The 70,649-nt window shown below is 34.5% G+C and overlaps 2 protein-coding genes across 4 annotated transcripts; one reads left to right on the plus strand and one right to left on the minus strand.

Moving 5' to 3' along the window:
• The first annotated feature begins 30,395 nt into the window (after positions 1-30,395).
• On the plus strand, positions 30,396-41,767 carry LOC100818387 (DEAD-like helicases superfamily protein). 3 transcript variants are annotated; one of them, NM_001367082.1, is made up of 15 exons: positions 30,532-30,865; positions 31,729-31,821; positions 31,933-32,097; positions 32,227-32,322; positions 32,698-32,772; positions 33,637-33,798; positions 34,287-34,367; positions 34,796-34,894; positions 38,952-39,047; positions 39,562-39,693; positions 40,192-40,266; positions 40,487-40,576; positions 40,664-40,738; positions 41,095-41,327; positions 41,475-41,767. In NM_001367082.1, the coding sequence occupies exons 1-14, from the start codon at positions 30,584-30,586 to the stop codon at positions 41,269-41,271; spliced, it is 1,698 nt and encodes a 565-aa protein (NP_001354011.1). In that variant the 5' UTR covers positions 30,532-30,583; the 3' UTR covers positions 41,272-41,327; positions 41,475-41,767. The 3 variants fall into 3 exon arrangements, with proteins under 3 accessions (XP_040862372.1, XP_040862371.1, NP_001354011.1); XM_041006438.1 differs by lacking the exons at positions 40,664-40,738; positions 41,095-41,327; positions 41,475-41,767 and having other exon boundaries at positions 30,396-30,865; positions 40,460-40,522; XM_041006437.1 differs by lacking the exons at positions 40,664-40,738; positions 41,095-41,327; positions 41,475-41,767 and having other exon boundaries at positions 30,396-30,865; positions 40,424-40,501.
• A 2,151-nt stretch (positions 41,768-43,918) lies between these two features.
• On the minus strand, positions 43,919-60,286 carry LOC100794056 (protein NETWORKED 4A). The gene is made up of 3 exons (XM_014763691.2): positions 60,097-60,286; positions 48,034-48,135; positions 43,919-45,525 (listed from the first exon to the last, which is right to left on the minus strand). Exons 1-3 carry the CDS (start codon positions 60,284-60,286, stop codon positions 43,919-43,921), a joined length of 1,899 nt encoding a protein of 632 aa, XP_014619177.2.
• Positions 60,287-70,649: the final 10,363 nt, after the last annotated feature.

A 70,649-nucleotide genomic window follows, 5' to 3' on the forward strand; every position in this document is an offset into this window, starting at 1 on the left:
TTCTTACTTGTATATTCAGGTTAATCACATTCACCCTCAATTGAATCATTCTCCATGGGTTGTTCTTCATTTTCTCTGGACTCATCACCATTATCATTGTTGCTGATTGCATTGAAACTTCTTTTTCTTTAATGGATAGTTTTCGATTCCATATTGCAAAAGTGTAGTGAACAACTAGGTTCAATTTCATAGCAAAATTAGATTCAATAGTAATAATTTCTTAGACTCAAACAAAACAGAAATAGTAACAACATTGCAATTTATAACAACAAATTGAATAGAGCAAAACCAAAACCAAAACTAAAAAAAATGTGTGCATATCCAATTTATTATTCAATATTAATAATTTCATGGACCCAAATAGAACAGAAACAATAACAACATCACAACAACAAATTGAACAGAGCAAAACCAAAATTGAAAAAAATGTGTGCATATCCACTTCATTTCAGAGCAAAACCAAAACAACACTACAAATAATTTCATATCACATATCCCTCGAGAACTTCGCAAAACCAAAAGAGATAAAGAGAGAAAGAAACTACCTTTTGATTTGGGACAAACAAAGTCAACAACACAATGCAACAACGATTGGGGAACATGATGTAGCAGAACTAGGAACTCAGTTATAGGATTCAAAGTTCTTGGACAAACAAGGGAACTCAATGAAATGAATGAATTCCGATGAGCATGGTGGTCATGCTTTTCATTATTAGAAGAAGAAATTACAAGGAGGAGGTTGATTATAGATTCTATTCAAAATGTTTCCTTACTTGCCAATTACTACTTATAGTTCTCAACCACTAACTGCCTAACTGCTTTTCTAACTAACAGTAGTTAATAGAATTGAGTCTAACTAACTAACTACCTTCCTAAGGCTTTATCAATTCCTCCCACCCAAAAGAATCCTTGTCCTCAAGGATTAAAGTGAGGAAACTTCTGCTTCAAGTCATAAAAGAATTCCCAAGTTGCATCTTCAGGTAGTTGATGCTTCCATTGAACCAAAACTTTGGTTACAACACGATTGCCTCTCTTGACTGTCATTCTGTCAATGATAGATGCAGTTTCCTTCTGAGAAGTATCCAATAAAGGTGAAGGACTAGAGTTCCCAGTAGTAGTAGTACCATTAAACTTCTTTAACTGAGAAACATGGAATACATTATGAACTAATGATCCAAGAGTCAATTTAAGCTTGTATGCAACAACACCAATCTTATCTTCTACTAGAAATGGGCCATAGTACTTAGGGGCCAACTTTGCATTGGTTCAAGCCTGCACTGAAACTTGGCGATAAGCATGTAATTTTACATAAACCAAGTCACCAATATGAAAACTCCTATCAGATCTGCCTCTATCTGCAAGTTGCTTCATTCTGTCTTGGGCTCTTTTCATGTGGAATTTGAGTAACTTTAACATTTCCTCGCGTTTCTGCAAACTTTTATCAACCAAAGCAATCTTAGATTCCCCCGGAAGATAAGGTAAATGAACAGGAAGAGCTTGGCCATACACAATCTCATAAGGGCTTGCTTTAATAGTGTTGTGGTAAGTGGAATTGTACCACCATTCAGCAACAGGCAACCACTTGGACCACTGTGCTGGAGAGTCGCTACACATGCACTTGAGATATGTTTCAAGGCATCTATTCACCACTTCTGATTGACCATCAGTTTGTGGGTGATAAGTTGTAGAAAGTTGTACCTGAATCCCTTGCAAGGACATAAATTCCTTCCAAAAGTGGCTAACAAAAACAGGATCCCTATCACTGGTAATGGTGTCAGGAAACCCATGCAATTTATAGACATTATCAAGGAAGCATCGGGCCACATCCGCAGCAGCATAAGGATGTGATAAGGCCATGAAATGAGCTGCCTTACTAAGCCTATCTACTACTATAAAAATGGCTTGTTTACCAAAAGAAAAAGGAAGACCTTCAATGAAGTCCATGGTGATGTGCTGCCATACATGCTCAGGAATAGGTAAGGGCTGAAGCAGGCCTGGAGATGCAGTTGTGTCATATTTACTCCTTTGGCAAGTGGCACATTGAAACACAAAAAACTTGACAGCCTTGGACATGCCTCTCCAATAAACCGCATTTTTCATCTTTTGCAAGGTAGCATCTCTACCTGAATGGCCCCCACAAGCTGAAGCATGAATCTAAGAGAGAATGTCATGTCTTAGTTGGGAGTCTGAGCCAATGACTAATCTGCCTTTCCTCCTCAGCTCATTCTAAACCCAAGTATAATGTTTGTGAGAAAAAGGATTGCTTTTTAAGTCACTAACAAGTTGTTGTAAGATAGGATCATTTTGCCAAGACTGTTGGATCCTTGAAAACATGCTAGAATCAGGCTGATGAACTTGTAAGGCCATGATCTCAGGGGAATCAAGTCTAGATAAAGCATCTGTAACACCCTCTACCTGGATATATATATAAATAAATAAAATATATAAAAATATCGGTAACCAAATTCATACGGGTAAAAGGTTCACATTCACTTCACTATTATCAATTAAAACTTATTAAAACCTATTCGACTCAAAATAAGGCCGTCAAAATTTACAAAAATATTTTGTTAAATCAGTGAGATAAAATAAAATAGACTATCATCATGCAATTAATATAAAACTTATGTCCCACTGTCACATCCTATCAGAGCATTGTGTCCCGACATCCTTCAGCACAAAGTTCCTAAAAGCACTTCACCTAGCCATCTGCTCCCCCGAACACAAGGTTCAAGATCATCACAGGATCTAAACACAAACAACACACAAGGAGTGAGTTATCACATTCTTAACTAATACAGAAAAATAAAACAACATATAGGTATAAATATTATATAAGAAAATACAATTTACTTGAGCATAACTCATGTTATTTCACTACACGTCTCATTCGTTTTCACAACATTCGCATACTCAATAGTTAAAACACAATATCATCAAATCAATCAATATAGAACAATACACAAGCGTTATGCAGCAGATACACTAAGACTCAATCCTATATGCAATGTGGTATCATGTCAGTGAAAAACCTCGTCGGGCGCCTAGGAGTACATGACAAGACAAACACACACTAGCAAGTCAAGTCACTCTCACTAGGTAATATCATAGGGAGACCAATCGGGATCACAGTGTTTTGCAAGAATGCTCCAATCATATGGGATCAACATAGGCTTAAAGGAGCACTCAAACCGGGTGAACCCCAAGGCCTACACTATGAAGAGTCCGTTAGGGCCTCTCCCTCCTGATTCAGGTCCAACCTAAAAAACATTTTAGCACACAGACTCTATCTATGAACTATACAAAACACACGACTCCTCAATTGTTCTCAAATATTTTTAACTCGTCGCCCTTTAAGGGTCTTAGTATTAACTCGTCGCCCTTAAAGGGTCTTAGCATTAACTCGTCGCCCTTAAAGGGTCTTATAGTCATGTGATTGTACAATCCACAGTTTACAACTCAATGCACACAACATCTCAATCACGTGAATACTCGGTTTATCACATACACTCGATCTCAATTATAATGATATAATCTCAAAATAACATGTTGTCACACCTCATGAATCATATTCACTTTACCTATGAACTATGCAATACACACAACTACTCAATTATTTTCAAAATCATTTTAACTCGTCGCGCTTGTGATTAAACTCGTCAGGTTCCCACAATGGATCCCATCATAATACTTGTCACGCAAAACTCATCGCCCTTAAAGGGTCTTACAGTTGTGTGATTGCACAATTCATAACTCACAACACAATACACATCTCAATATACATGTATTCTGTCATTCATCACATGTTCAATTCACCACATACTCACAATTTGAATCATCATTTCATATCCTCAATACAACAATTTATATAAAAGACTATCACAACCTAGGGACTAAAACCCCTCAAATGATATTACACAACTATATCAAAATCATAGGTCAAAATATACAAATATCAAGAGCACAATTTATCAAGCAATTCTCATCAAAACATCAATATTTTATTTATAATAATAAAGGAAAAATTGCAATTTAATAAACATCCCAAAATAAAACCTCAATTTAATCCTCTAAGGATCCCTACACACGTTCTCTTCTCACTAACCCCCAATTGTGAATAACTCATCCCTTACCTCTAAGCGGACTCACGTGTCTTCTGACAGCGATAGTGGCATCTCTAGTGGTTTCCTGAGATTCCTCCAGTTTTTCCTCCGACTGTTCCGATAGAGTTCCCAAACGTCAGAGAGACGGAGAAGACATTGAAGACTCCATATGTACTATCTTCATGCGATTTCTTTTTCTCTCTCCATGAATATTATCTCGCAAATCATAACGGTGAAAGTGTGCGGAATTGAATAGATATCAAAATTTCATGAAAATCCAACGGTTAACGAAACCGGGACCGTAGTTTTACTGAGACCGTTTTGGGTTTCTATGGGAAAAGAGAAAGCTACGGTGCGAAGGGTATTTCTCTTAGCTCTGACATGTTTTTGCAATTCCCAACGGTGAGAATGCTTGGAATTGGGTTGCAAACCTGGTGCTCAAATTTCACGATGATCCAAAGGTGAATGAGTCCGAGATCGTTGTTTTTATGAGACAGGTTTGGTGGGCTGCAGGAAAAAGAAAGGGTTTTGAGAAGAGAAGGGGAAAAACAAAAATGAGGGAAAGAAGAGACACCATCAGTGTGAAAACTGACCTAACGCTATTTATAACTAGGTTTACTCTATTATTTATTTATTATTTTATAAAAACAAACTCTATTTTATTATTTATCAAACAAATAAATGAAATACCCTTTTTTATTTTCTCTTAAATCATTATTTTAATTAATAATTATATCTCCTTATTTATTTATTTATAAAATCTCATCATTTTTCTAAAACTCTATTTATTTATAAATAATAATAATTTTTTAAAATTAGCTTACGAAAAATGGGATATTACAGCATCTGCCACCACTTTTGGTAGAATGTTATGGACAATCTTTGCTCTAGGATGTACTTCAAACTTCTATAATCAGTTCTAATGATGAATTTCTTGGGGAGTAAGTAGTGCTTCCATTTTTGGACTGCAACACAACTACCAATAATTCCTTCTCTTATGTTGACAAGGACTGTTGCTGTGTGTTCAAACTTCTACTGATGAAGGCAATTGGGTGGTGATTCTGCATTAACACAGCACCTAAGCCTAGGCCAGAAGCATCCACCTCCACCACAAATTCCTTAGAAAAATCTGGTAGGGCCAAAACTGGTGATGCTACTAACCTTTGCTTCAACTCCTGAAATGCTTCTTTTGTTGTAGAAGACCAACTAAAATTATCCTTTTTCAACATATCAGTCAAGGGTTTTGCAATAGCACCATATTGACTTACAAATCTTCTGTAATAACTTGCAAGACCCAAGAAACTCCTTAATTTCTTTAAGTTTTGTGGTAAGGCCCAATCTTGTACTGCTGCAATTTTTTAAGGATCCGTGGAAACTCCATCTTTAGTAATAAAATAGCCCAAATATTCTATCTTGTCAACAACAAAGTAGCATTTGGATTTCTTAGCATACAAGCAGTGAGTTCTCATAGTAAGAAGAATCTGATATAGATGAGAAAGGTGGTCCTCCATACTTCTATTGTAGATGAGTATATCATCAAAGCAAGCAAGTAAGAACCTTCTCAAGTAATGCTAAAAAACTGAATTCATCAGCCTTTGAAATGCGGCAGAAGCATTGGTAAGCCCAAAAGGCATCACCAAGTATTCAAAGTGGCCCGCATGAGTTCTGAAAGCAGTTTTGTGAATATCAGCTGCATCCATTCGAACTTGATTGTAACCAACTCTTAAGTCAATTTTCGAAAAAATGGTTGACCCATGCAACTCATCCAAAAGGTCTTCTACTAATGGTATAGGGAATTTTTTCTTGACAGTTGCCTTATTGAGATCCCTATAATCCACACAAAGCCTCCAGGCCCCATCTTTCTTTCCCACCAACACCACTGGACTTGCATAAGGACTATCACTCTTCTATGTAATTCCTGACTTTAAATAGTCCTAAATCAATCCATCAATAATGTCTTTTTGTTTAAAATACCTATAGGGTCTCTTGTTGATAAGGTTAGCTCCTTGCATTAAAGGAATCTTGTGATCATGGCCAACTCGACAAGGGGGAAGACCAGATGGTTCCTGAAAAACATCTGTGAATTCAAGTAACAAACTATTAATATCAGGTGGCAGTACCTGTTGACTAGCATGAGTAGTCAAAGAGTGGAGCAGGGAGCCTTCAACTGCAGATTGCAAACTAATCAGAGAGAGGTGGACACCATAAGAGATAGTTTTATGAAGATGTTGTTTTCGGGCAGTGGCCAGATTGGTAGGAGTAGCTCCTCTCAGGACATGTCTTTTTCCATGGACAAAAAATTCTATTGTTAATTTGTGGAAATTCCATGTGATGTCCCCTAATGATACCAACCATTCAATTCCCAATACTAAATCACAGCAACCAAGAGGTAATAGCATCATATCAGAAGTAAAGTTGGTATTTTGAATTGACCAAGAAAATTTTGGAACCTTTGAAGAAATCTGGACTTTATTTCCATCTGCTACAGTGACAGAAACAATGTCCATAGCTTCTGCTTGACAGTCCATCTTCTGAGCTATGTGTAAGTCCAAAAAGTTATGAGTGTTTCCACTATCTATTAAAATATGGAGAGGTTTCTTTCCACAATAACCAATGACTCTCATGGTTCAAAAATTAGCTACTCCAGTTAATGCATTCACAGAAATTAAAGATTCTGAATCAGGTTCAGTAACCACATTAACATCAGGTTGTTGAGGTCTAGGGCCCTCTTCTTCATCTTCAATTTCCAACACATGGATCTGCAATCTCTTATGTGTAAGGCCATGTTCAGGTGTAAATGGTTCATCACAAAAGTAGCATAGGCCCTTCGATCTTCTTTCAGCCATGTATGCGGGAGTTAAGTGCTTAGGTGTTTGTGGTTCAGTAGAGGGATTGATGGTTAAAGGATTGGTTGATCTAGGAGGGTTTGGAAGTAGGGGTGGCTTAGGAACAAAGGAAGATTTCTGGTTCTTGACAAATGGTTTGGCTTGTGTATTGGAGAAGGAAGATTCATACATCTTTGCAAGGGAATAAGCCTTTCGAACAAAATTTGGTTGAAACATTCGAACAATCATTTGAACCTCTTGTTTTAATCCTCCTAAAAAGAAACTAAGTTGATGCTCATCAGAAAGATCCACTCTTGATACAATTAAGTCAAACTCCTCATGATACTCTATGATGGATCCTGTCTGCCTGAGTTTCATTAAATCCGCCATGGGATCTTCACAAACATCTCCAAAATGATCAAGTAACAAGATCTAGTATTCATTCCAAGAAGGCAAATTCTCCAATCCTACAGATTTTATGTAAGCACTATGCCACTGCAGTGCTTTTCCTTCAAAATGAACTACTGCTAAACGTACCTTGAATTTATCAGGTGTATTTTCAACCGAAAAAAAAAATTTCACACTGGATTTGCCACTGTTTTATTCCTTCACCATTGAATCTTGGAAATTCCAACCTAGCCAATCGAGTCCCACAAGAATAGGGGTTGGATCTCTCACCTCTAGGTGGATTACTTGCTGCTGGAGAATCTTGTTGCCTCTACTGAAACATTTTGTGTATTGTTTGTTGCATGGAAGCAGCGAGCTTGACAAATCTTAATTCCATTCTGTTGCTGAGACGTTCTTCCATTTCATGAAGGGAAGCTTGACTGTGTGTGTTCTCTGCCATTGCTTGATGATACCAATTGATGTAGCAGAACTAGGAACTCAACTATGGGATTCAAAGTTCTTGGACAAACAAGGGAACTCAATGAAACGAATGAATTCCGATGAGCATGGTGGTCATGCTTTTCATTATTAGAAGAATAAATTACAAGAAGGAGGTTGATTACAGATTCTATTCAAAATGTTTCCTTACTTTCCAAATTTGCTTATAGTTCTAAACCACTAATTTCCTAACTTTTTTTCTAACTAACAGCAATTAACAGAATTGAGTCTAACTAACTAACTACCTTCCTAAGCCTGTATCAGAACACGAAGCAACAATGACTAGTGAGCGCGGAGAAACGAGATGCACAATAAGGGTCGCGTGAATGCACGAGTACTAGCCAAGAAAAGGTTTGTGTGACTATTGGTGGAGGCACGACAGTGGTGACAGAGGACGGGTAGTGTTGTTGGTGGCTTGGTGGTGGTCTACTAGAGTAAGGGATTTAGGCCTTAGGGAGTTAGGGTTCACTCACGAGATAGAGAGACTGAGAGAGGTGCATATTATGAGTCTGAGAAAGAGAAATCAGAACTGAGAAACCCTTATACTAGTTAGTAGTTACTATTGTTATATTATTTTTAATGTAAGTGGGTTGGTGGGCCAACTCTCCTAACCCAGCTTAAACCTGTCTAATCCATGGGTTGAGTGAGTCAGGTTCATTTTCTTCAAATATTATGATTTTTTTTTTTTGCCTGGCACAACCTAAGTTCGTGGTGAGTTGGGTTGGCTCATCGAGTTTGGACTCACTTTGACACTTTTAGTTATTTGTCACCTTGTTCTACACATAGATAGATAAATTTTAATTTTATTTTTATTTGCCAAAAAAACAAACTTGATTTCAAATAACCTTTAATTTATATTTAAATTTTATAGACGTTACCTCTTTTATAAGATGATATCTTAAATTTTAGTTTTGCTTTGATTAATCTTTAAACTATACTACCTTTGTAAGGCTTAATTGTTCATTTGGTTTCTCAAGTATAGAAATTGTGTGCTTTTGGTGTTTTGGGATTCAAATGCACAAATAAGGTGTTTCAAGTATTGTAATTGTGTGATTTTGGTCCCTTTGTTGGTCCTTTTTAAATATTAGCATTGAACTAGATGATGATGACATGCTAACATGTTGTCTGACACATATGTTGACATTGCTTAATTGCACTTTTATGTTGATGTCAGGTAATATATGTTACTATGCCATCATTTAGTGTCATACTAACAAAATATGTTAAATATTTAAATGAGAGGGCTAAGGTATAACAAAGTAGATGCCTAAAGCATCGACAAAACAAATTGAAGAGATATGTGAAGGAGAAAAAACTCCATACTTAATGAAGGCTCAGAGAAGAAACACTTGTCTTTGCTAGCTAGTCAACACACTGGTTGGTCTTTTTGAAGGTGTTATCATAGTTATTAAACTCGACTCGGTCCAACCAATTCAACCCGTTGGCCCGGGCATTCAATATGTTTGAGCCACCTGTTATTACACTTGTGTTGTTTTTTTACCAAGGATAACCACATCTAGAAATTTGAGATGATAAAGTGGTTACCACTGTCAATTTTCCCTTGATTAATTTGTGTGTATATTAGATTATGTTTGTCATTGTACAAAAATAATATATAATTTAAATTCTAACTTAAGGTTGTTTATATATACCAAATTCTAAAAAAATATGTTGCATGTTCAAAATTTTAAATAAGTTCATAACTATGCTTCTAAATATGTTGAATTTTATTAAACTTTAAATCTTAAGTATATACTTTTACTTGTAATTAAATTATTTATTTTTTTGAAATATAGACTGAGTCATGCGAGTCAACTGATGACTTACTGGGTCGACTCCTGACTCAGTGACCTAGTACCCCAATCAAGTCAATGACTGGTTTGAGTTTGATAATATTGGGTGTGATCGAAGGAAATATTCCATTTTCTTGCTGCCATAAAACGAATGGAGTTGATGAGCGGATGATGAGGATGGAAACTTTAAAGATCCTTCAAGATAAAGTCCAAAGAAGATTGAGAGTTGGACTCACAAATAATAATCTTGAATCCAAGGTCCCAAACATGTTGTAACCCTTGATGAATGGCACAAAGCTTGACAAAGAGATTTGTATTATGACCTCACAAACTAGATAATCCTGAAATCAAGTGGTCAAGATGATCACAAATAGTTACCAAATCTAGACGCTCCTAGATTCCCGAATGAACTACCATTAGTGTTAATCTTTATTTAACCTTCTAGAGGTGATTTCCAATGGACAAGAATGCTTTGACAAATATATGAGGAGGCACCCAACAATGAAATGATATCCTTTTGAAGCAAATTGATCTGGTTTACAGTATACCAAAAAGACCAAATTTTATCATCAAATATTGAAGCATTCCTAGACTTCTAGATGCACCCGGCAAGTAGCAAAAAGCAAATAACCATTTTTGGAAGTAGCTTGCGTCTTGATCCATTGCTTGTAGTCATTCACCATAAAATTCGGGTTCGCAAACATGCCCACCTTGTCCCAAATTTAAATAGCTTTGGGACAATCCCTCAAGAAGTGAAGGATGCTTTCATAACCAGCTTTGCACCTATTACAAGAAGGTTCAAGAGAAATACGATAGAAACGAAGAAACTCATTAGTGGGGATGAAGAGTGAGCCAAAGGAAAAATCTAATATTTTCTAGACTATATCCAACACCAGGAATCTCCATGGGTAGTTTGAGTGGACATATCAAGGGAGAGCCAACCAACAACAAATTTATCATTATACAAGCTCCAAATAATAGCATGGTCATCTTCTTCATGGATGAAAATATTGGGCAACATATCCTGCACGGATTAGGAATAATAGAAGCCAAGTGACTCAAATTCCAGTTACCATTCTAAAAAATATCATTCACCCTCATGTTAACATCTTGGTAGTCAATGAAAGGCACTTTATGACATAGACGCCCCTTGAGAACCCACTTATCATTCCAAAAGAAAACATCACCATACCCAATTCTGTAAATGAAAGCCTCTTTCATAACCTATTTGGCCTTTATAATAGAGGAACAAGAATAAGAACCCCCTTCTGACATTCTTCGTTTGAAGAATATTGTCTCCATAAAGATATTTGCCATTAACAAGTTTTGTCCAAAGCTTATCATCATCATGCAACAAAGACCGAACGTGTTTTCCAAGGAGAGTGTTAGCAACTCTGTACCTGGACTTTGAGGGTCCAGAACCTCCTTACTAAAGAATAAACAAAAGGGGTAATTTTCTCATTGATTCTTGCTGGTGAATTACATGCTTATTTATATTGCAACCTCTAATAGAATTGCAATTGTGACAGCTAGAGAATATTACAAAATGACAAATGCCGTTATGCTTGTTTCCCTGCTGCGGTATGGATAATCCAGCAAGATCCTATGCCGGCTCATCACAGACCTCACACATAGTCCTGGAGGTAGGCTGGTTTTGTAATCTTTCTTTTCTCTCTTTTTTCTATTTGCACCTCTGCATTGTTCCATGAACTTTCCCTTGCGCTTGGCTTTGTGTCTGCTACTTTGCTAACACTCCATGGCCCTTGCAGAAGCACCTTGTCCTCAAGGTGGTAGTCTCGACATAAAGTAGACCAATCCTCCCATGAGGTGTCATCAGGAGGAAGTCCTTGCCATTGGACCAATACCTCCCAACGTGGAGGGTCCTGTGAAGTTTGACGATGATCCAGAATAGCCAGAGGAGTGATGATGGGTTGAGTGCCGAAGAACTTCTCAGGTAATTGCACCGCTGTGATGTCTGATGGAGGGGTGCCTTTAAATGGTTTCAGTAATGAACAATGAAAAACCGGGTGTACGCGAGTGCCTGTTGGAAGTTGGAGACGATAAGCAACTGGGCCTATGCGTTCCAAAATTGAAAAGGGTCCGTAAAAGCGTTTTGCAAGCTTGCCCGTGTATTCCTGTGGGCCTCGAAGGGAAACTTGCCGATGTGGCCGAAGTTTGAGCATTACCTAGTCACCCACTTGGTATTCAACATCACGACGACGCGTGTCCGCTTGTTGCTTCATCAGACTCTGAGCTTTAAGGAGTTTTCTTCTAATGCACTTGAAGGTCTCCTCCCTGTCGGTCAATACTGCGTCCACTGCAACAATGTCATAAGTGCCTGCAATGTAATCTGGGATCGTGCCCGGCTTCTTTCCGAATGTTATCTCATAGGAAGTGGTACCCGTGGCAACATTCCAAGAAGTGTTGTGGGACCACTCGACCCACGGCAATAATTTCCCCCACGTCGCCGGTCGCCGGTGAACGAAAGCCCGCAAATACTGCTCAATAACTCGGTTCAGAGCTTCGGTTTGTCCGTCGCTTTGTGGATGATAGGATGAACTCATCCTCAATTTCGTGCCACTCAACCTAAAGAGGTCTTGCCAGAAATTGCTTATGAAGAGGGGGTCGCGGTCTGAGACCAGACTTCAGGGTAGTCCATGTAGTTTGGCCACAATTTCAATGAATAAGCAAGCCACCGTGTGGGCTGTATGGGAGGGAGGAAGCTTTCCCAAATGAATTCCCTTGGAAAATCTATCAAGAATCGCGAGAATGACAGTGTATCCCTGACACGGAGGTAAGCCGGTAATAAAATCTAAAGAAAGGTCCTCCCAAGGACGATGAGGCACGGGTAGTGGGCATAATAAACCTGCGATTCGCTTTGTCTCATACTTAGTATGTTGGCAATCAATACAAGTGGTAACAAAGTGAGTGACGTCGCCACGCATGCCAGACCAGTAGAAGTTTTCAGAGAGTCGAGCTAGTGTCTTCACGATGCCGGTATGCCCTCCTGTGGGGGTGGAATGATACTCTGCAAGCAACATAGGGATGATGGGTAATCCCTGAGGCAACCAAATTCGGTTCTTGTGTAGAATTAGTTTATCAGTGAGCTTGAAGTCAGGGTACTTGGCAGGGCACCTTTCTATTTCTTCGCGCAATTTGAGGTATTCCTGGTTGGTCTCTAGCTGATGATGAATCTCAGAGAGGAAATTGTAACAAGGTGTAGAGAGTATCATGCATGTGGATGTCGTCTGTTCCGGCAAGCGCGATAAAGCATCAGCTGCCTGATTGTTGGCTCCCGATCGATACTTGATCTGATAATCAAAGCCCATCAATCGTGCAAGATATAAATGTTGCTCCGGCGTCTGGATCACTTGGGTGAGAAGTTCCTTTAAACTCCGGTGATCCGTGAGAATGGTGAAACGCTGACCAAGTAAGTATTGTCTCCACTTCTTAACTGCTGTCGTAATCGCAAAAAGCTCCCGGACATAAGTTGAAGCTCGCAGAAGCTTTGGGGTGAAGGGCTTGCTGAAGAAAGCAATTGGGTGGCCTTGCTGAGATAAGACGACACCTATTCCTACCCCTGACGCGTCCGTTTCGACCGTGAATGGTAATTGAAAGTTGGGCAAAGCTAGAACAGGGGCCTGAGACAAAGCTTTCTTGAGTTGATCAAAAGCAGCTTGAGTTTCGTTCCCCCACTGGAATGGTTCTGTTATCATGGCCTTGACCAGAGGGGCGGCAATGGTGGAATACCCCTGAATGAAGCGCCTACAGAACCCCGCGAGTCCCAAGAAACTGCGGAGAGCTCTAGTTGTCCTAGGTGTTGGCCACTGATCAATGGTCCCCAATTTAGCAGCTACTGGTGCCACTCCTCCTTGTGACACAATATGGCCCAAATATTCGACCTAGGACTGCGCGAAGAAGCATTTAGATAACTTAAGAACAAATTTATTGTCAAGAAGTACCTGAAATATGGTCGTTAAATGTTGCAAGTGCTCACGAAAAGAGGCACTATAGATTAAGATGTCGTCGAAGAAGACGATGAGGAAACGGCAGAGAAATGGCCGGAAAATCTGATTCATTGTCGCCTGGAAGGGTGATGGTGCATTGCACAAACCAAAGGGCATTACCTTAAATTCGTAATGCCCATGGTGAGTCCGAAAAGCAGTCTTGGGTATGTCACCGGCAGACATATGAATTTGGTGGTAACCTTGTAATAGATCAAGCTTTGAGAACCAACGAGCTTGACCCAATTCGTCAAGCAGTTCGTCTATAGTCGGAATCGGGAAGCGTTCACGGACTGTTATGGCATTCAAAGCTCGATAATCGACGCAGAAGCGCCACGAGCCATCATTCTTTCGCACCAACAGGACCGGCGAAGAAAACGGACTGGTGCTGGGTTGAATGACACCCTGCTGAAGCATGACCTCTACCTGACGCTCAATCTCACACTTCTGACAATGAGGGTAGCGGTAGGGGCGTACATTGACTGGGGTGGCCTGGGGAAAGAGGTGAATGTGGTGGTCAGTGGGTCGTTCTGGCGGTAAGGTGGTCGGAGGTTTGAACAGAATCTGGAATTGGGCTAGCAATTCTTGGATTTCCGGCGGGTAGTGGTCATGGTGATGATTCGTAGTGTGCTCCTGGAGGACGGAAATGTGGAAGAAAACCCCTGAACTTTGCTTCTTAAGCACCCTATTGAATTGTGGTGGTGATAACAGGTGAGATGTAGGCTCGTGGTTGCCTCTGAGCTCCACCAACTGTCCTTCATAGAAGAACTGCATACGCAAGGTGTTATAATCAATAAGCACCGGCCCCAAGGACTTGAGCCACTGAACCCTGAGAACGACATTGGCTCCGGCAATGGGAAGGACGTAGAGATCAAGAGAGAATTGGACTGATTGAATGTCGATAGTGAGCGCCTCACACCACTGTGTACACTCTAAATACTGTCCATTTCCGACCATGACCCGTAAGGGCCGTGTCTCACTCGAAGAAAATCCCAATTGAGCAACAAGGGATTCCTGGATGAAATTATGTGTATTGCCACCATCTATGAGGATGATGACAGGGTGGCCGGCGATGGAGCCTAGTAATCGGAGTGTCTCCGGGGCCAAATGACCCGCAAGAGAGTATAGGCTTATTTGGGCCTGGGTCGGGTCAGTCTCGTCGGGTGGGTCAGGTTCCGGGTCAGGGGAGTCTATATTAGAGAGACACGGGTCCTCAGCATCTGCTACCATGAAAAATACCCTAGAGGCACAACGGTGACCTCTATGGTATTTTTCGTCACAATTGAAACATAGGCCGCGGTCACGGCGGGACGCGAGCTCTTCCGGCGACAAGCGTTTGAGGCCAGGGGCAGGCAGGCGCGGCGGTAGGAGTGGCGGTGGCGGTGGAAGAAGCGTTGGTGATGAGGGAATAGCAGGGGTCGTGGACGACGATCGTGAAGGGGTCGCGGAAAGCACAGGGGGGGTCGTCCCCGAGGGAAGGTTCTGTGCTCGGCGAGTTTCTCCTCCTGAAGTCGTGCCAGACCGGCTGCCTGAACCAACGTCAGAGGCTACAGGGCCTGCACTTCGCGACGAATCTCTGGGTTGAGCCCAGAGACAAAACAGCTCAAAAGGAACTGCGCCGGGAGTCCGACAACACGATTCGCGAGCTCCTCAAACTCAGCCAGGTATTGAGCTACTGACCCACGCTGTGTGAGTTTGAAAAGGATCCCTGTGGGGTCTTCGTATTGTGAGGGTGAGAACCTGGTCTGGAGTGCCTGGAGAAAACCTAGCCACGACGTGAATTGACCATTACTGGTCATCCACTGAAACCAGGCGAGGGCTCGTCCCTCCATGTAAAACGAAGCAATTGTGAGCTTGTCCTGTTTTGAGGTGTGGTGGTAATCGAAGAATTGGTTGATCTTAAAGATCCAACCAAGAGGGTCGTTACCATCAAACCTAGGAACATCTAATTTCATTTTATGGTTTGTGGCAGGTGGGGTGGAAGAACTGGTCGCAGAGGTGGGAATTGGTGGAGGAAAGGGAAAAGGGGACGAGAGGCGTTGCAGAAGAGCATCGAAACGAAGGTTCATGGACTGAACAGACTCGCCAAGGGTAAGGTTCAATGAGGTAAGCTTAAGGATGGCATCTTCCAATTTCTCAGTGGATGGGGATGAATAGGGTGGTTCAGACATGAATGCGGTGGTGGAGAAGATGAACGAGAGCACCAAAATGTTAGCAACTCTGTACCTGGACTTCGAGGGTCCAGAACCTCCTTACTAAAGAATAAACAAAAGGGGTAATTTTCTCATTGATTCTTGCTGGTGAATTACATGCTTATTTATATTGCAACCTCTAACAGAATTGCAATTGTGACAGCTAGAGAATATTACAAAATGACAAATGTCGTTATGCTTGTTACCCTGCTACGGTATGGATAATCCAGCAAGATCCTATGCCAGCTCATCACAGACCTCACACATAGTCTTGGAGGTAGGCTGGTTTTGTAATCTTTCTTTTCTCTCTTTTTTCTATTTGCACCTCTGCATTGTTCCCTGAACTTTCCCTTGCGCTTGGCTCTGTTTCTGCTGCTTTGCTAACAGAGAGAGACATTAATATCACACATCTTCCTTATCCCTAAACCCCTTAAGGCTTTTGATTGAGTTACTGAATTCCAATCCACCCAATGAGTATGACGTTTTCCCAAAAGAAAAGAATGAATATTAGCATCAATGTTATCCCACACCCCTTCAAGAATCCAAGCATTCTGCATAGTATATGTTGGGATAGCTTCTAAGAAATATTTAGCTAAAGTAGCCTTACCTGCTTTATTAAGAAGCTTACTTTTCCATCCCGCCAATCTGCTTTGGATCTTGTCAAGAATGAAATTAAAGTCTTTCTTAGTCACCCTACCTGTCAGAATAGGAAAACCAAGATATTTACCAATACGACTAATGCGACCAAACTCTAGGATATATTTGAAAGAATCAATCCTATCCCTTGGAACATTCTTTTAAGCTATGAACCTAAACTTTTGGAGATTGACTTTAAATCCAATAGTTTTACAAAAGGATTCCAACACTTGACTAACGAGGCAAGCTTGGGAAACAAATGCTTTGGTGAATAGTAAATAATCATCAACAAAAAAATAAATGGGATACCTTAGGGACCCAATTAGATATAGACACAGTTTCCCACTGGTTAGATTGAACTTTGTCTTGAATAAACAACGCTAGCTTTTCCATGCAAAGAACAAAATGATAAGGAGACATAGGATCTCCTTGTCTGCAGGCTCCTTGTAGGAGAAAACCTTTCCAAAATTTCATTATTCCACTTAAGAGAAAGAGAAGAAGTGGTTGTGCAGCTCGTAATCAAACCAATAATTTTAGAAGGAAAGCCAAATTCAGTCAAAGTGAGTTTTAGAAATTCCCAGTTCACCCAATCATAAGCTTTCTCGAAATCAATCTTATATAAGAGATAATTAGTTTTACCTTTTTTATTATGCATATGATGAGCAATCTCCTAAGCAATAATTACAGTCCAAAATCCCCCTCTTAGGTATGAAGCTACTTTGCAATGGCCAATGATGGAATCTAGAAATGGTCTCAATTTGTTCACAAGCACGTTAGAAACAACTTTGAAAGCCACACTGCAAAGACTAATCGGTCTGAGAAGTCCTTTAGGGAAGAAGGATAGCCCATGTTAGAAATAAGGAGGATAAGAGTCTCTGCCAAAGTAAGATTGATATGGCTAATCTGAAAGGAATGAACAACCATCTCAAAAGTATCATGTGCAATAACATCCCAATAAGCACAAAAGAAGATAGGTTGGAAGCCATTTGGCCCAGAGCTTTATAGGGACTCAAAGAGAACACTGTAGCCTTGACTTGCTCCATAGTAACAAGTTGAAGAAGGGACTTGTAACACTCATTATCAATAAAAGGAATGTTATTAAGGGTCCAGGATTGAGGAGAACATTGGCAAGGAGCCTGAAATAAATTCCTAAAAAATAGAGAGACCTATCTTTTAATAACATTTTCTTCTATACACCAAATACCACCAATGTCAAGACCATTAACTTTGTTTCTCCAACTCCTTATCACTGTTTGGGTATGAAAACATTTGGTCTTTTATTACCAAAATTTACACATTTTTCTCTGGATTTTTGAAACCACAACATCTCTTCTTGAGCCAAAACATTAATATATTGACTTTGGAGATTCTTCTCCAACATAATGAAGTCATGATATTGTTTTCTCTCAAGTTGAATATGTACACCTTTAATGCAGGACTCCAACTTCATTTTTTTTTTCTAAAAATATTTCCAAAACCCTTTTATTGAACTCAAGGGATTTGGATTAGATTTTTCCCAACTTAAAGGGAATAGGGCCACTAAACTCACGCCAAGTCTTCTTAACAAGAGCATGATAATCAATATGGGACATTCGCATAACTTGAAAGTTTAAAGGTTTAGCCTTTTAGAATTAACTTTCTTACAACTCAACAGGAGATGATTGTGATCAGATTTGTTCATAGGAAGTAACTCCACCAAGGCATGAGGAAAAGAAAGGCACCAATCTGAATTAGCCATGACCCTATCAGGCTTCTTCCTCACTTGCCCACCATTCTGAATATTTTTCCTCCAAGTAAAGCACCCTCCCTTAGCCTCAAAGTCAAGAAGACAACAATAATTCATTATATTAGCCATAGCCAAAGCTCTAGATGTATGGAATCGAAAGAACCACCAACAACTTCAAATGGAGTTGGGGTTTCATTAAAATCCCCTAACAAAACTCAAGGCCCATTAATCTGATCACTAAAGGAAGATAAGTAGCCTCAAAATAAAGCTCTAGCAATTGGATTGAGAGAAGCATAAACTGTAGAGCAAGACCACGCCACATTGTTCTTTTTCAGAAAAAAAATGTAATAGCTTGATGATGCTGATCATAAGGTTGAAAGAAATACGAAGTTCAACAAAGAGAACCCAAATCTCCCCTGAATGCACAATAGCTTCATGAATAAAGATAGCCTTAAAATCCAAAGAGTTTCACTTCTTACCAACATGAGAGAAAGGGGCATGAGTTTCAAGCAAGAAGAAAATATTAGGTTTATAAAGCTTAACCGTATCTCTAATGTGTCTCCAAGTGGTGCGACCCACCGCTCCTCTGATATTCCATGCAAAATAGAAAGATCTTTGTAGATATCCATAAAAATACGGGAAATAATAAAATGGGATACAATTAAAGGTGCCCTATTAGGAGACTAATGGTTACCGTAAATAACATTCATGTTATCTTGAGGTGAGCGAGGGATCACCTCCATATCGATTTCCTAATTGGAATCTTCAACGACATTTGTGTATTGAACACTTGACACTAACTTCATATTCATCGTAGATTTTGCGTTATTACTGATATCATAGATAATAGGATCCTCCTTATTATGTCCCAGATTAATCACGATAGGAGGGGGTGCATTTGTTGCTGTCACGAGCCCACTCATCATGACACTAGAGGTTGGGAATAAAGGTTCTTTACGTGGCCCTTTAATCTTCATCTCATCAACCCTTGTAGTTCTAGTATTATTTGCTGTACCTTTTTAAGATGGGCCCACCTGCTTTGTATTTGTTTCCACTTTTTTTGGGATTGACTTCATGGTTGATTGTGGTTTACAAAAGACACTGATTGCTTCCCCATATCATGCGATTCTTTACATTTCTTTTTATCATGGCCTATGTGTTTTTTATGCTGCACTCACCATACAAAGACTACGTTACATTATTATTGCTAGAATTAATTTCTTTGTCTCCTTGAGTGGCCCCTTCTCCACTGGCTCCCTCCTTCATGGTTGTTGCTGGCACTGGTTGTTTGGATACACCTCCGCCGTCTGATTGGGAAGGTTGGTTGCTAACAGCCACTCCAGGCTTGGCTGAAGTTTCCTTGACCATAATTTTACAATCTCTTGAAAAATGCCCATAGCACCCACAATTGACACATATTCTATGTAGCCCTTCGTATTCAACCTTATACCAATGATCGCGAAGTCAAACCTTGCCCACCACCGTAACATTCTAATCGATCTTAACACAGACCTGAGAAAATCTTCCAAGTCTAACATCAACAATATTGGAATCTACTTTGATAGGCTTCCCTATGGAAGCTATAAGGGCTAGCAAAAAATAAAATAAAAGATTCAAGCTAGAAAATCTTACCCAGAGGAGAGTTTTTTCAATCTTTGCCTCACGAAAGAAGAACAAGAGAAACCATGTTTGGACTAATAGATAATGACCAAAGATCATCCATGGCCCCTCTTCCATAACTTTGTTTCTGTCCAATTCTTCATCAAACTTTGCCATATAAAAACCATGCCCGACGTCCATTAGAGCAAATCTCATAGTTAGTTTCCATGTCCTAGCTAGCCTCCTCTATCCGGATCCAAACAATGTCGTTTGGGAGAACTAGACGACTCACTATGGCGTTAATTTTTCTGATTTGATCTATGTATTGTGGCTTGGGTTTCATCTAGATCTGGATCTAAATGCCCCTGGTCATTCTTTGTCTCCATGTGGCTTTCGACAGTGTGGAGGGAGAGTCGTTGGCAATGGCATCAACGGAGCTGTTTGTGGGATTCATAGCATCGTTGGTTCCAGAAGGGAAAGGAAGAGTGAACACAATACTTTTTCATTTGGTGCACCTTCACCTATTTGAGTTTGACCCTTCATTTTAATCGTACGGCTAAAAAAAAATTTTCCCCTGTGTAGGACCTATGAAGGTCACACGCAATTGAAGTCGTCTGAAGTTTATAGACAAATTGCCCTAAAGGAGGCACTTTTACAAACTTATTCCCCAAATAGGGTTGTTTTCAAACTAATTCCACAATGGTGTTGGTTTCTACATAAAGTGCATGCAAAAACCATGCAAACTGCCAGCCCCATTGGCGTGTTTGCTGTGGCTGTGACACGTGACGAAGACGCCACTGCCACTAACGGGTTCCTCGGTGTTGCCAGCCCCATTGGCGATTTCCCCATGCAAGAGGGAGTAGCCAATCAAACTGGTGAGTTACAGGCTAGAGCACAGGCTTCTCAGCCTTTTCAGGCTTTTCAGTTGGCAGGGGCAGGGGTACAGGCTAAAGGGAAGTAGCCACTGACATTGGCGAGTTAGGCTAAATGGGAGTAGCTAGTGGCTTTGGTGATTTAGGCTAAATGGAAGTAGCCATTGGCTTTAGCGATTTAGGGTCTTTAAATAGGTCCAACGTGTCTTCAAAATTGCTTCAGTGTTTTGAAAACTTGCTGAAACCCTCAAAATTTGCCTTCTTGAAGTTTAAATTTGTCAACCTTTAAGGTTCAAAATTCCCAATCAAACAATTTTGTGGCATCAAATTTTTTTTTGAAGTAAGTTTTTTAGGCCGGAATAAAGTTTGAATGTGAAGTTTTTATTATTATTTTAATTAAATTAGCTTTATATTCGATATGCTAGTTCGGGTGGGTTAAAAATTTGTGAGGGTTGAAGTAAAAGTGTGTCTAAAAAAAAATTGTGCCATCATGTTTATTTGAAGAAAATATTTTGAGTCCGGAAAAAATATTTTGAATATGAAGTTTTTAGTATTTTTTTAATTAGATTAGGTTGGTGTTGATGCTTTGTTAGTGTGTTAAAAATTGATGAACCTTGTACTTTCAACTGTGTTTAAAATAAAAAAATTTTGTAGCATTATATTTATTTGAAGTAAGTATTTTGAGTGTGGAATTTTTTTTAATATGAAGTTGTAGCATATTTTTAATTAGATAAGGTTGATGTTCATGGTTTGTTGGTGTGTATTAAAAATTTATGAGCGTTCAACTTGAATGGTGTTTAAAATAAAAAAAAATTTGGCATTATATTTATTTGAAGTAAGTATGTTGAGTGCGGAAAAAAAATTCAATATGAAGTATGTAGTATTTTTTTTAATTAGATTAGGTTGGTGTTGATGTTGTGTGCCTTTATAATAATAACTTCGTTGATGCTTTGTAATGTAATTAAAATGTCTACTTTGAAAGTGTTCTTTGATGCTTTGTTCTGCCTTTTTAAATTTATACTTTTAAGTTTCTAGTATCATATTTATTTTAATGTATTTGTAGTAATTTTTTAATTACCTTTTTTTATTTTAAAGTTATTATTGTTAAGATTAATTATTTATAATACTAACTTCGTTCATGGTTTATTTTGCCTTTAAAATTACTACCTTGAAATCGTTCATGTTTTTAAGTGTCTACCATCATATTTATTTGAAGTTAATAATTTTTTTTAAGAATAAAGTTTTAATGTGAAGTTCCAGTAAAGGGACTTTTTGTGATTACATTTTATTATTTTGAATTTATTATGATTAATTATTTAAAATATTGTTTTTGTAGGTACATCATGAATTCGGTTATAACAGTGTTGTATTTCAATAGAAGGGTATATAAAGAGAATGATGGTGTAATATTTGAAGGCAGTAAAAAAGCGATTCAGATTAAACGTGGAATTAGTTTCAATGCTTTGAAGAAAAAAATTGGAGATAAGGTAAAGTTAGAAAATAATAAAATTATTTATGATATCAGTTGTAGATTTTTAGTGTCTGGTAAATATGTTGCGTTGCAAATTTGTGATGACGAAGATGTTGAAACCATGCTCGAAAGTTTTCAACAACAAGATCAAATGTCAGTTCTGGAATTGTACATAGAAAAGGATGTGGCCGGTGGTTCTATGTTTCATTGTACAAATTCTGTTACATAATTTATCTAATAATGAGGCGCAACCACCAAGAAATGTGAGCAATTTACATGGTGATGAAGATGATGATGATTATTATCTTATGTCTAACTCATACGTTGAAGAGTCTTTAGACGAAGATGATAGTTTTGACGGTATATCTGATACAGACGATGAAGTCACCGACATGATTCAACCAGTAAGAATTGTTCACCCAACTGAAGGTATAATTTCCTCTATAAAAAAATAGGTGAATACATTTATCATTTGGTGACAATTGTATTTAATGCTAAATAAGTATGATTTGAAATTTTTTTTTGAACTATTAAGTGTACAAGGAATTCAAAATCTATTTTGAAATGATGCTTTGCATTATAACAATATCAGTTAGAGTCATCCAGATGAGGAGGACATTTGTGGTTTGGAGATGCCATCGAGTTTTAATGTTGGCCAAGAATTATATGTTGGCATGGATTTTGATAGTAAAGATGCGGTTAAAAATGCAGTCAAACAATATGTTATGAAGGTGCATCAAAGTTTCAAAGTTATTGAAAGCAAATCGAACAAGTATGTCGTTTGTTGCTTGAATAAAAGCGCAGAGTGTCCTTGCCCTTTCTATATGAGGGCAATTTTATCTAAAAAAATTGATTCATGGAAAGTCACACAATGGGGTGGACCACACACATGTCTCAATATGACCATGACACAAGATCACGAGAAGCTTGATTCAGATTTAATTGCCACTTGTGTAGTAGGTACGTATTTTATGTTCATATTATGCTACTTTTGCGTTAATTGTCATTTAAATTTTGTTATTTTATTGACAGACATGATCAGAGAAGATCCATCAATAAAATTTTCTTTGATTCAAGAGAGGATTAACAGTGAATTTGCCTACAAGGTGTCGTACAAAAAAGCTTGGTTGGCGAAACAAAAAGCCATTGCAATTGAATATGACGATTGGGAAGAGTCATATGCGAAACTTTCGTTGTGGCTAACACACATGCAAATTCATTCTCCTAGATCATATTTTCAAATACTACATGACGATTTTATTATTGGAAATATGGTTAGTCGCGAACACCGTCAGTTTCATAGAGTGTTTTGCACTTTTGGTCAATGTAAAGAGGCTTTCAAGTATTCTAAGCCAATCATACAAGTTGACGACACACATTTGTACGGCAAATACCGTGGGACCCTCTTAATGGCCACATCACAAGATGGAAATGGTGGTGTCCTTCCTCTAACATTCGTCGTGGTCGAAGGTGAGACGTTAACAGTGTGGTCATGGTTTTCGGCACACTTGTGTGAACATGTCACAAATAAAAATGGTATTTGTCTCATATCTGATCGTCATGCGAGTATAAAGTCTGTTGTGGCTAACGAAATACTTGGTTGGCAACCTCCCCATGGTTATCATGTTTACTGCGTCCGACACATAGTAAGTCATTTCAATCGCAAATTCAATAATGCCAAACAAAAAGAAATGTTGAAGAAATTGGGTAAGATTTCATTTATGATGGTCACGTTAATTTAAGTTTCATATATACTTAAAATTGTTGTTGCTAACTAATTTCATGCAGACTACACTCCTTGCAAGCACATTTTTTTTATCAAAATTTAGAAAAATTCCGTCAACTGAGTCCAACCATAGCAACATGGATTGATCGCATTTCAAAGGAAAAATGGACGATGGCTTATGATAGAGAAAGACGTCGATATTGCCACATGACAACCAACCTCTCAGAATGTATAAATAAGGTTTTGAAGGATTGTCGCAACATATCGATAACAACATTGGTCAAATCAACATATAGTAGGTGTCAAAATTACTTTGTTGATCGTGACCGCCAAGCCCAAAGACAGTTAAATGAAGGACAAGTATATTGTTCTAAGATTGTTAAAGAACTTAGAAAAAATCAAGAACAAGCTTGTTCGCACATCGTTCGCGTGTATGATATCCACTCGACAAGGTTTGAAGTAGAGGAGACCTTCAATCTTATAACGCAACATGGCGAACAAAAGTGGGCAATTAACTTGAATGGTCATTATTGTCAATGCGGAAAGTATTCTGCGCTTCACTATCCATGTTCACACATTATTGCAGCTTGTGGTTACGTGAGCATGAACTACTACCAATATATAGATGTTGTTTACACAAATAAGCACATCTTAAAAGCTTACTCCGCACAATGGTGGCCTCTTGAGAATAAAGCGGCAATTCCTCCTTCTGATGACGCATGGACACTTATCCCTAACCCAACTACAATTCGTGCTAAAGGTCGGCCAAAATCAACAAGGATAAGGAATGAGATGGATTGGCTCGAACCATCTGAGCACCGACAAAAATGTAGTAGATGTGGAGTAGAAGGGCACAACAGGCGTTGATGTCTAATGCAATCTGACCATGGGAGTTGTTCATTTAATTTATTTATGTATGTTAGACGAGTGACTTGTATTGGTTTAAGTTCTCTTGAATGTATTTAGTTTGTGGTCTTCAATGAAATCGTTAGTTAGTAACATTACTTATTTTGGTTTGTGTAGTTTAGTTTTTTTTTTAACATTAGTTATTTTGGAATGTAGCAGTCTCTTAATGGCTTGCGACATATTGGGATGAGCTACCAATTAGTTGTTCTGTATAAACCCTAAACCCTAAGCCCTAAGCCCAACCCAAAACCCTAACCCTAAACACAAAACCCTAATCTCTATCCCCTAAGCCCTAAGCTCTGTCCTAACCCTTAAGCCTTAATCCCTAAGCCCAACCCTAACCCCTAATCCTTAACCCTAAGACCTAAAACATAATCCTTAACCCTAAGCCCTAACCCTTAAACCCTAACCCTTGAACTTTATGCTGCTTCTGATGAAGAACCTTATAATTTGAGCAAACAGAAAGGTGGAAAAAGTCCAGACTGATGCATCTAATGAAATAAAATTACATTTAGAAGTTGAAATAAATGGAGTGGATCAATCCAACTTGACTGAGTGTAGTGGGGACTCCAATGGAGTATCTGAATCAAAGTGCACATATGACATTGGTGTTCATCGTTAGTTAGTAGCATTAGTTATTTTCGTTTGTCTACTTTACTTTTTTTTAACTTTATTTATTATTATAGTTTGATGCGCGACATAAACTGTATCCATGAGTAAGCCTTAAAAAACTGCATACGATAGATTAAGTGTCAAATTCAAATGAGAAACATACAACAACAAATTTAAACAGAGATACGAAAATAATTAATTATGATGTCCGTGATGACGTGAGGATGTGCCACATGGTCGATCCCATCTTCGCGCTTGACGATCAGGATTTCTTCTGCCCCAATGTCTCCTCGCTTTTACTTGGTCAGTCTCAACAGAAAATTGGTGACGCAAATCAACACCTAATAAGTTATTCATTTCAGGTATTGCTCTGGGTACATTCCATTGTGTACCTAATGGGGCGTTAGGTGTTGAAATTGGGGCATCGTGTTGCTATGAAGGGGTCATACTCGGCCATGAAAAATGAGGATGTGTTTCTGCAACACCACCGAACGAATGTTCGCTTGTAGAAGTATCAGTGTGATGACCTTCAAAAGGATACTGATACATCTGTGAAGGATACTGAGAAAATGTTGGTGGCATGTAATGCATCCCATGGCCACGCTCCACCATTTGTTGGGAATATTCTTCCGCTTCAACAGCCTCCCTGCGTCTGCCTATGCCCTGAGTTTCAACACTTGACTGAAGAATGTGAAACTCTTGTGCTGCAAATTGACGCTCTAGTGCTGGACCATGTGACATAGGCTCAGTGATTCTCTCTTGCTCTTCAAATAAAATTGTTATCTTCTCCACATAAGGTACGAGATTATCAACTGTCCATGTGTTCCTCCCTTGTGGTGACACCATATACTGTAATGTCTCCATAACTTCAGCCTGCAATTATTAGGGTGAGGAAATTAATGCTGATGCTTTAAAAAATAATTTGAACTTAAATATTCAAAAACAGATAAATACCAATGTAGTTGTGTTTGCATTGTTCGGGTCAACAAACATCTTCGTTTTTCGCCTATACCAGACCATGTAGTCGGAGTTAAAACTCAATAGGCCCTCTTGTCGAGGATAAACGTCGACCCTAAACTCAACTCGATTGTTCCATTGACTGATCATTCGGGCGAATAGTTGTTCCCAATTTTCATCTTGTTTGCCTTTTAGCGTTATGCCATGGATATTCTGGGGTTGCGAAGGACACCCAGGAATAGGTAGTTACATTCCAAATTATCGCAAAACTCTATCGGGTTGGCGCCACTCAACAACATGGAAACAAATGAGTGGCACCACTGCGCACCACGCTACACTTCCAACCATAAATTGGAGGCAACGCTGACGTAACAGTTGTTGTGTAAGGCTCCCACAGAAACTGCATATAACAACACACTTGTTAATTTTCACTGAAACATGACATATTATTTATTATTTAACCAATACATTACGATCTTCTTACCTCATGTCATTTCATGATATCCAATTTGCGATGAAAAACTCTCAGATCATCATTGCCAATATGTTGATTTCCACGTCGCAGCCACCTACAAAAAAATATGAAATCATCCTTACTGACACGTTACATTATTAATTATTTTCAAATGAAATCTAATTTTTTAAACGACTAACATGTGTCTGAGTGGTTTATTTTCTATTATGGGAGGAGTCCTCTTTGGAGCCAAAGTCGTGCATCGTTCCCATGTCCACATTTGGATTAAGATGCACATACCTCTGATTGATTTAGTTTTGTAATAGGTGGCGTTGCACATCTCTCTATATAAATAAGCAAGCACAGCAGGTCCTCATGCATACGTGCTGCACTGTCCAAAGTCACGTAAAAATTACAGGTACCTTAGGGAAACTTTGCTACTGCCTTTTTTAACAAATAGGATGCCTCATATGAATCTAAGGATCCATGCACGAGTAAACCTTGCTAATTGTTGTATGTTACCGTCAGGGTTATTTAATTGTGGAAAATGGTGAGCCAACCAACTTAATTTAACCACACTACCTTCAAGTTCACCTTCATGTGGTCTAACTCCTAACAATTCTTCACATAAATCAACCCAATCAAGATTTGTTGGACCAATTAATTGTGTCCCATCAACACGGAGACCTAATAAAACTGAGACATCTTGAAGAATAATCGTACACTCTCCGCATCTCATGTGAAACGTATGTGTTTCAGGCCTTCATCTTTCAATCAAGGCACTAATTAATGCCGCATTTATTTTTAGGTATCTCATATTCATTATCCAGTAAAAACCAGATTGTCGAAATAGAGAAATAATTTCCTCTGGTATTTTTTTTTGACCTTGATACGTGGGGACAACTCGTATGATGTGTAATTTTATGTCTTCTTCCTTATTCGGCCATTCCAAACATGTTCTGAAACATGCTTAGCTTGCATCCATAAAACGTCACCATCAATTGGACGAGACTTAATTTGTATATTTAATGAACATGACAAGGAAGATATCATTCCTACTGCAAATTAAAATATAATACAATAAATTGACAATAAGATTTATACATTAATTGTACATAAAAAAATTAAGTACATTAAAAAAAATTAAATATATATACCAAATAATTAAAATTTCAATCAATAATAGAATATATATATATATATATATATATATATATATATATTAATAACTAAATATATTATACAAATAATAAAATTTAAATATACTCTCCAAATAAATTAAAATACATGCAAACACAACTTTAAATAAATAACAAATTATATTTTTTAAAATTCAAATATTTCAATAACAAAATATATTATACAATCAAGGAAATTTAAATATATTTTACAAATAAATTAAATTACATTCAAACACAACTTTAAATAAATAACAAATTATATTTTTTAAAATTCAAATTTTTCAATAATAAAATATATTATACAAATAACCAAATTCAAATATATTCTACAAATAAATAAAATTACATGCAAATATAAATTTAAATATATAACATAATATTTATATTTGCGGCCAAAAATTAAAACAATATATATACGAAATTAATAACTTAAAATACCTACAACTAAAACTAATTTAGCATACAAAATTAATAATTTAAAATACCTAAAACTAAAACTAACATAGCATACAAAACTAAAACTAAGAACTAAAACTAATTAACATAGTATATGAAAAGCAAAATTGCAAAATTGGTCCCTCACTTTATCTTCAATTACGGATTTGGTCCCCCTATAATTTAATTCACAAATTTAGTCCCCCAGTTTTATAAATCCCTGCAAAATTGATCTTGGAAGCCCGATTTGGACGTTGACCGTTAATCTCAGACGTTGACTGTTACGTGTTAATGCCACGTGTGACTATCACGTGTCAATGCCACGTGTCAATGCCACGTGTCAACGTCTGAGTGGTTTCCCGTAAAGGCTTCATTTTTTGTAGGTAAAATTGTACTTTTGGTCCCTTAGTTTTACTCCAATTTCGATTTTGGTCCCCCTATAGTTTAATTCACACATTTGGTCCCCCAATTTTATAAATCTCTTTATAAATTGTTCCTGCAAAATTGGTCTTTTGAATGATTTAGCCACTGGTGCTAAAGACATGGTAGGTCTTGATAAATCTTGCAGTTAGTTTTTCACTCACTTGGAACCCAGAGAAAAATCACTCTTTGTCTCTCTCCCACTTCCGGGGTTGTTCAACTTGGGAAAGTGGCACATGAATTCCAACCTGGGTCTGAAATTTTCTGATCTCTTATTTTAACTGGTTTTGTAATAACACCCTCTTTTTTTTTCTTTTTTTGCTCCTCCATGCGATATTATGTGTATACGACTGCTTAAGTGGCCTATGTATGACAATGGTATTTTTGTTTGAAATTTGAAATACAACTTCTCCAGTAATGAAATTTGGCTGAATTTATAAAGGGATTTATAAAACTGGGGGATCAAATGTGAGAATTAAATTATAAGGGGATAAAAATCGAAATTGGAGTAAAACTGAGAGACCAAAAGTGCAATTTTACTTACAAAAAATGAAGTCTTTATAGGAAATCACTCATACGTTAACACGTGGCATTGACATGTGGCAGTCAACGTCTGAGATTAACGGTCAACGTCCAAATCGGGCTTTCAGGACCAATTTTGCAGGGATTTATAAAACTGGGGGATCAAATTTGTGAATTAAATTATAGGAGGACCAAATCCAAAATTGGAGATAAAGTAGGGGACCAAAAGTGCAATTTTGCCTATATGAAACTAATAACTTACAATAATTAAAACTAACGTAATATATAAAAGTTAAACTAAACCTAATCTACCATATAAAATTAAGAACTAAAACTAAACTATACAAAATTAATAAGTTACAGTACCTAAAACTATTCCATTATATATAAACTTTATAATATCTAAAACAACTAATTTAATTATCAGAACACAAACATCTAAATAAATAAAACACACAAAATATTAAATAAATAACTTACTAAGGTTTTGACAAAATGGAAGAACACGAAGGAAAAAGATATGAAGATCTCGTTCTCGCCACAAGGTTTTCTCCGCCAAAGCTCACTTTCACTCTCGTTTAAGGGGATTTTATAATCCACCAAGCCCAAGTCGCCAGCAGGGATGGTGATATCCTTGAAGCCCAAGTCGCCAACAGGGATGGTGATATCCTTGAAGCCCAAGTCGCCAGCAGCAATAACGACTTCTCTATCAAAGGCTGCAACTCCTGTAGCTCCCTGCACCTGCACCCCTACCCTTGCGCGCCTGTGCACCTAGGCTGCTGCCTTTAAGACGCCAGTCAAACCAGCGGGTTCTCTCCACTCGCCAATGGAAGTGGCGACAACCACTGACTGTGTCGCCAGTGACAGTGACGACATGCCACGTGTCACAACCACAACAAACGCGCCAATGGGGCTGGCGGTTTGCATGATTTTTGCATGTCATTTACGTAGAAAACAACATCGTTGTGACATTAGTTTGAAAACAGCCTTATTTAGAGAATAAGTTTGCAAAAGTACCCTTTAGGACAATTTACCGAAGTTTATATAGCCTATTTCTATTTCTAATTGGATATGAACAACGCTACCTAGCTTTGTTACTTGGAAGCCCATAGCATGTTTAAGAGCTACGTGTGAGGCTTTCACTAATTCTTGGACACTCATCATCGTTGTTTCGTTATCATTATCATATCATCAACTTCACCATTTCACCTCACTCACTCTTTTCTCTATTAACCCTCTTTTCGAAGAAGCTAACGCCAAAACGATGTCGTATGTGCCTCCGCACCTCAGAAACCCGAGTTCCACCACCGTCGCCACCGCCAGAACCCCCTCCGTAACCCTAGACAACCACCACCACCACCACCACAAGCTCGCATTCGCCTCCAACACCACCACCAATTGCTCTCCATCTCTCTCCTCCTTCCACAACAATGCCTCTCGCCGGAGCTCCGCCGCGCCTCCCTCGCCGCGGATTCTCGCCAACCCCGACACCATCTTCCCCCAATGGCAACCCTCCGAACGCGTTTCCCGCATGACTCCGGAACAGGTTCCAATCCAATCATCGTTTTCCCCTCTCTTCTGTTCAATTTTGTATCTCACGTGCTTCTTTCTCTCTTTCACGACCTTTGACGTGAATGAATGTATTGATATCGAGAATTTTTAGAAAAATGTCTTTTTTTTTCCTCAATTGACGTGGTTAGGTTTTTTTTTTTTTTTGTTGAATCTCGGTGGAGGACATTTGTGTTTCAATTGAAGTGGCTTATGCTTGCGGGATTCTGTATTCAGCTCGCGAAGTTGATTATGAAAGTTTGGTTTAATTGGAATGAGGCTTATAAAAAAATGTAAAATGTAATGCTTTGCTTGCATGTCAATCAGAGTTTTTTTTTCCCTCTTGTTAACTCCAGTTAAGTTGAATGTTTTGTTTGGATTTAAAATTTCAGGACAGTGGTGTATTGTGGTGGAGTGAACCGCTTCGGTTGTAGGCTATAGAGGTGACTTTTGGCCAAAGAAGGGGCCGTAAAAAAGTTTCCAATTTTATTAAATTGTGTTGAAGTTGGATTCAACTTTGTGCTTGATCGATGGCTGTTATAGATTTTTCTTCAATGCACTGAGTGCTGATGATTTTTTTCCCTTGCTTGTCATTTTCTTTTTTACTTGGTGCCAGTAATCTCTACCTCATTCACGTGTCTTGATTCAAACGTTTCAGTTTGTACTCTTTTAGGAAACATTTAACAGAGTTGTTATTTATTGTCCTGTTTTTAGAAGTTCATCAGCTAGCTAGTTTGTTTGTTTGTTTTTTCTTTTTTTATCTTTACGTTTTGATGCTACACTGATATTTTGGTGTCCTTCCTGTTTTGTAACTACATGAGAAAATATTGATTGCTGAGTTCTAGTGCTTGGCATGTGCAGATTGAAGAGGTCCGGTCCAGGCTTAATCTTGATGTTGCTGTCGCATCTGACTCTCCTCCTGCACCTGCTCCAATAGAATCGTTTACTGATATGGTATTTAATTTTATTAATATTTTAATCATATTTATATTTCTTCAAGGTAACTATTTAGATTTTATTGATTTAATTGCAAATGTGTGTACAATTGTGACCTTCTTTGCTCAGTGTTTGCATCCGAGTATCATGAAGGACATTGCTTACCATGAATACACCAGGCCAACTTCGATCCAGGCACAGGCCATGCCAATTGCTCTCAGTGGAAGGGATCTATTGGGTTGTGCTGAAACCGGTAGTGGAAAGACTGCAGCTTTCACAATTCCTATGATACAGGTCTGAACTCATTGGACGTGACATGTTTGACTGAACTCATCCTTAGATACTGTGTGGTGAATAACAATCCAATTGTAAATGATCATCATTTTTTTTGTGATTTAATTTTTTTTCCCTTCCTATTTCTAGCATTGCTTGGCCCAACATCCCATTCGGCGCAATGATGGTCCCCTGGCATTAGTTTTGGCTCCTACGAGAGAACTTGCTCAACAAATAGAAAAAGAGGTGACATGTAATTTTTTGTGAATTAATTGTGGGTTATCTAGGGAAGCATTTATTGTTTATTTCTCCAATTCTAGTAATAATTATAGAACTATATCCTAATGCTTTTCATATACCTTGGTTCACAGCTTGTCTATTTTCTATGTTTATTACCTTTTGAAATTTGGATCTTTATAAAAAAAATTGTTGGTACAAGATTCTTGCTATCTTACTATGAACTACATGCTGTTTCATTTTGTACCGGGCATCTTCTCTTATTATGCCTGAAACTAGGATCTACACCAAGTAATTTCATTCTTGCTATTTTTCCCTTTTTACGAATATCCCCTTTTGTTTTCATTTTTTTAAGCATCTTTATGGTGTTTTGATTTTTGGTAGGTTAAAGCTTTTAGCAGATCTCTTGAGTCATTAAAAACTGCCATAGTTGTGGGCGGAACCAACATTGAAAAGCAGGTAATTAAATGTTGTCATAATCTTTATCTCTTAGTTATTTTTGCCTGGTTTTGTGAAAATTTGGTTAACAACAAATGGTGATGGCTATTACTTGTCTTGTTGCCATTGCAAAATTCTGTTAAGTATGACCAGAGAGCATCATACAAGTTTTGTGAAAGCTTTTGCCTTGGACATGAGTTAAAGCTGTGTTTTCAGTTTCACACAGTTAATTTCCTTATATGCTGATATTTGTGTTATTTATATGTTGCACACATATATGATGTGTATCCAATTTGCTGATACACCTATTCTTAAAATATATTGGATAATGTAGGATACCTATATAGTTTATATAAAATTTTATAAAATACAATAAATATTCTATTATAATTCTGCAAATGCAACCTAAAAACATACTTTTTGGACATTGCTGAAAGCAAAATATACATTATTAATCACTGTCATCATAAATCACTTACTATTGCCTAAAAACAGGAATAGTGTCAATCTCATTTCCTCCTAAAGAGGATAGCTTCCATGTCTAATTCATCAGGAGACTATGCTTTTATGTCTTGCACCCACTGGCAGAAAAATACAAATTAAAAAAAATAATAATGTTACCCATTTTAAAATTTAAAATAAAGGTTTGACATAGATGGTAATGCCTAACACTTGATGCTTCAAAAGTGAAGTATCCAAGAGAGTATCGATGTGGATATGTATTCAATATTGATACTTGGATTGGAGCAAATGCATGTATCAGTGGTTCAACAATGCAAAAATTTTAGACACAAGGAGTCTGGAACAATTTTTATTTTAAGTTTATATCAGCTCCAGTTGAAGGTAACATGATTTTGTGTGTTCTCCTTCTGGTCCCTATGACAGAGGTCTGAACTAAGAGCTGGAGTTGAAATAGCAGTTGCCACCCCTGGAAGATTCATTGATCATTTACAACAAGGCAACACTTCCCTCTCCAGAATTTCTTTTGTTGTTCTAGATGAGGCAGATAGAATGCTTGATATGGGTTTTGAACCACAGATAAGAGAGGTTAGTATTTTGTGAGTTTTTCTCCTATATTTGAGGTATTTCTTATGTTTTCATAACAGTTTCATTCCTGATGTAAGATAACTAGTGTGACTTCTTCATTGCTTTCCTTTAAAATACTTCCAAATTCAGTTGTTTCCTCATTACTCTTTTCCTGTCTATTTCAACTGTTGGCATGACGCTAAAACAAGAGTTACTGTGACCAAACTTCATTAAGAATTTAACATAAGTCCCTTTGATAAGAAAGCAAATGAGGTTACAATTTCCCCAGCAAAATTAGGTATGAAAATGATGCCTCTTGTCTGGATACAAACTTTTTTTTCATTCCACAATTTAAGCTTCTAGCATCTCTATTTTGTCTGTACCTTGGGTTGGATTTTCCTGAGCTAACTGTTATGGCCATGCTTGAGATTTGTGTACCTTATTATTGCTATATGATCTCATTTGAATGGGTTATCAGCAATAAATAACTTTTTATGCTATATCCTCAGGTAATGAGAAATCTTCCAGAGAAGCATCAAACACTGCTGTTTAGTGCGACTATGCCTGTGGAGATTGAAGAATTATCAAAAGTCTGGTTTCCTTCATTCTTGACAGAATTTTTTCAACCTTGTTATTTTCACCTTTGAACAAAATTAAAATAATGAATGGGTGATATTCTGATATTTTGAAATGACTTATTGTGTGCTGATGTTTAGACAAATAAATTTTATCATTCATTATTTGCTTTTCACAAAATTATTTTTTTAAGCAGCTTTGCTGCTTGATCATAACAGAGTAGCACATTGAATTTTCTAGATGTATGGTAATTGAAATATCATTTTTCTTTTTATGCTTCTGTATTTTATCTTTTTTGGTTCATGATTTTCTTCTTTACAATTAAAGCTAGCCCCAAAACACATCCTTTTGAAGAACATTATTTTTCATCAATATATTTCTGTGTAAGTTCAGTTGTTGAAGGGAATTTTTTGAAGTTCACCAATCATTTGTTAAATTTCAGGAGTACTTAGCTAACCCAGTGCAAGTGAAGGTGGGGAAAGTGAGTAGCCCAACAACTAATGTTTCACAAACTCTTGTGAAAATTTCTGAAAATGAGAAGGTACATTTTCTTAGCTAACAAAAGGAGAAATATACTTTTGTTAAGAGCTGGACTAAAAGTTATAAATTTAGTTTCATGTTTCCTAGAATATTGGCTATCATTAATGTTAAAGTTGTTGTTTGATAATGTTTTATATTTCTAGCTTGTTGTAGAAGCTGTCCTGTAATCTATCACCATAGGCTAGGCTTTAGCCTTCATCATGAACTATTTTTTGTACTATTTGTTAATTCTCTCTCTCTCTCTCTCTCACACACACACACGCACACACATACATCTCTCGACAAACTAAGGTTGAGGATCCTTTTGTGTGCATATATTCATACTTAAACATTTCAAGTTGGTATCAGAACGGGACGATCCCGTTCTGCACTTTGTCTCTATCTATTGCCGGCCACCATCACCAGCGCCATCGTCCGCTGCCGCACCTATCTCCGATGATACTCAAATCTGGGTTGGAACATCCAGTTCTGCGCTATGTGTTGGAAATACTCAGATCCTTCAAGACTTGTTGTTCCTTCTGGAAAAATGCTCAAGATAGTTTTGCTAATGACATCCAGAGTTTATTTGATTCTACAAACCGTGCATTTTCTCTCAAATAGACTAACCATGGTATGACCTCACACATAGCCAAAGCTGCTGTTGAAGAATTAAAGAAGTTCCTAATACATGACTCTGTGGATGAAATGAAAAGAAGACTCGATAAGCTGTTCATGGTGGTGATTTTGCGGACTCTACACTCAGATTTTGATCATGTGCTTGACCAAATTCTGGCGGGTGAGCAAGTTCCTTCAATGGACAGCCTAGTAACTAGGCTTCTTTGTGTTCCTACTTTGGTGAGAGGTGAAAACTCAGTTGTAGCCACTGAAACTTCAGTAGCACCTGTTGAAACATCAGCCATGGTAGCATCTCGTGGAAGAGGAAGTCGTGGCAATAGAGGAGGACGTAGTAGTAGAGGTGGACGTCCTCAATGTACATATTGCAAAAAGCTTGGTCATACTCAAGAAAAGTGCTATGTCTTGCACGGTTATCCTAACAACGTAGCACATGTCTCCAAATCTGAAAAATCGGAATCCAAATTTTCTGATGAGAAGTATCAAGACTATTTGAGGCTGAAATCCATCAGTCAAGCCCAGGCTTCTTCATGGCCAAGTGTCTCAATAGCTTGTATTTCTCAATATGTGGAAGGTCAAAATCCATGGATAATTGACTCAAGTGCCTCTGATCATATTTCTAGTAATAAATCTTTGTTCTCCTCTATCTTTCCACCTAAATTTCCTCATCTTGTTACTTTTAGCATATGGGTCCAAAGTTGCCTCTCAAGGAATGGTCAAGTTCCCTTTTCTTTTTCCTTAAAATTAAATTCTATTTTGTACATTCCAAATTGTCCTTATAACTTAATTTCTCTGAGCCAATTGACTCGCTCCTTAAATTGTCCAGTAACGTTTGATGTTGATTCCTTTGTCATATAGGAATGTGGTACATGCTGTCTGATTGGCGTTGGACATGAATCACGAGACCTTTATTATCTCGAAGCCAACTCATCTGTGTCCTGTTTTGCAACATCTTCTCCAAAACTTTTGCATGACCGTTTAGGCCACCCTAGTTTGGCAAAATTAAAGATCATGGTTCCTAGTCTCAAGCAACTTCAGAAGTTAGAATGTGAGTCGTGCCAATTGGATAAACATGTTAGATCCTCTTTCGCTAGACAAACTGAAAAAAAATGTAACTCAGTTTTCTCTACCATTCATTCAATGCCTGCAAGTTCTCCTGATTCATGCCCTTTGCCATCAGCTTCCCATACGATGGATCCTTCCTCCACATCACATCCTAGTGAACCAAGTTCTGATTGGCCCAAAGGTATTCAATCTACTAGAAATTCTCACCCTATTTACAATTTTGAGTTATCATTGCATATCTCCTATATATTTCTCCTTCGTCTCTTCCTTGTCTTCTATTACTATTCCTAAAAATGTTCAAGAGGCACTTGATCATCCTAGTTGGCGACAAGCCATGATTGTTGAAATGCAGGCTCTTGAGAACAGTGGCACATGGGATTTAGTTCCTGTTCCCCCTAGGAAGAAGACAATTGACTGCATATGGGTTTATGCTGTTAAAGTCGGGCCTAATGGTGAGGTTGATCGACTTAAGGCTTGGTTGGTTGCCAAAGGCTACACTCAGATTTATGGCCTTGATTATTGTGACACCTTCTCTCTTGTGGCCAAGATATCAACTGTTCGGCTCTTCCTTGCTATGGCAGCTATTTGCCTATTGGCCTCTTTATCAATTAGACATAAAAAATGTCTTTATTCATGGTGATTTAGAGGAAATCTATATGGAGCTACCTCCTGGTTTTGTTACTCAGGGGGAGTCTGGTTTGGTGTGTAAATTGTGTCGATCTCTCTATGGGCTCAAACAGTCACCACGTGCTTGGTTTGGGAAATTTAGTCATATTGTTCAGAATTTTGGAATGAAGTGAAGTGAAGCAGATCACTCAATTTTTTATTGTCATACTTCTCCAGGGAAGTGTGTTTACCTAATTGTCTATGTTGATGACATCGGTATTACAGGGAACGATGCTGCCAAAATTTCCCAACTATTTTTAGACCAAAGACCTTGGCTTCCTAAAGTACTTCCTTGGTATTGAAGTGGCTCAATCAAAGTATGGCGTTGTCATTTCCCAAAGAAAATATGCTCTAGACATTTTGGAAGAGACAGGTATGACTAATTGTAGGCCTATTAATAGTCATATGGATCCAAATCAGAAGTTAATGTTAGTTCAAGGTGGACCTTTTCCAGATCCAGAGAGGTATAGAAGGCTGGTTAGGAAACTCATTTATCTCACAATTACAAGGCCTGATCTATCATTTGTAGCCGGAGTTGTCAGTCAATTTATGCAGGATTCTCACATTGACCGCTGGAATACTGTGATTTGCATCCTTAGATACCTCAAAAAGACTCCAGGATATGGATTATTGTATAAGGATAATGAGAATACCCAAATTTGTAGGTATTGTGATGCCGATTGGGCAGGTTGTCCCATAGACAGGCGATCCACCACTGGATATTGTGTATCCTTTTTGGGAATATTGTCTATTGGAAAAGCAAGAAACAGAGTGTTGTTGCTGGATCAAGTGCAGAAGCAGAATATAGAGCTATGGCTCTTGTTACTTGTGAATTCGTGTGGATTAAACAACTTCAAGAATTAAAATTTTTTGATGTTCCACAGATGAAGTTGTATTCTGATAATCAGGCAGCTCTTCACATCGCTTCTAATCCTGTATTTCATGAGAACTAAGCATGTAGAGATTGATTGCCATTTTGTTCAGGAAAAGCTGTATTCCAAAGAAATCAGTACTGAATTTATTAACTCCAACAACCAATTTGCAGACATCCTGACCAAGTCTTTGAGAGGTCCTCGGATTCACTTTATATGTTCCAAGCTTGGAGCACACAATTTATATGCTCCAGCTTGAGGGGAGTGTTAAAGTTGTTGTTTGATAATGTTTTATATTTCTAGCTTGTTGTAGAAGCTGTCCTGTAATCTGTCACCATAGGCTAGGCTGTAGCCTTCATCATGAACTATTTTTTGTACTATTTGTAATTCTCACATATATATATATATATATATATATATATATATATATATATATATATCAGCAAACTAAGGCTGAGGATCCTTTTGTGTGCATATTTTCATACTCAAACATTTCAAGTATTAATTTTCAAGGATTGATTTTAACGTTTCTTGGTTTCATTCCCCATGTTTCTGAAGGGGGCTGTATTCTAGTGCATGTAAGTTCTTAAATGCATGGCATGGGGCAAACATTTGCATAAAAGTAAAGTGACGAGAAACTGGGATGAGAGTGAGAGAAATTATAGAGATAAGAGTGAAGAGAATTGAAAATAGTGGAGAAAGTGAATAAATTATCTAGTTTATTTGCATTTTTGACCCTTTGCCTTCTTGTATATGCATGATCGTTTTCCTCAATATTTTATCTTTAGATTCTTAGGTTTTTCTTTCTTTTGGCTTCTGTTCTGAAATCTTGTGTTCTTGTAGATTGATCGGCTTCTAGATTTGCTTGTAGAGGAGGCATCACAGGCCGAAAAATGTGGTCATCCATGTCCATTAACAATTGTGTTTGTTGAGAGGAAGGTATGCTTTGTTTTGTGTCCCTGCTATGTATCAATATTGTATCTACATTTGTATCGTCACATATATGCTTGGATGCAAAAAGTAAAAAAAAATTAAATGCTCTTGTTTAGTTAGCTGTGCAGAATTATCTCTCAAGCTTGGCATACTTACGTATCTCTATTTTCATTTTCTAAGTTTCTCATTTTGTATTGCAACTTAGCTGAATTGTTTGTTCTCTTTTCTTGCATATTGTTTTATTGTAATAATGCACTGCAGAATTAAATGAAGCTCAAGTTAGGATCGCTGAATTTAGTTTCCAAATCTTCATAATAGGGAAATGATATTTGTTAATTTGTTCAGTGCACCAAATTTTTACATGCATTTCTGGAACTATATTTTTGCCAGGGTAGTTTTGATAGAGGTTGAAAGTTGAAGTTGGTTATTTTTATTTGTCTGAATAGAAATAATCCTAGTAAATTGTTTGAAAATTTATTTCTTGTTGTCTCTTATTATTGGTTTTTTACTGTGTATATAGACAAGGTGTGATGAAGTTGCTGAAGCATTGGTAGCTCAAGGATTATCTGCAGTTTCTCTTCATGGTGGTCGCAGTCAGAGTGAAAGAGAAGCTGCCTTGCATGATTTTCGGAGTGGCTCCACCAACATTTTGGTAATCTCTCCTACATTGGTCAAATTTTATCAGTAAATTTTTCCTATTTTAGCTTTCCTTCCTGTACAAAATCTGTTATTCTTACAATATCTTGTCATGATTCATTGCAACTAATGGTTCAGGATGGATATTTAGTAGTTATGAAAATATTGTTGAAAAAAGCCAGTGAAGACATCGTTAGCTTGTTTTATTCCCTTGCTAAATGAAATTTCTTGTTGTATCAAACGGAGAAAAGAATAAAATGTTTAGGCTCAAATGGTAGCTTTTTTTATCCAAAATATCTCAATTGCTCTTCAATTTACTAAAGTCATTAAAGTACCATGCATTGCATTTTCTGCATGCTTAATATATGGACCTTTGATATCCATACGTACTCCTTTTTTCTTCAGAATTCTAGTTAAAATATTGGATTCTTAGCAATTTTTGCATAATTACTTTAAATTGCTTGGCATTTTTTATCCACTAACCATATTAAACCGTTGATACCATACCATTCAGGTTGCCACTGATGTCGCGTCTCGTGGCTTGGATGTCACAGGAGTGTCACATGTCATTAATCTAGATCTTCCAAAGGTATTTATGCTCCAAGCAGAAACTACTTGATGACTGAGTTTTATCTGTAATCCACTTGAAAAAAGATTATCAGGAAAAGTACTGGGATTTTCCAGAGTTAGTGGATTGCCATTCTGCTACTGCTATGATGGCATCTCATTTGCCTGGAATTTTTCAGTCAAATTTAATTTCCTTGACAAATGCATACCTGAAGCTTCAGTTATGGCTGCCTCAATTATAGACCATGGAAGATTATGTACACCGGATTGGAAGGACAGGGCGTGCGGGATCAACTGGCTTAGCTACTTCATTTTACACTGATCGCGACATGGTACTTGCTTATCCTCCTTTATTTTAAAGAAAAAGTGAACTGTACTTTTGATCTTGATTTTAACATTAATATGATTCTGCTCATTAGTTCCTCGTGGCAAATATAAGGAAAGCAATAGCTGATGCAGAATCTGGGAACACACTGACATTTGCAACCGGAAAGGTACTGTATTCATTCTGCCAGAATATCAAGACCCTTACGGTCCATTTGGCATACCCTTAAAAATCTGTGTAAAAATTCAAGAAATGAATTTTTTTATCCATATAATATAAAGATATACTAAACGGATAACCAGTGTTTTAGGACTCTTATGGTGTTAGTAATTTTTTTGAGCTGGGCTTGTTCTAGTTGTACTACTTCATTGATATTTGACTGTGATTAGTAGTAGTATACATACGTGTTGGAGGTTTGTGTCTAACAGTCCAAGATGCTCAATTTCTCCCGACCACTTTCATTTTCAGTATATTATATTATATTTAACTTTGTGTGACAATTGACTTTGTGCCCTTGGCTTCTAGGTTGCTAGAAGGAAGGAGAAAGAAGCAGCAGCTGCACAAAAAGAGGCAAATATTGCTTTATCCAAACAGTTAGGATTGGGAGCTGCTTCAATGAACATTGAAGATAAATATAAATTCATGATTACTGCCACAAACACTAAAAAAGAGGGAGCAGCAGATAGTGCCTGGGATGATTAACGAAGTATTTGGTTCTTCCCATATTTGATTGGTGACAACTGCTAAAGCCTTTTAAGGTTGGTAATATAATGGGTTGTTTCCATCTTCTTTTAGTGGTCTGACTGGTTAGTCAAACTTGTTATCATGGCACCGCTTGCTACAATTCTTTTTCTCTCAACCCTATTCAACGGTTTACTTATGCATATTGTTTTTGTGTTTTGTAGTGCTGGTGCATAATTGATATTGAGTGCATTTATAGGTTTGTTGCTTTTAAGACGCTGGAGATGGAGAAGTTTCTTGTTAAGTTTCCAAGTCTACGTATTGTTTCACACCGTTGTAACCAACTAGCTTGCTAGACGCCTAGGTGCTTTGTAGAGTTGTCATGCAGGTAGTGCATCTTATGTAATCATAGAAGTGCAAGTTTTTTTTAAATTTGTGTTACGCCGAATATACCACTGTTCGCACAAATATTTCATCATCATTAAATGTATATATCCAGCTTGCTGCATTTCACACACCTACTTTTTTGTTTGTTTCTTTGTGGAGGTGATTGTTTATGTACAATCATCAATTCATTCTTGGCTACTCAAATGAAATTTGAATGTCGCTTTGTTCAAAATGGCTATTCAATTAAGAACACATTTGGAAATTGTACCTTTTTCTCACCGCATACAAGATTCAGCATGCTTGGTATCGAATTGAATAATGAATACATACTTTTCTATTAATTTTCACTTCAAAAACGTGTATGCTAGTTTGCTTTGCTTCAAGAAGATATGCATAAGATGACTTGTAATGAAGAACCAAACACTATCTCCATGAATTTGGGTCCCTATGGAACATCACGGCTGACTAATAGTTAATTGTCGTGGGATTTTATTTCGTGCATGTACAAATAAGTGTAAACAAAAAATTACATAAGAATTTGATATTATGCATTTAGCATAATAAATTCTAGTCTACAAGAAAGGAAGCATTTCTTTGCAGTGACACGTGTTATCGTTTTCCCTTTATCTTCCTCCTTGCGTTGAAAGAAATTGAAGTTGGCGATAAGAAAAATGTGGCCTTTTAAGATGAGTAAAGAAATAGAGATAAAAAAAATTGTAAAAACTGAAGATTTTTTTTTTGACCGAAAAAATGTATCACTATCATATTAAAAACTAAAAAGTTATTATATATTAAGGGTAAATAATCATTTTTGTTTCTGAATGTGTAATTCACCCTCAAATATGAAAATACAAAATTTAGTATTCAAAAGTGTAAAAAGTACAACAAATATATTCGGCAGTTAATTTTCCATTACCGTTAATAAAATAGTCATGAATTTATCATTGAAATGATTGTCAATATAATCATGCTGACTAAATTGGACAAAAATATTAGTAAGATACTATTTTTGGACGTAAATGTCTGTAATTTTTTGTTGGACGAAAATGTCAATATTTTTTATTGGAGGAAAATGTCAATAATTTTTTATCAAACATAAATATCAATATGTTTCTATTGAACTAATTTGTTAGACCCAAAATTTCGTTTCATTTAAGGGAAATATAATTTTAGAATAAATTTTTGCCATTTTTTATCATTACAAACATAACATTATAATAATCACTTAAAAAAATATATTAGCAAATATAATTTAAAACAAACATAATAATAACGATAATATTGATTATCAACCATAATTTTTTTGTCACAATAGAAATTATTCAAAATAAACATTGTACCAGTTTATCAAAATAAAACATTGTAACAGTATACTAATCATTACAAATTTTTCTAAATTACCCTAAAAGATAAATATATTTCATATTTCACTTCTTCGAATCTTGGTTATTTTATTAACGGTGACAGACGAAAGTTAACAACTGGATATATGTGTCACACTTCTTACATTTTCAAGAAAGCATTTGTCAGCGAATTGCACGTTATGAGGGCAAAAGTAGTTATTTACCCATTCATATTCCCATATTCCCAAAGAGTGGGAAAACGAAAAGTCAAGAAAATATTATACGACAAATATGTTCCTATGTTAGCAATTAGAGATTGTCACGTTGATAATCATTTCAGTGATACATTTGTCCCTCTATACCACGTAGACTACTTTGTTAACGGTGACGGACGAAAGTTAACGACCGGATATATTTGTTGCACTTTTTACACCTTCAGGAATTAAATTTTATATTTTCATCTTTTAAGGACGCATTTATCAGCGAATTCACATTTAAAGAAAAAAATGACTATTTAACCGTATATTAATTAAAAAGTGTGAATAGCTATGATGATAATAATGATGATATATTATGATTGAAACCTAATACTACACAAAACCAACTTCCAATTCAACATAAAGATGAGGAGGATACAAATATCTGCAAATTAATTGTCCACAATCCTAACCAGTTTGTCGGTCTCTTCTAACTTAACCGGATAACATTTAAAATCATATATATGTAAAGAAGTCAAATTATCCCAAACCACTTCTAAGTTCTACCTTCTCATAACCTTGGGTTATATATATTACACACCCCAAAGTATATGAAAGACATCTCAGACACATTTATAACAAGGATAAGAAGAACAAAAAATACAAAACAGGAAGGAAGGGTAGTATTATACAACAAGTTCACATGCAAGTGAATTAAGCAACCATGCTGCTGATGATAGATTAGGTGGCCAAAAGAGGAACCCTCTTGTGTCCTGTGAAAGCTTGCCGAAGTACATTGTATCCATTTCTGTAATGCTCAAGTGAGAAGCATAGTTGCCTTATGACCTCACGTTTCTCTTCAGCTCCTTCTAAGATCTCAACCTTTTGTTTCTCAATCTCTTTCTCTTGTTTCTTAGCTCTTGATGTTAGTTCCTCCACTTGTTTATGTGCCTCTTCAACCTCATCATTTCTTGAATTTACCACTTCTTTGAGTGAACCAACTTCTTCTTTGAGATCATTTCTCTCTAACTTCAAAGCATCTAGGCTTACATTTGCATCTTCTATGCTTTTCTTTCTTGACTCAATCTCTTCCTTTAACTTCTCAATTTCACCTTTGAGTGTCTCTCCCATCTCTAATTTTTCAGAGTGGATTTTTTTTATCTCATCTTCCAAGGCTTGGCAATGAAATTCCCGTTCTTTCAACTTCTCCTCCAAATGAGTCTGTTCCCCCAACAACTTGGGCATTTCAGACTTCATATTTGCTCTCTCAAAGAACATCTTCTGTTCTACATCAGATAGAGAACCTTTTAAATCTCTAACCTCGTGATCCCGGTCGGCTACATTAGTCCTCATCCTTGCATGCCTTTCTTGGAGTTTAGAATTCTCTCTTTTCTGAGAGTTGAACTTTGTTTTCCAACTTGCAATGTCCTTCTCATACAAGTCAAGCTGTTCCTGCAATTGCTGAATAGTCTCAAATGTTTTCGTAGCCCCGAATTTCAACGAAACAATTTGCATTTCTGAAGACTCAAGCTTGTCTTTGTTCACCCTTAGTTCCTCCCTAAGTTTCTTCAACTCCAAGGCTTCTCCTCCTACCTTGACCCCTTCCACAGTTGAAGATAATCCAACACCACCCTTCAGATTCTTTGATTTCATTGACCTATATTCTTCAAGTTCAATCTTCAGTTTACCTATCTCCTCTTCTGAAAGCCTCAACTTCTCATTCACAATCCTTAGTTCTTGTTCATATGCATTGACCTTGACACGAAAATCTTCAGCATTGTTCTCAATTCTCAATTCACCATTCTTCACACGTTCCTGATCCTCATGCTTTTCTTTCCCCTGATCATGTGGTATCTCAATCTCCAACTCCATCACCCTTGTGTTGATACTACTATTATGATTATCATTTCCATTCCCAAAGAAGCCTGAAAAACTGTTCATGGATGAAGCATCATCATAATCCTCATCAGTATCTGTCAACGTAGAAGAACCATCACCATCCTTTTGACATGCATCAAAACCATTCACATTCCCACCAGAATTACCAAGAAAAACATCGAATCCCGCGGCACGATTCGTCGATATTCGACGTCCCATCTTCCTAGGAGAAGACATGTAAGAGGGTGGCTCAGAGCCATAATCTGAAACACCAGAAGCCTGTGATTGAAGATCACGAGGTGTGTTTATGTGATCAAAACGTTCAGCCATGGATTTGTAGGCACGGTAGAACTCTTCAACTAGAGAAATCAACTCTGGCCTCTTCTTGTAATACATCTCAGCCTTTTGTGCAAATGAGTCTCCATCCTCTTCAATCAGCTTCTGCATTTGCCTCACGTTGCGTTCCATCTCTGAGGTTTAAGGATCGTTTTGTCATTTTCTTTGAAGGCTTGTGATGATTATTATGGCATGAGAATATTAAGATTATATATGTTGCTTTTAGATTTGAATCAGAAAAAAAGAAAAAAGAAGCAAGAAATGAGATCAGCCACCCTTGCAAACTGTTGCAATTGCAGAGTTGGGAATGGTGATTTTTTTTTTGCAGTATGCTTTTTTGAGGGATAATATTGAAACAATATGTTATATGAGTATGACATGATACCAATTACGTTATTTTTTGTTTACTTGTTTTAACTTGTGCCCTTAAACTTGTTATGGGAAACCTACAAATGTCGGTTTGGAAGAATATAAGTTATGATTTTGGATTAACAAAAAGCTTTTGGTTTGTTATATTATAACAGGTGTATTTAGAACTAGTACCTTGATAAAGGAGTTAATATAAATATAGTATTGTATAGTTGAAAGATAATCATATTTGTTCAGAAAGGTTAACTCTTTAGATAAATTTTCAAACTAACAGTACAACACAATTGATTTACTAAAATAGGACACTTTTAAAAATTATTTATCAAAATGGAATTGTTATCAAACATATTATCCAAGTGAGATTATTACCATCGATCAAGTTAACACTTTAGTCAAAGTAGTACTTTTCATGACATGTCAGTGTTTTCATTTTTTTAAAATATTAATTTGAAAGTTCAATGATTAATGTGATTAAAAGACGGCACATGAATTTTTGGTTCAATATTTCAAAGAAAAATGCAAAAGTATCATACAAAAATATTACTTTTTATTTCTATTTATAAGAAACAAATTATAGTAGGATTGTATGATCGGTTCACGTGAAATAGAAGTAGTACTATCTTGAATGATGTGTTGTCTCAATCAAATGATAAAAACAATCACACTTTAGTAATATGTTTGATAAAATTCCCGTTTTGATAAATACTTTCTAAAAGCATCCTAGTTTAGTCGATCAACCATATAACACTTATTTAAAAAGTTATACACACATCATTTTAGAAAATTATAATTTGTCACACAAATATAAATGCAACTCAAGGAAATGTTAACTAATATTCTAAAGAAAAAAATTACACAAAATTTTATTGAAAATATTTATTATATTAAATATAAAAAAATATTTAATATTTTAATTTTTAAGTGACTACGATTAAAATTAATTAAATGAATACATTTAATGTTTTTTTAATCATTACTCATGGTAGTTATAACTTATAAGCATGATCCTATTTTCTATGTTAATGCAGTAAAAAGTCAAAAACTTCAACAATTAATAGGTGTGAGGTCAAATTGTATTGGGTTTGAAAAAAATTAAAATCTGAATCAATTAAAATTTGAATTTAATTAAGTAATATTTTAAAAAAAGATCAAAATAAAAATAATATATTCATATATTTTTACTTTTAGCTTCTTTGAGTTATTCTCTTATATAGTCATTTCACGAATTTAATTCCCTATCTTATTCTTCACTACTTAATTATGTAATGCAATTTTGTTTCACTGTCAACTAATTAACATCTAATATTTAACAGAAATATTACGGTGTGCATTAAATATTAAAAGTTAAGTTAACAAATGAACAAATCTACAATTAAAATAATGAGGTGATCAATAATTTATTTGTTTGGGTGGTTCTATAGATTCATCCTCCTTAAATAATGTCTTGAGTTTGAATTTTGTGAATGAAAAAAAAAATGATTAAAAAATAAAACTTTATTAAAAATGGTCAGTCAAATTCTTCGACAAAAAATAATTTCACACCAATATGATGATATAAAAAAATAATGAGGTGAATCATATTTGCAAAAAATAAATAAACGAGGGACCATATTCACAAAGTGACATTAATAAGGAGGCTAAAAGTCAGTGAAAGCCTTTATTTTTTAAAAAATAATAAAAAATCAAAGTATAAAAAATAAGAAAACATAACGTGGTTTAATTATGACGAATATATCTAATTTCAAAATGTACAATCCGTTATTCAATCTAAAATCAAATATAATTACACTATTTTTAACCTACTTCATCCCAAATTAATCTAAATTGAAGAGATTATTAGTATTATTAGACTCTGTTAATATTATTTTATTTATTTAGGCCTTCTAATGTGTATATTGTAGTTCTAAAACTTAATTAATGAAAATGAAATTCATAGTCAAAATTATGAAAGTAACAAACAAAATAAGCATACTATTAAACTATGGTTCCATTGTTGCGTTGCGGGTACCCCTACCAGTGTATGGGTTGATAATATATAACAATGTTATTGATCATAAGTTTAAAGAAGAAAAGGAGAAGAAGATCTCGATTTCGATATACTGATAATAAAAACTAACAAACTGACTATTAATATTTTCTGATAAAAAAAAAAAGAAGTTGAGTTACATAGCATAGAGGCAAAGCTGAATCCTTGTTTGACACTATATTTTCTTTGCTTTTGACAATGATTAAGGAAAGCAGATCACAAGACTATATATAGTTGCATTACATACCTGTAAGATTTTCTGAAAGCCACTTAGAAGTCTTGGACCTGATGAGTCTGCTCCACATACAGGATTGCAACTTTCTTGATTTCATCTTTTGTCGGAACCAATCTGGAAGAAAAAAAAAAGTCATGTTATTGTGTATAAATCAACCACGGGTAACAGGAAAATCAAAAGGATCTCACTCTTGTAGGCTTAACTATTAATTAAAGGACCTAAAATACATCCATTGTTGAATTTGAAGGTGATATTATACCATCTTAAGAATAACAGTGTTGGGAGAACCAGATCAAATTAGTTGGTTCAAATTGATTAATTTAATTCCGGAAACTAGTCTAGTAAAAAATCAGAATGAAATCGATTGAACTAGCTAGTTCAAAATCAGCCAACCAGACAAAAACTACTTTTTTTGGGGGGGAGGGGGAGAGAGAGAGAGAGACTTTTTGATTATATATTATTATGATAGGTAATTAATTACGTCAATTATATTTATTTAGCTTCTAACTGTAGTTGTTAATAGACATTATCATGTGTTATTGAACTTAAATATGACATATTTTATTTGGTTCCATGTTTAATTTTGAAGACTATATTATGAGTCATGATATTTTTAATTGAATTTTAATTTTTAATATATGAACTTATGAATATTATATTATTTTTATTTAATATTTTTATTATATATTATATTAAAATTAAATTAATATTATTTAATTATTATTAGTTCCACCACATTTTAATCGCATTAGACCATTGAACCTTGAATTATGATGTTAGCTAATTTAATGACCAATCTGATTTTAAAACATTGATTATTATTGTTATTCAAATATTATTATTATTATTATTATTATTATTATTATTATTATTATTATTATTATTATTATTATTATTATTATTATTATATACCTTTAATTAAATTAGTAAAAAAATGTTACTAAAAAATAAATTTCAATTAAATATAATTTTCATAAACCAGTATATGTTATCTGATGATTTTACAAATACATAAAAATATAAATATAAATATGAGTGGTATGATAAATATATAAATAAAAACATACATATGGATATGTTTAGTTTGAATTAGATTGGAATTATTATTTTCGTTAATAACATTAAATTTATTAGTAATTTATATTATTTTTCAAAAATTATCTTTAAAATTATTGAAATTCATTATATTTCTTATTTCACTTAATTACTTTTTACCTAATTAGTTAATGTATGTTAGTTTTCTTCAATACTTATAAGAGAGAATGCATTTATTTTTTATAATTCATAATATTTATTGTAAAGTAATTAAAGATATTTTGGTAAAAAAATAACTGATGTAAAATATAACTTGAAAATCACTTATAAAAATGAAAAACAAATGTGAAAAAAAATCTTACATATAGAGAGATGAAGTAGTATTATTTTCTCTTTGTGTTAGCTTTCTCCACTTAATTATTTTCTACCTAATTAGTTAATATGTGTTAGTCTTATATTCTCTAATACAAATGTATTTATTTTTTAATTCATAGAATTCATTGTAAAGTAATTAAGGGTATTTTGGTAAAAAAATAATGTAAAATACAACTTGAAAATAGTCTTATAGAAAAAAAAATTGAAAAAAAGTTTTACATTTAGAGATGGAATAGTAGTATTTCCTTTGTGTGTAAATTTTTTTGGATAGTGACAATCACACAACCAATAGAATTAATCCTAATTCAGTAGGAGGTCAGTAGAAGGACACCGGTAGTCTCTAACCAAGATAAAAAAAAAAAAAAAAGAGAGAGAGACAAATTAGTATTAAGTTTCCTCCAAGCAAAATAGATTGAGAAAATGAAAGCAAATGAATTAAAATAATGCTAGGATAAGCTCAATAATCTATCATGTTCAAAGAAAATACTAAATAACAAAGTAGAAAACAAAATGACGATTTTCTTATATTTTAAATACAATTTATGAACAAGGAAGCAATAATTTAAAATGATAATAAAAATGAAAACAAAATCAAAACATACACACAACTAGTAAAGATCGATGGAAGTATGAGAAGTATCGAAATTCCAGTTATTGAACTTTAGATTCTGTGTGTCGTTGTTGCTCTACGATCTGTGCGTTGGTGATGAGTAGAAGTGTCTTTTGAGGTGACACCTTTGATGAAAATAGAGAATGAGATATGAAAATTATATATCCAAAGGATGAGAATGTACCGTGATTGTCTTGTGTTTTTCTCTTGAACCCCTATGTCTAATTGTCTATTTATTCTAACCCTCCTAACTAAATAAGGAAACTAAGAGGAATAAGAAAATATGTGACAAAAACATATATAAGATTGATTAGGTGATAAAAGAATAATAAAGAGTAAAAAAATTGCAAATTTGAATTATTTTGCTAATAAAAATTAACTATAAATATTTGTCAAAAAAACATGTGACAAAATAGTAAATGAATTATAAAATAATCCTATGTAAATGAGAAAATAAGTCACAATATATATATATATATATATATATATATATATATATATATATATATATATATATATAAATCTATGAAGCAAATAACAAAATACTATAAAAGATGAAAACTAGGGTGTTTATAAACCGATTGGAAAACCAAAAACTGAATAAATCAAAGCTGAACAAACCAAAATAAAAATCTATTTGATGGGATATATTTTGAATTTAATTTTTAAAACCAATCAAATCCAATCTAAACCAAATTTGCAAATGGCTTTTGTCATTTTAAGGTATTGATTTTAAAATTTAAATTTTGAATTTTTTATATTTACTTTTATTATCTCAAACAAAATTAGTTATTCACATTAGTGATATTCTATAAATTATTAATACATTTTGAAAAAGATCTATTAATTCTAACACTTTTAAGGTTATTAATTCTAACATTAAAATTTTCAATTTTCAATTAGTTTGTGTGTCTATATATATATAAATTTTTCTTGACCAGCTTTCAAATTAATTAATTTCAAAGTTACATTTTTATATTTTTTTTCTTTGTTATTCAATAATTAATTACTTATACTTTCAAATTCATTTTTTATATAAAATTCAAATATACTTTTTCAGCAGTGTGATCTCTCAGTGTATTTTATCCTTCATAATGACAATATATACCATTCCTAATTTATTTTTTAATTGAATTCTTTTAGATTAAATATGTTTGTTTTTATACAATTTTGAATATTTTTCTTTTAATGTATATTTTAATATTGTACACAAATTAATTATGCATATTTTTTTAATTATAGATATTTGTTCTCTTAAATATTTTATTCATTTAAAATTTTTAAATTTGACTTGAATTTAAAAATAACCATGAGATATATGAGAGACCAGTTAGCTAAACCTATCATTAAATGCATAGAGCAGTTTTAGTTTTGACCAATTAAATGCATAGAACTAGTCATGAAATTTTTATATTTTATAAATGAAGGTATCATGAAAATAATTAATAATATTATTGAATGCATATGTGAAAGTATTGAAAAATCATTACAGAAAATAAAAGGGATAACATTTTGCTGAGTCAAAAATTTATTTGAATATTTAATAAGTGTGACTCCGTTGGCATGCATGTTTTGTGGTTTAAATTTTCACATAACACATCTTTGGAGAGAGACAAAAGTTTAAGTGTTAACTAATGCAAATTAAATATTAGTCTTTATTCGTACCAAAGGATGAAAGCTGGTATAGATACCTTAAAATCTTATCGAGAGTCAAAAGTTCTAATTTCAATGTTTTAAAATTAATTCTCAACCAGATATTCTACATTTGAGAGTTACTATATATTTTTAAAATATATTTTGTAATTTATCCAAACCAATAACTAATCATAAAAGTAAAGAACTTTAAAAAAATGACGGTATTGAAAGGAAAAAAATATTAAATAAAATTGATAAGATAACTCAAATTTATTTTGTCTGTGCTTGAGAATTTTTCTTTAAAACATATTTTTTTGTAAACTCTAAATTGTTGAATACAATATTTACATAATAATTTTTAATACAAATTATGAACTAAAATATAATTGTCTCATGTAAACAAACCATGATATTTTTTACATGAGACAATTTTACTCAAGTCAGATTAATAACTACACATAAATTTTAAGGTTTAACTATCTAGTTGTTTTCATTTTAAGATTTTATGAAAAAGCTAGGTGGTGGGAAGAGCAAAACTAAAAATGAGAAAAGCAATTCCCCCGAATTGGGCACATTGGAGATAGACATCAAAACCCAAAACCAATGGACATTTGCATTCAAGATTACGAACCTCGAAACTTAAGGCCCATTTGTTTCTTATTCAACGTTCATTTTAAATGATTTGACCACTTAAATGAAAATGAAAATTACTCAATTGAAAATTAAATGTTTAATAATATCTATTGATAGTTCACATACATTGTACTGATCACTTTTTCCAATTCATATGCTATTATAAAGAAAAAGGCAATGCCAATGTATATGTATAAATTTGTTATTTAATAGTATTTCTTGTATTTAAAAAAATATCATTAGTTATTTTCAATTTTTACATTATTTTTATTTAAATTTAAAAAAATTTATAATCAAGATAATTATTTTTAACGTTTATAGTAAAAATATTTTTTTAAAATATCAATTATTTATACTATATTAATATTTTTTTTAGTTTTCTATTTGATTATTCACATTAAAACTATTTTGCCTTATCCAAATCTGATTTTTGTTTCATATATAAAATCAGAATGTGTCATTTCATCATTTAGTCTGTCCTCTTTTAAATAATGGCACTATTATGTCATCTTTAATTTTTAAAATTTATGTCCGAATTCTTTAAAAAAGATTATAGTTTTTTCTTCACAATTTTAATTATAATTATAATTAATATATTTTTAAAATCTACTTAAATTAATTATGTGTTCAATTCTTATAAGTTCATATATTCTGTCAAATATTTTTTGTGTGATTTACATTCTTAAAATTTACTCAAAATTTAAAATCTCCAGTCCATCCATCCAAGACATTAATTCTTGTTCGTAGGCACTTATCCTCATTGCTACTTGTCTTCTTTGTACGCTACTCACGTTGAACTTGCACTTGCACTTGTCCTTATTTTCAATATCAGCCATTTATTCATATTCTAATAATTACAATTTGTTCTTTACAATACATTAAGCTACCAATAATCTCGTGCCTAAAAATATACTTAGGCTTGGGCCCCAGACGTGCCTATGATTGTTTTTGTCCTATACCGTTCATTGGTATCCATATATCTTCCTATTTTTATTCCAATATAATAGAGAGAGAGAAAAAAAAAACTTCAAATTGGTTAAAGAATTAATAAATGATTTTTTATTAAAAATTATGGTAAATTGTATATTATATCGATTCTAGAATCTAGAGCCATTAGACCCAACTTCGAAGGAAAACATGTGACTAGAACCGTACAATATATGAACTTTCTTGGCATTTTGACTGGTCTGTGCACTTAGCTGGTCTCAATAGAAAAAAAATTGAAAATTTGAATCAAGGGTCTTAATCAGGAATGGAAACAAAAGTATTGGGAGGTTTCTTGGAAGCTAGAGTAATGGGTTTTGATTTTTACCAAATGTCCCCCAAAGCATTATTTTGCTTGTTTTATGCACTTGTTGTTGCCAACCAGGTTCATCTTTTTTCTGAGCATGTGGTGGCTGTATTCATTTAAGTTTTGGTGACTTGGGGAGCCACATGTTGCGCTGAAGTTTCCTACTACACAGCCATAGTGCACTTTTCAACATTTAGTGTTCCTTTTTTTTTTCTCTTTTTTTTTTCCTCAAGTGTATCTTTAGAAGTTTTGTTCATAATACAACATGATATTAAATGTAAATATTTCTTTTAAAAAAATTCAAAATTTTCTTCACGACGTTACAGGATATTAATCTTTTTTATTAGACTTTAGTTAGTCCTTTTGTTACATATAAAGTTTGTATATGTACAACACGAAGTATTTTTCTTATTACATGATATCCGGGCATCATTTAATCAATATGTATGGTGTGATATAATTGGTAAATAATAAGACTCAGCAAAGTATATGATTAGGAATTTGATTTTTAAATTCATATATATAGAATAATATTTGTTGAAAAATATTAAATCCTTAAATGAAACTTAATATTTTTAGAAATTAATATCTGACTAAAGATATTTTGGGTTAAAAAAAAACATGTATGATCCATAATACCATGCTCTTCTTGTTAAAGCAATTTTATCATACAAAAAAAAATATTTTAGTACATGTTACATAATGAAGTTATTCATGAAACTATTCTTTGCTCATGAGTAGGGGTATTATATTGGTTAACCAATTCTTTTGCTTAATAGGTATAAATTAATTAAACTAAACCTTTTCTTTTCTTTTCTACTGATAAAAAATTAAACCTTTTTCTGAATTTTGTTGAGAGTTTAAAGTTCCGAAATAGTTAGTTGAATGACAGATTTACATTAGAAGCAGAGTCTCATTTCAATGAGGAATCTCAATTGTAATTTCTCTTATTAGTAATTTATACGTGGATTAATGAAAAGTGCTTCAGTGGTTTAGTCTGCTTGACTTTTCGTTTATAATATTCAAATTATACTATAGATAAAAGCTACACCACAAATAAATATTAGTATTAAATAATGATTTGGGTTTGACAAATATCGTCTTGTACAACTTCCTGAGTCTTGAATAGTCCAAACAGCGAGACCACAAGGAGAATGGTCACTTCATAGAGAAGGAACAACGAAAATTTGCATGTTCTCCAATTTTTGAATTATTTGAATCGATGAAGAACACAACTAACCTTGCATTAACACTTAGAAAAAGTTTGTTGTTACCTTCGAAGAACCTTCCTTTGTTTGTCCCTTTATGCACTTAAGGAAATTTATTATTTCCTTGAATTGCATTTGGTTTGATCACCACTACTAGAAAAATAGTATGTTACGAAGTGAGATCTATGATAGTTGCTTTGAAATTATCTTAAAATAAAATGCAATGATGAATTTGTAAATAAAAGAAAATGAATGATGACGGTTTTATAAAAACCGTTTTTGAAGGCAAGTGTTCAAAGATGATTTTTAAAAAATCATTTTTGAAAGTAAGTATTTAAGAATGGTTTTTGATAAAATCGTCTTTAAAAGCAAGTGATCAAAGACACTTTTGGAAAAACAGTTTTTAAAATCACTTCCCATTTACGTTCATTTTTTCCTGTTATCTCATTCTCTCACGGAGCTCTCTGCGCTCACACAGTCACACTAAAGATTGAAAAATTAGGATTTCTCCACCATGACCCCTTCACCCTCCCCACCACCAAAAAATTCTCCCGCATCGCACTCGTCTTCTACCTCGCCATCTTCACCAATACTAATCTCCTCCTCCATTGAAAGAAAGACATTTATCTTAAGCCCCATTAACAATGTAAGTATAAATAGACATCACACTAAAATAGTTATGTTATGTTTTAATATTTTAATAATTAATTGGCAAGAGATAAATAATTGAAAGTGAAATTGAAATGTGTAAGACTCGGGATTACAACATATATAGATATATTAGAACAATTTGATTATAAAATATCAATAAATAATTTTGTAGCTTGAAAATCTAGAAAATTAATATAACATTGATAATAATATTTTTTTTAAAAAAATGACCTTAGACCTCCAAATACCTAGACATGGGCATGAATTAATTGACAAATTATTTTGTTTTAATCAGTAATATAAAGTTTGATCAACTATGTTAAAAGCATAAAAAGAGAATTTATCATTAATAATTGTTTCTTCTGTTTCTATTTATAAAATCTAAGTTTGAAATGATGTTTATTCATTTTTATAAGACTTAATCTATACTATTTCATGTATTAATTATTTCTAAACTAAAAATATCCCTTATTCAAACAAGAGAAATAATATATTGAAAAATAATTAATAAAAAATACTAATTATATGGATACAGAAGTCTGGAATGTAAAAATCATATAAAAGCTCTTTTAGATCTAAAAGTTATAGAACTAAGCACTAGTCCTCACAAGAGGACTGCTTTTGTTGTTAATAAACATTCAGAACAAAAAAGAGGAAAGACTAGGATGGTCTATAATTATAAAAGGCTTAATGATAATACTCTCATAGATGGTTATATTATTCCTTCTAAAAATATGTTGATAAATAGGATACAGAAGACTAAATGGTTTTCAAAATTTAATTTAAAATCAGGATTCCATCAAGTAAAAATGTATTTTGACTCAGTAAAATGGACCGCTTTTTCTTGTTCAGAGGGATTATTTGAATGGAAAGTAATGTTTTTTGGACTAAAAAATGCACCGCAAGTTTTCCAAGAAAAAATGGATAACATTTTTGGAAGTGATAAAGAATTCACGTTTACATAGATTGATGATGTAATTGTTTTTTCAAAAACTAAGGACAAACATTGTCTGCATCTTAAACAAGTTCTTCACTTATTTGAAAAATTTGGCTTAATTACTTCAAAGTCAAAAATGGAAATGTGTAAGACTCACATTTTGTTCCTAGGAACAAAAATAGAGAATGGAAAAATAAGGCTTCAGTCTCACATTTCCCAAAAAATCCTTGGTTTTTCAGACAAAATGGAAGATATAAAAACCCTGAAAGCCTTTCTAGGCTTGCTTAATTATGCAAGAAATTTTATTAAAGATTTAGGGAAATATATAACTCCTCTTTACAATAAGACCTCCTTAACTGGACAAAGAAAATTCAATATAGAGGATATAAAATTGGTCCAGGAAATAAAAGAAATGGTTAATAATTTTCCATATTTATCTCTTCCACTAGATTCTGATTATCTAGTTATAGAATGCGATGGTTGTGAGCTAGGATAGGGAGCCATCCTAAAGAAAAAGAAAAATAAATAAAAATTCATGACGAAGAAATCTGTAGGTATGCCTCAGGAAAATACCACACAAAACCACAGGTATACTCAACTTCTACAGATTATGAAATCAATGTTGTGATAAACGCTCTGGAAGAATTTAAACTCTTTTTGATTAATAAAAGTGAAATCTCCACAAGAACTGATTGCGAAGCAATAGTAGCTTATGGTAGCAAACAAATAAATATTGATAAAAAATCTCAAAAAAGATGACTTTTATTCCAAGAATATGTTTATCATAACGGAATAAAGATAAATTTTGAACATATAAAAGGAGCTAAGAATGTTGTTGCTGATAATCTTTCTCGTTTTGCAGGAATTCAATAAGATGAAGCCCTCCAAGGTCTCTTACCAAAATATAAAACACAAAATGAAATTCGGCAATCAAGAATTTCCAGTACTTACAAATGAGTTTCACTACCCTGGTAGAGAAGCTATCAATGATAAATTCAATTGTCCCATTGATAATATTTGGAATATTCCAAAACACACAAACAATAATGAGAAATTTGTTTGTTCTGTGAAAAAGGGCATAATTTGTGCCCTATACAATTTCTGTATAATAGATAATCAAGGAGTTCCTTTCCTCACAAAAGTCTCTCCTCTAGGAAAGTTTATACAACTTTTGTCCTATTATCCGGACCCCAAAAAGGTGTTTACACCAATTTTAAAGACCTTTGCTTGGCAAAGGAGGGTATTCAAAGTCCAATCTATAAAGGATTTTATTCAAGGAAAGAAGCAGAAAAAGCCCTTGAATTAAATACCATTGATATCAATAACATAAAGAAGGCCCTCAAGCTAGAGCCTACGACTATAATCATTTGACCAAGCCAAGACCTCTCCCAAAACTTACAAAGACTCCGTCAGCACTAATGTCCCAGACTAATAAACAACTTGAACCTAGACAATTTCAAAAGGATACAAATATTATTGTTTAAGGTTCACACCAGCCAAACCCAGATTCCTGGCCTTTACATAGGCGTTCATGCCTATTTCAACCAGAAATTTGTGTGTACCAATAAAACGCCATTTTGCGAAGATAAAATTAATTGCCCGTGCAAGATAAAATTTATTTTCAGAAAAGCCAAACTGGATCTAGATTGGTTCAAGTCATTCGGATATGAAGAATTGGCAATCACCACAAAAAGTCTTCTGGACTATGGATGTCTAGAATCAATTCTGATCCCTCCCTCAGACAGATTTAAGAGGTTTAATCCCTCTATAAATGAAGTCATAAACCTGATACAGGCAGAAATGATGGACTATATTTCCCTCAAAATTGTAACCTACCCGAGCAATTTTTTCGCACAAAATTATCCCTCTCATGTTATGAAACTCTTACTAGAAGACCACAGAGACTTTCCCTGTCTGTTCAATGATGAATATGAGACCTGGGATGTGCAGGGAAACATACAATACCAATACAACCTCATGAGAGCACAAACACAGGGATATCAATGGTTTTTCTCAAATTCGGACAAAAGAGATTTTGACCTAATAAGAGAAACCCATGATACAAAACTCTTCCTACTGGCATACAATGGAAAGTTTTTCATATCCTTCTCGGTTGAACATAACAACAAATTGGTACAATTTTTCCAAAAGGAAAAGAATGACAAAGAGATATATGAGGCCAATGGTTGTCATGGACAACAAACTCCTCCATTTCCATCCATTGATCTTTCCATGGAAGACTCATCAGACATTTTTTGTTTTGGAAACGTCCAAGAAGAAGAAAATGTTACCATTACGAAGTCTTCAAAAAATTGATCAGAAGACAAACACATCCTGCCAAAATACAGCTGTAAATCAAGACACATCCTACCAAAATTGAGTCTTTTGATAAATAGCTTTTGTAAAAATGAGTCATGTGACAGAGTAAAAGAATAGTAATTTTACTATTCTTGACTGAAGGGGTCTTTTGTTTTCTTCCTACATCTTTCTCTATATAAAGAGCCTCAGAGCTAAGTTGTAACACACACACAATATAGATAGTGAGAGAAAGAGAAATAAAAGGATTTTGTAATGGTTTGATACCAGCAATAATATTCAGTGTTTTCCGGATACTCCCTTCTTCCCCCTTGTTCTTATTGGGAAATACCCAAGTCCCACATCGGCTGCCTCAATCCTTAGAGTGCGGCTTATATATCTGTTGAGCAACTTCACTTAATGCCAATTGGTTTTAAGATGAAATCTAACAGCTCTTCCTCTTATTTGTAAGTATGATCTCTATTATGGTTGGCTAAGTTTTTCGAAGGCACACCCTCAAGGGGCCTTAGTTATTTTCATTTAGAAAATGTGAATATGATTTAGAACTCAGGCATTAACTTTCTTTTTCTTTTTTTAAGAAAACCTGGAATTTGTAAGCCTGCAAAGGGGTGCCCTTGATATTTGTTTAAAAATATAGAAGTCCTTTATGGTTAGGCTGGTGATTCGAGGAAAATAAGATCTTCGTAAGACCCAAAGAGTGTGGACTGTTAGTGATCTTCAATACTCGGCTTAATATCCAAAAAACCTATAAGGTTCTTCTTTTAATATAAAAAAGTCTGGGATTCATCATATTCTATATTTTTTTAAAATGAAATAACTTATCGTGTCTACTTGAGGAATGTCATCTATCCATCTAATTTGATCTTTTCCACCGCCTGCTCTGATAATTGTATTTTATTTCTGATATAAAAATATAATATAATCTAACTAGGAGGTTCCGCTACCTTTCCTGATTTATATTATATTTATCTTTATTGTAACTTTATCTTAATTGTTGTCTTTTATTTTAACTTGTATTGTTGTATCTTTATTATAATCGACTCGATATCTCTTGCTTTTAAGTATCAACTAAATGAATTCTTTTTTAAAATTTTAATAAATTAGATAATTAAGTTTTACGTACATAAAAAAATCTTATTAATAGAATTATCTTCCCATACTTATAGTTGGTATAAAAATTTTCAAATGGTCATTATTAAAGCATAGATGAATTGCGGCTGCTAATTTGGAAAGGAAAATAGCTAGTTAGGGTTTGCTATGGTAGCCGCCCATTAGCGGCAAATTTACTGTGCAGGGGTTCTTTTATAAACAATTTACGCTATGGGGTCTCATTTATAACAAATTACGGAGGGGATCGGTTTCTTACGTGGGTGCCGCCACTGACACTGGCGGGAAGCTTGAACCGCCAGTGCCACCGGCGGAATAGGCTGACTAGGAGAGAGGGAGAGAGGGGTACCGCCAACAGCTTCTGCGGGATAGGGGTACCGCCAACAGCTTATGCGGGATAGGGGGAGGGGGTACCGCCAGTGGGTGTTGCGGGATAGGGGGAGAGAAGGGGAGAGTGCAGGATTCATATGAACCACAAACGCAACTCATTCATTTCACGTGGCTCTAGAATACGCTTGTTTTATCTTATTATTGTTTTTATTTTTTTTTCCTTTCTTTTCCCTCTAATCTATTCTCTCGTTAACAATTAACTATTAACTTTTTATTTCTGAATGGAACTATTAACTATCTATATATAAAAGTAAAATAAAATATTTTCATTAATTGTTATCATTTTTATATGGTTTCTAATTTTATTCATTTATTATTTTGTTTAATTTTTCAATTGGTATCCTTAATTTTATTTGATTAATTTTTTATTTTAAAAAATTCTTGCATCAATAATTATTAATCTATCTTTTGTTTAAATAAAAATTCATAAACTAATTAGAAAATAAATTAAACTGAGAAATAAATTACAAAATTCTCCATTAAAATAAAAATGATCACAAAGTTACATGTATTGTAATATTTCAAATCAATTTTCAATTGATATTAATTTAAAAATAAAATTACTTTAAATTTAAAAATTAATATCTAAAACATGACAAAAAATAAAAATTATGCTAAATAATTCAACATGAATTTTGTATAAATTCAATTGCATGTATTAAATTAAAAAAATATAAGATTCGGGGAGCTAAACATACTCTCAAAATCTTGGTGACTACTTTAAAACACATTAAAGATATGGTTTTCTTAAAGCAACAATGAATTGTTTGAACCTCTCCGTAATACTAAAAATACCATTTTGGTTCACCTTACGGTCACCTCAAGCATGCTATAAGTCAATCCAATATGATAAAATTCTAATAGATTAAATTATATACATTATATGTAAAAATATATATAGTCAACTAATTAAAAATGAAATATATATAACTTTTAAAATAATTATTATCAAAATTTAATAAACTTATTATACATAAAAAAAAATATGAATCCTGCACTCTCTCTCTCTCCCTATCCCGCAACACCCATTGGCGGTATCCCTCTCTCCTAGTCAGCCTATCCCGTCGTTGGCACTGGCGGTTCAAGCTTCCCGTCAGTGTCAATGACGGCACCCACGTAAGAAACCGACCCCCTCCGTAATTTGTTATAAATGAGACCACATTACATAAATTGTTTATAAAAGAACCCCTGCACAGTAAATTTGTCCCCATTAGCACCAAAATTTCAAGTGATGAATGACTTTCATCACGTGAATGCGAGTGTAAGTGTGTATCTGACTTTGTGCCATTTACATGATGGCCAGTCCATCAATATGCTCCTCACTTTTATGTCTACATTTCATTGCCTTCATTCATTCGATAACCCTTCAACACATCTAATTGGGTGTTCCTTTAGATTGGGCACCTAGTACAACTGTTAGATTGCTATATCCGAAGGTGGCCCATGAACCCATTCAAGGCTATTTATAAAAAATGTACTATTTACCTATTTTGACCGGGCTCCCATCAATGAAAGCATAGGAAAACATATAAATATGTAATTGAACTTGTAATTATATATATCACATGTCCAGCGCCTTAGATGATTTTGTTTCTACTTGATTAGAACGTTACCTTGCTTGATTTACTTGCACCCAATAAGAGCATTGCTTATTTTCTCTTACCCTTAAAAAAATAATAGAATATATCTTAAAGTTGCTATAATTATCTTAGAGTTTTGGTAGTTTTTGGGTTATAAATAGTTTAAATGAGTTTTAAACACACTAAAAGAAAAAGAGAGAAAGTTAGTTTTCTCAATAACATTTCCGAAATCCTTAAATTTCAGACCGAAAATTTCATATTTTCAAAATATATTTGCAATTCACTTTTTAGGTTATAAGTCTTGTTGGCCTTTACATGAAAAAGAAAAAAAAAAGATAAATGTAGGAAAACTATCGGCCTCAAGTATAAGGTTTAGAAAAAAATGATAATGTAATTAATATAAATTAGTTTCATTATTCATTAATTAGAGCGAAGACATAAGATCTATAGCACAGTTTATGCACAGGAAAAACAAAAAATGAAGTTGTTGGCATGGTTAATATTGAACAAGTTGAGAAATTGAATGCTGGTTAACAATAGCAAGTAGCAACCACTTCAAAATGGTTACACTGAATAAGCTTTTTGCCCAATTTGTCTTGCTGTCAAGAATGGATCGAATGAGTGCACTAAGAGACAAACAAAAGCACCCAATGAGGCAATGACACTTTCTCTCTTTCATGTGCCTCGTTAATCTTATCTGCAACTGACTGCAACCTGCATAAAATGCTAGGAATTAAAGGATTATTTGAAATAGACTGTAAACAGTGTGTCAGCATTTGTTACTGGAAAGTTAAGCATTTGGGTTGTCAGCACTGCAAAAAAATCTCACTTAAAAATTATATTTCATTTTATATTATGTAATTATAGAAAATGAGGGATAAATGAAATTAAATTTGTTGGATTTATGAAAATACGACCTGTGCTTGTAGTTTTAAACAACAACCAGACATCCTATTAGGAAAACTATAGTATAAGATACAACTTTTTTTTAATCCGTAAAAATAAAAAATATGTACTAAATAATTTATATTAATTTACACATTTTACTCCATTAACTAATTTAAACCTCCTTAACATATAAGATACAAATTCTAGTGTTATAATATTACAGTACATTTTATGATTTAACTTTTCCCTTTTCATATCCATCACATTAATATTCTTGTAATTTATATTTCTCTTTTTTTCTTGTTTTTCTCTTTATTATATAAATATTTGTACACAAATGATTTATAAATACATTTTCTCCAAAGTATAATATAGTATTATAACTTCCTTTAATTCCCACGCTAAGCATATGAGAAAATTAAATTTATTCTGGAAATAATCCCTGCTTTTAAAAAAATAGTAATATAGAAACACTTGAGAGAATTCTAATTAACAAAAATCATTAACTCACCAATATAACGATGGTCAAGTATTTGAAACAGAAAGAAAATTTGTTTTATTTTTTGAATTAAATATAAAAGTTATTAATAAAAAAGAATGAATAAGAAAATAAAATTAAAAGTTGAATTGAAGATAGTGGAAGGCGGCTGTGTTGTATAATAATGTATGTTCGTATATATAAGGCGCGCAGTGGCTCATCTCATTTGAGCTTTTTCTGCTTCGCATCTGTTTTGGTCACCATCAACTATAGGACCCACCAAATCAACCATTTCATGCACTTTCAACATCGTTAACCCAATAATTACAGGATTTTTATAACTTTTTTATACGAAAAAAATACCAAAACTAGTTTAGTCAATGTATTAATTTCTAAACCGAGGTATAGATAAATTGGTACGATGGTATTTTTTTATTTTTATATATAGAATATATGTATTTTTTATATGAATTAATCTTATTTAAGCTTAGAATTATATATAATTATTATGAACAACAAAATTTTTTATTTTAATGTTTAGTGCAATTACATACTTAAAACTTAAATTTGAGATCCCTAACAAAAATAATCACATATTAGTTAAAGTTATTATACCTTAATCAATGATCTCAAATTCAAATTATTAATTTATAAATACATTAAATACTTAAAGAAATTTTTTAGTCATCAATATCAGTCCTACTCTCCTCAAATAAAATTATCTCTAATGTGATAATTGTGTCCTAAAAAAATGTATTAATATCTAACAACTTAACATTATACTCACCTCTTAAAAAAAGTTATACTCATAATTTCTGAATATATATTTAATTTGTTAAATTGGTATATAAATATTTTTTTTGTTAAATTCGTTTTTAAAACTCTTAATATAAAGGTTAGTAGGAATGAAGAAGAGTAAATTAAGTAGCTTTAAATATAACTTTCATTATTTAAGGAATACAGATTGCTATCATATTTTTCAAGAACTAATTTAATTATTTATTTTAATTAGTCAATATAATTTTTTTCTTCTTTTTGTAGCTAAAGAAGGTGGTAATCTTCAATACTCGATCAGCAGCAGTATGCTTTATCCTCTCTTTTTTTTATATATTCGCAATATACTTATATCTAGAATATGGTACTTTCGATCTGAAATGATTGGCCTAGTTACATAAAAAAATACCATTGGCCTAGACCTAGTCATTAAGGAGATATATTATCTGTCTAAAGTATTGAAGCTGTGACCTGATATGAGATTTTTAAATATGCACGAAAAAAGTACTTAATAGGTAATGAAAAATTATTTTCCTAAAATATAAATTAATCTAATATTTTATTAATTTCAATTTACGTAAAATTCTAGTTGAACAAAAATTCCCCAAAAGAAATGACAGTTATAATAAAAAAAAACATTTTTTCTATTATTTTTTTTTTTGTCGTTTTATATGTGCAATGCCACCTAACACGAAAGTATATCAAGAATAGATAATTGATAACATAAGATAAGAAAGTGAAAGGTCACCTCTAAGGAAGCAAACCCTCACTTAATATATTTGTTCCATATCTGTGATGTTAAGATAATTGGCGGCAGATTTTGTTAAAGGAAGAGAAATGCTACTAACATGTTTTAACACTTTATTTTTCTTACACTCTTTTATTAAATAAAAGTTAGGTAAATTTGATGAAATATGTGAATTTAAATCACTACATGTCTGGATAATTAATATGATTGTTTAATTAGTAGTCTTAAATTTAAACTCTGAATATGTAATTACCTCAAATATTTGAAGAAATAGCTTTATTATTCATATTGATTTGACTTTGGCCTATCAATGATGAGTGAAACTTAAATTAAAATTTGTGAGGATTTTTTTTCATATTTTAAATCAAAAAGTTGTATGTTAGGGCTTTATGTTAACATATGTAATATTTTACTTCATAAAAACTAATAATAAATACTTTTTATTAATATGCTTAAAATTTGAGATGAAACTTAAATTAAAATTTGTGAAGATTTTTTTTTATATTTTAAATCAAAAAGTTGTATGCTAGGGCTTATGTCAACATATGTAATATTTTACTTTATAAAAACTAAAAATAAATATTTTTTTTATTAATATGCTTAAAATTTGAGATTTAATTATCTTATTTTAAGCCGATATAATTTTATCGGATTGGAACATAATGAAAGCAAATAAGAGGTCAATCACGTTGGGTCAATGCACCTGTTCCGTGACGTCCAAGCAAGCCAAATTCCTTTTTCCCTTTGAAGTTTAAGAGTGTCTAAGCCATTAACAGCCACTATGTTGAGTTGGGGGGTCCAAGGCCATTTGAGAGAACACAACACTACACTATGAAGAAACATGAGCCAACAAGTTAGCCCACCATATATTTATTAGTTTCTTATCAACCACAAGCAGACACCTCTTTGTGGGCTCTAGGGCCCCACACTCCTGTTTCCATCCATGTCTTTAAACTATGGTTAATCAAATAATATTTATTTTAAGTTGCCCTATAATTGCTTTAGTGGCTAAAAGAGTTGCAATAGGCTATGGGTTGGACTAGGCTGAAAGAGTAATCAAGTTTGATTCTCAGTTGGAATACTCTTCATTTCTTTTCCTAGACTAAACTCTCAACTCCCGAATTCAAAGAAAATTATTACACTTTGAGATGGTAATTAGTGGGTATCTATGAAAATTGTTGACAAGGAGAGTAAGATTATTATTCATTAAATGAGTTGGACTTTTTAAGTATGGGTAGTTTTGCATAATAAGATTTTACAAGTAGTAATGTAAGTTTCCTCTGTTGCAAAATATGTCATTTTCAAAAAAATATTTATTTCAAGATATAAGTTGTTCTACAAAATCATTACTACATTAAATATTTTTTAATATTGTCCTTAATCAATATTTCATGTATTAATATAATAGATTTTTTAATTCTGGTGAACTCTTTTTTCTAAGTTAATAGTATTTACCCATACATTTATATGATTAATTTCAAAAATCATTTATTTTTTCACAAGTAGCACCAGATACAATGGAGTTAGGTGAAGTGAAAGTTCATCAAGTTTACTCAAGTGAGTGTTTGACTCAGGGCTATTAATGATGTATAGTAAGTAGATGAGAATGAATCAGTTCTCTTACTTAGGGGGTTCACCCCTTTTATACTAACCTTGCTGGACCTGGGGTCTGTGGGTCTGTCACATCATAATTACTAGTTGAGCAATACTCCTTCTAATCATGCTTAGGTATCCCTAATTAGTGGTGATAATCGCAACCGAATAATGCTTGTTGCTTATGCATGCTAAAGGTCGAGACGTACTGTTCGACATATGTGGATATGTGGTCAAAGGATGTGTTCGGTTTGGGTGTGCTAGGTGTCCCTTCAGTCTTACTATGTACTTTATCTGGTATACTAGCCCCCTGATCCCATTTTTGGCCTTGGCTGAAAAGAAGGGCTTTATTAAATGTCGAAACGGTTACCTCTCGTGACAATTACGTGATCTTATTGCCATGAAGTGATCGTTACACTGTCGATGTAAGGGTTGCTATCAACGTTTGCTGACCTTCCCACATTGGGCTTCCAAATGTTGCGTGATCTTGGTCGTAGATTCGTTTTGATCGAACAGTGGGAAGATGTTGTCAGTTGGGCTTTGCTCCCGACCCAACTCCTATATAAGGGAAGTCCCCCCTCACTCTTCACTCTTAATCTTTGCTTCTATGCTCTAAGTCGAACAATGCATTTTGCTCTCAACTGAGTAGTTCAAAAATCAATTCTATTGTGAGGTACATAATAACGAGAGAGTCAGTTGGAGGCGAGTCGGAGGTGCAAGGCTTCGACGACAAAATTTTTTAGGCGTCGTCCGATTCCCACTCCTTGGGATTGGTTTTCCCTAGTTCGACTGGCCCCTCAACAACCGAGGGGTCTAGGAACCTGTCGACTTTTTTGAGTCAGCTGCCGCCAAATGCTGCTAAGAAGGTAGGAAAGAGCATTGTGGCTCTAATGGTTGCCACCGTTGCCGAGACGGGTACGTCTTCTCGACTCAAGAAGCATCCAGTGTTGAAGAAAAGATGTCTGCCTCCCCCAATCACTCTTCTAGAGTATACTTGGGTCGACGAAGAGGTAGGCACCTACTTCTTGCATTATAATCACCAATCATACATGTCCAACCTCATCAATTGATGTCCAATTAGTGACATGACAGATCCAGAGACGTGCCTAATCACTCTTTACGTGGTTTGGTCAAACGCCACTCCATCCGCGGAGTTCGTGTTCATGAATTAAAAAGGGATGAACCGGGACTTCTTATACATGTATGATTGCCTATTCCATGATCTACATCTAATGGTCCTATTTGATGGTTTCATTATGGGTGTCGCACTGGTGCAACTGCACCCAAACAGTTGGGCGGCCATGTAGGCATTTCGAGCGCTTTGCTTATATAGCTCTGTGTCAGCAACGCCCAAACTGTTCCTGCATTACTTTTGCAACTGTCCACGGGAAAAGGCTCAGTGGATATCACTGATCTAGTTGTCGAAGTGTCCACTCTTTTTCCCTTTCACTTCCTTTCATAAAAATTTTAAAACCTGGTTACTTGAAAGTCACCATAAGGCTTCTTGCTGAGAAAGATCATTTTTATGACTCAACGAGGAATCCACAATTCCCCTTCTACTGATAACTATGTCCTCGGTAACTACTTACTAAGCGTTTTGTGGCCCTTTTATGAATGATGATGAACACTAAGACCTTGCATTCCTTGAATCGCTCCCTCGACAACTACTTACTAAGCGTTTTGTGGCCCTTCTTCATTCTCAGGATCCTGTCCAGGACCTTATGGGTTAGTTTTCATTTCTTTTTTGGTATATTTCCATTTCTTGCACTAACTTGCAAAATTTATCACTTGTGTTATTTTGTAGGAATCATGATGCAAACCAACACCAACATGAATGCCTTCTGTTAGGCCATGCAGGCTCGGATTGTCACTGTTGGTGGACCTTCCCCAACTACTGCTGCCAACCCGACACCAGGACCTTGTGAGGTTCTGACAGATGTGGAAGGGGAAACAAAACATAAGAAGCAGAGTCAATGGGGACACTGGAGCGGTTAAGGGGAACCTTCGAGCACCGAGAAGGTTCCTCTCAAGAGAAGAGGATGAGGCAGCTAGTGCTTGGGTTTCAACTAGTCATTGCCACCACTCTAGGTAGCATCTTGGCCTTGACTAATCAAGGCTTCTTTCATAACTCATTTTGACTGGATTGTCTCGTCCATCCAGAAGCGATTTTTTAGCATAGGCGTTAAGTGCTTAGCCGAAGTGATGACATCGCCAACTAGGCCAACTTTTGGGCCTTGCTTTCTAGGGCGTCGACCATTTCCTAACATCTTCAAGATTCCTCCAACACCGACGCCTTAAAGTACTAATTGTCGAAGGCTGAGGATTCATTGAACTTGGCTTTTTAGGCCAACATGAAGTTGGCTGGTGACAACAAGAGCCTCGAGGATTGGGTTCTTTTGCTAACAAATGACGCTAAGGGGTAGGAGATGTGTGCCTCAGCTGTCGAGGCCTCGATGAGGTCTCGGGACACTAAAGCTGCTAGGTTCCGATCAGGCCTTGATGATGCCAAGAAGGAGGAGGATGAGGCAAACATTGAGAATGAAGGATCCAACAGAAGGCATTTTGATTATGTATATAGCACGCCTGAGGCCAATTTCAACCATTGCCTTCAGATGGTGATGCATCTCTGTGAGGTCTTAGACCATGAGGTATTTGACATCAACAAAGATATCTATGAAGGGGAGCTAGCATTGATTGATGACATCCTAGAGGATGAAGGTGTTCCTTGTGACACCCTCTACCCTCACAAATATAAATAAATACTAAAAGGAAATAAAATCGTACATAATTAATTTAAAATTTTTTAAACACATAATAATAAAAGGAAAGAAAACCATACATAATTAATTAATTTTTTTTAAAACACATTTAATTTAAAACAATTCAAAAGGATAAAAGGTTCATATCCACTTAGTGAAACCATAGTAGAACTTGTTCGAATAAAAGATAAAGTTATCCCAACTCAAAATAAGGCTACCCATTCCGAATAAATAAATAAAAAAAACTAAAACAGAAAACAATTATATCACTCACAGAATTATAACATATGAAGTAAAATCTTATGCCCCGATGTCACATTTATCAGAGCATATCCCTATCATAGGCTAAGTCTCTCCATCTCCAACATGGAACTCATCATATGTTGGCTCACCTGAAACAAAATGACAATCAGCCCAAACACAAACACACATCGGGAGTGAGTTATCACATTTATAAATAAAATACGGATAAATAAAAGCATAAGCAAAAATACATTATACAACTATTTATAACATAACTCAACTTAATTCAATCCACGTTATTTCACCACTTTATCATTAAAATTTTATATTTCAATCACCCATCACATTACCCATGAATCACACATTCAATCAAGGCATAACAACATTCACCGATTTCATAATAAACAATTCACAGGCGTCATGCAACAATTATACTAAGACTCAAGCCTATATGTAATGCAATACCATGTCAGTGAAAAATCATACTAAGGCGTTTAGGAGTACATAACTAGACACACCACATAATGGGTATGTCAGGTCACTCTCACTAAGTAAAATCATAAGATGACCAGTCAGGGTTACTCTATTTTGCGAGAATGTTCCAACCACATGGGATCAACATAAGCTTAAAGGAGCACTCAAACAGAGTGTCTTTACCCCCAAGGTCTAGACTTCGAAAAATCCGTTTGGGTCTCACCTTCCTAATTCAGGTCCAACCCCTAAAACAATTTTTGCACGCATACACTATTCATGAATTATACCATACTCACGACCTCACACTTATGTTTTCAAACACATTTAACACGTTGTGCTAGAGTTTAACCCTTCAGGATCCTAAATAGGAATCCTACACTTTTCCTTTAACACTGCGCATAAAAACTTTTTTCAAGGTAAATACTGGTCAGGTTATTGTATAATTCACAACTCACAACACAAATAATATCACATCAAGTATTAATCACACATTCATTTATAACCATATCTCATGTCTACAATTTAGCATCTCACAATTTAACTAATTACAAAATATACTTAACAATTAGATAAGCATATATAATAATAATAATAATAATAATAATAATAATAATAATAATAATAATGATGATGATGATAATAGAACACATCTAACTTCAAGACTTATAAATATATTTACATGTATCAAATATATATAACTTACCACTATACAATTACATGCAATACTAAATATATATATATATATATATATATATATATATATATATATAATTAATAATAGCATTAATAATATATGTATCATTAGATAAATATTATATGTATATCGGTGCATAAAAAAACACATAAAATAAATTTATAAGAAATTAAATGTATTATAAATATTAATATGTATATATAGTAATT

The sequence above is a fragment of the Glycine max genome, chromosome 11, assembly GCF_000004515.6.
Source record: "Glycine max cultivar Williams 82 chromosome 11, Glycine_max_v4.0, whole genome shotgun sequence".
In the NCBI taxonomy this organism is placed as follows: Eukaryota; Viridiplantae; Streptophyta; class Magnoliopsida; order Fabales; family Fabaceae; genus Glycine; species Glycine max.

Coding starts and splice junctions, on each gene's coding strand:
- LOC100818387 (NM_001367082.1), top strand. CDS start 30,584: ATGTCGTATGTGCCTCCGCACCTCAGAAACCCGAGTTCCACCACCGTC. Junction 34,368..34,795: donor AGATTGAAGAATTATCAAAA/GTCTGGTTTCCT, acceptor GTTAAATTTCAG/GAGTACTTAGCTAACCCAGT. Junction 39,694..40,191: donor GTGGCTCCACCAACATTTTG/GTAATCTCTCCT, acceptor CATACCATTCAG/GTTGCCACTGATGTCGCGTC.
- LOC100794056 (XM_014763691.2), bottom strand. CDS start 60,286: ATGAATCCTGCACTCTCCCCTTCTCTCCCCCTATCCCGCAACACCCAC. Junction 48,136..60,096: donor GGTTCAAGCTTCCCGCCAGT/GTCAGTGGCGGC, acceptor TTTTTCTTCCAG/ATTGGTTCCGACAAAAGATG. Junction 45,526..48,033: donor GCTTTCAGAAAATCTTACAG/GTATGTAATGCA, acceptor CTTAAACCTCAG/AGATGGAACGCAACGTGAGG.